Below are 72,089 nucleotides of genomic sequence, written 5' to 3'. Positions count from 1 at the left end.
TATATCTTGGTGGTCAATGAAGACCACTTGGCCCCTCAGAACTTGTAGGATCAGTTTGACTTCAGAAGACCATAACGAGAATTTTTTCATTACCAGGTTGTGTTTTTTTTATACCAAAGTGAACAACGGTGGTATTACATCTCAACAAGAATAGGATATCAAAGGTAAGTACAGCACAGTAACCTTTTAACCATAACATCTAAACCAAGCCGACATTATTTCGAGTAGTTCCCTGATTATTATTATTATTATTATTATATATTATTATTATTTTTTTTTTTTTTTTTTTTGTGGTGATGTGCTGTGATCGATTCAATTTCTGAGATCTTCTCGGGCCGTCGCACTATTTTGATGAAGATGTTATATTACACAATAGTTTTAATAGGCCTTATCACGGTTTTCGACGCCATTTTGACGAGTAGGCAAACAGGCTTAAAATAACAGTGTTTGTATGGAAATCCTATGTCAAATAATTTTCATAAAACATCGCTTCTGAAAAATTCTTGAATTGGAAACTTTTGGCACTAGGAAAAGGATTTTAAGAAAAAATTGGGAGGGATGTACCTGTGCCAGAAAGCGTCCAGTCGTGTTTTGAACTTCCCATACATTTGTCTGTATAGCGAACCAGCCGTGAACTGATACTAAAAATAGTTCGCGGGAAAAAAATACAGGGAAATGTATGGAAAGTTCGAAGCACGACTGGACGAAAACGAAAATTATTTGACATCGGATTTCCATACAAACACTGTAATTTCAAGCCTGTTTGTCCACTGGTCAAAATGACGTCGAAAACTGTGATAAGGCCTATTTAATATTCATCAAAAAGCTCACTATCTGACAGTCAGTGTAAATGCTTGAGAAAAGAAGTAAAGTTTTGTGGGAGAGGCGCATAACTAGTTAGTTTAAGTATATAGGACGGAGGTTTTAGAGGAGAGAGGAAAGAATGTTTATTGTCATTATTTTATATTTTGTCGGAGATGTAGCAGCCGGATTAGTAAAACAAGGTGGGATTAATGCCGGGAAAACGATGTTTTAAACAGGAAACTAAGTCGGGACCGATAAATGATTCGTAAATAACCTGACAAACAACCACCACGAAAGATGTTAGTAATTGCTACAGCTACAACAGATCATTTTATCAACAGAAAATAAGATATTACTTTTAAGAATGCGAATATTTCAAATGACCAATACCTGCTCTATCACTAAGGGCCATCCAAGGAGAGTATTGAACAAAATAGTGCAAAGGTTATTTGCTGTATTATAATAGGATTATTGCGGAACTTTTTGTTTTAATCTTATTCCCTGATTTCACTAGCTGCTGTTGCCTTTCGAAAATGCTAGCTGGCCTATTTTTGTACTTTTAACGACGCTTTCTGCTCCTCTGAAAACACAAACGATTAGTTTCACATTTTCGCGAAAGTCTGAGGTGAAAAATGGATAAAGAAAACGCTAGTTGTTCTTCTGCACAATTTAATTCTAATTCTGTGGCGGGTAATGTTTTTGAGAACAGATAATTCTCCATTGGCGGCTTCTGTATCGTCAGTTTTTTTTTGCGGATCAAAGCGGCCAATAGCGGCGTTGGCAGCGTCACCTACTTGTAGTGTTACTTTGAATGGCAAAAAAAAGGTATTTGAATCATAACCTTACTAGTGCACAGAAACTAGTATTGATTATGTTTGGCTGCTGATGACTATGATAACAATGGTTTACAACTTGAAAAATGCCAATTTTTTTTTAAGTTCTCCCTTTTTTATTTCAGAGAAATCGCTAAAACTGATTACAGCTTGTTCTTCCTCGGACAAATCACTAAAATATTTTCCTCTCGGTGCTCTAAGAGCCATTTTATGTTAAAGTAAAGGTTTATTGTCAAATGTTTGAGCAGTTTTAACCAAAAATACAATAAAATTGCCGTGACAGTGCCCCTTTAAAAGTCAGCATTTCATTTAAAACAAATTGGATGCTGCTTTATGTGATTAGCAGCCAACTGAGTATTACATTTCATTTTAAACAATCCTTTATTAGTAAGAACTTGAAATAACAAGTAATAAACAACCAATATTAGACTTAGATATCAGCAGATGAATCCAAACAGTTGTAAAAACAAAGACAACAATAGTAATAAGATAACAATAAAATGGGTTAAACTTCTCGAAGTCCGAATTTTGCGAACAATTAAAATCAAGCACGAAGAGATAGTTTAGCAAAAGGAAAATCGTCTTGTTATCAGAAAATGCAACATGGGCAATATAAAGAATTAATAATGAGAAATTATCAGTGAGTGACAATTGAAAAATTATATTTAATTGTTTGTTTGTCTGTAAATTTAATATCAACTGAGGAAATCTAGGCCCAAAACCTATTCTCAGATGTGGGGGGTAAATTGTCTTGGTATCAGGAAATGTAACATGGGCAATATAAAGAATAAATAATGAGAAATTATCGGTCGGTCACTATTGAAAAGTTATCCTTAATTTTTTGCTTGTCTGTTTGTTTTTCTTTTTGTTTGTTTGCTAAGGAGAGTCAGGGATGGCATTGAAGACAACAATGTTCTTTCTTCTTCTCATCATGTTGCCAGTGGCGACGGAGGCAAAGAAGCCTGTAAAGTCTCAAAGTACGTTATATAAATATGGTGGATATCTATATTCAACACTCGCAGTAAATCATAGGCTAAATCATTAACTAAATAAGCCCGATAGTAATGTCTGAATAGCTTATGAAGAAGAGTTTCAGTGGGTTTCCTAAATTTTCATTTTGATACTTAGTATGTTGCAATAAGAACTACTAGTCGGTAGCCTGAAACAGAGTTTTCGGTGGATAGCTTGAAGGCATTCTTTTCTGTTGAACTGCCACTGGCAACAAAAGCCTGGTAAAACCAAATATGTTTTTTGCCCCTGCGTAAAACTTGCAGGCTTATTTATTTATTTATTTATTTATTTATTTATTTATTTATTTATTTATTTATTCATTTATTTATTTATTTATTTATTTATTTATTTATTTATTTATCTATTTTTTTCAAAACTAGAGCAAAGTATTTGAAACCTCTGTGCCAGTTATTAGAATCAGATGAAAGTTCACTTTTTCACGGACAATACTAACGTTTTAGTAAAGGAATTCTCCAAGTTCATTACTTGGGCATGCATAGGGAATTGCTTGCAAGAACTAATTGAAGGAAATTTACAACCTCGGTTATCTTTGAAGACACAAAAAGCAACACTTTGGTTTTTAAAACTATTACATAGAATGTTTTCTTCGAAATATTTTTTCCTGTTTGTACTCCATGGCTGTATTTGAGCTGTATTTTTGACTTGTTCGCTGTTTTGCATGAGCCTGTGTCAGCTAGAGCGCGCTCGACACATTACTAAATCTCGCCTCATCATCAGTGCGTGTGAGACCTTAAACCCTAGTGGGACACCCTAAAGGAAACCTCCACTCTTGAAAAAAATAAATGTTAAATTGTTGAAAATACAATCTAATTTCAAATTTCGTTGCAAAACATGGAAATAATATTTCCGTGTCGGACAAAACAGAATTTGATTTTCGCCTATTTTTCATTTTAAATTTCCCGGGCGCCGCCTTCTTGGATTTCATGACTTAATACGGTTGCTCAATTGTTTCACACAAAAGAACTTCTGCTTACTGACAATAGCGGCGACCGTATGACGTCATGAAATCCAAAATGGCGGCGCCCGGGAAATTTAAAATCGAAAATAGGCGATAATCATACCTAATTTTTAGCACACTTGAAGGTCACTTCTTACTTTTTAAATTGAAATTTAGAATTTAGACACAATTTACCGTCAATTTTGTTGCCGGAGTGGAGGTTCCCTTAAATAATCTTTGAAAAATGCCTTGTAACCTCCAAATAGCCCTGGCTAAGATCTGCTGTTACGACATACATATTGCATGTAGTCAAAGACTGTGGAAAAATATTTTTGTAAATTGTATAATATACATGTTGTTAAATGTTGTTAAGACAGCAATATTACTAATCGATATGATGCAATTTTCCACAGTGCAGACGAAATTCACCCGCGAGGAAACTTGCGACCTTAGACACTGCCTTACGGAATGTAAGCAGACAATAAAATGTTATTAACAATTAAATAACAGAGTAATGAAGTGACGATAAATAAAGACAAACCTAACAACATTGTCATCTAATAAATGTTTATCTTTTTTTTTTTTTTACCGATGTGCAACAATATTTAATTCTTTTCGATAAAAGCAACAAAAGAGTAAACTTTACAAGAGGTAAGTCTGGATAGGATGGGATGACATAAGAGTAGGTAAGATGTAAATAAAAATGGAATGATGAGTTAATATTTTGAAATATGAGATAAGTTGAAATAAGATATAAGGAGATGTGATAAGAACCCTGACCCTAACACATGGGATAAGATAAGATAAGATAAGACAAGATAAGAAGATAAGATAAGATAACAAGATAAGATAAGATTTGTAGAGATAGAATATCATAAAAGAATTTATTTCTATATTACTCTCTTGTACCTTTCTCCACAGGTTGTGAAGGTAGTAACTGCAGAACTGAATGTAAGTGGAAAAACAAATATTCTTCACAGATAGACAAAAGGGATGCGGGTGATTAACTGCATTCCAGTTATTTTAAAGGTGTTTCGGTAAACATCGTCAGCATAAATCAAGAACAAACTGACTACACCCCTATCCAGTATTAATTTATTTTTTTCCTCATTTATATACTCACATAGGACACACTATCAGATGCGAAGAAAAACAAAAAGAGGAAAAATTTTTATGGTACATTCATGCCGCAAAACACTATTGTATCGACACAATGCGCATTATCAAAATTGAAAGATTGTTTTTAGTCAATATCAACAAAAAATACTGGGAAGAAAATGAAACAAGCGCACAGTTACATAATTTTGAATTCCAAAATTAATAAATGCTCATTAACACTAACAGTAACCGTAACCGTAACAGTAACAGACACACTAACCTTAACTCCAACACTAAAAATAACAATAGCAGTAACAGTGTCAGTAACAGACACACTAAAGGTAACTCTAACAAAAACATAAAACAATAACAGTAACAGTAACACTATCAGCAACAGACGGTAATAGTGACAGTGATATTAAGTTTCGGTAACATTAACAACAATAACAGTAGCAATAACAGTAACACTAATAATAATAGTAACAGAAACAGTAAAGGCTGGTTTAATCGTACGAAACAAGGATAAGCATTAGCACAAGCATAAGCACAAGGTTTTTTACACGTGTCATAAGCATAAGCACAAGGTGACATACGCAGGCGCAGTGAATTAAAATTTTGGCGCCAAAATTTTAAATCCAAGATGGCGGAGGTACACGCCACCATCTTGAAAACAGAACACACTTCCGCTGACCACTTGTCACTACTTTTCTGTTTTCTTGTGCTTATGCTGGCGTTAGCCCGGTTTATACGGGCCAGGATTAATAAAAAGAGAGTAGATAAGAGATAAGTTAAAAGAAAGGAGAGTTAATAAGTATATTTTGATTTGCAGGCTGTAAATTTAACATGAACATTAAAGACTGCACGGAATCGTGTAAGTACACAAAAATATATGGTTAAGAGTTAAAGAAAGAGATAATAAAGTACATACGAGAAATTTTTGGTTTTATCGATATGTCATTTAAGGGTTTATTAAGACATGGTAATAACGTTAATAAAGTGTTGCTATTTTAATTTCTACAGTTCAGTCGAAATTTCCCAAGTCTTTTGGAAATAAAGACAGTACTTGCATTTTTGAGAACTATGCTTTGGAGTGTAAGTAGAGGAAAAAATATTCATAATAGATTAAGAGCGGAGTATTGAGGTCTGGAAAAGAAGTCCAAAGATTGTACAGTCCTGAGTCTAAATAGAGGACTAAAAAGCAGTACCACGCAGTTATCATTTCATTTGTCACTTAAATTGAGTCAAAAAATTATTAGATAAAATAGAGTGGCTTTCAGTTGAGAGTCGTAAAAGTAAAACCAAAAGAGTTGTTACTCTGATCAATCACAAAAGATGCAAAGAGCGAAACGAACCAATCAGAACTAGAAACAAATACATGAGACCGTCGTCAGGCGAAGGAAAACTCGAGCGGGCAAGTATCGATTGGTTGGCAGTGTGGTCTGAGTTTTTCAAACCAATTACTAGGCTTAGTAAAGAAAAGCAAAGCAAATACCTACATCATAGACTTTCTCCCAGTAAAAACATAATACTTAGTGTCTTTAAGCCTTTCCAGCAGGCCTGAGATGAAGCAAGCATTTCATTTCGATAATTTTCTCCACAGGTTGTCCCGCTGGCTCTTTTAAGAATTGCCACGAGAAAAGTGAGCAGACAAACAAGTATTAGTAAGATTTATGGAGCGGAATAACAAATTCTGAACCTTAGTTGTGGTCACGTGACTGATGACGTCATGAAACTAACTCTGATGTGAATGATATTTTATGACTAGTGTTATTCCCATGTTGTGTGGCATCCTCTTTGCTACTAATATTATTATTATTATTATTATTATTATTATTATTATTATTATTATTATTATTATTATTATTATTATTATTATTATTATTATTATTATTATTATTAATGTTATGAAGTTCAGTTCATGATACAGTATTTCTTCCCCAAGGGCCGGGTCCAAACCATGAACCAAGGGCACTAGAGGGTTGCTTTGTCCTGGTTGTGACTTTATAGATAGGACCTTCCGTAAAATATGGGCCGTTCCCAGCAATGTTGTCTTTTGAATTTCTTGTAGGTTGATGTTTACTTACCTGGAATTTCACTGATGAACCTTTCTTAACCAAAAACACCTATGACCACTGGGATTATTTCTGTCTTCATCTGCCACATTCTCCTGATTTCTATTTATTATTATTATTATTATTATTATTATTATTATTATTATTATTATTATTATTATTATTATTATTATTATTTATTACAAATGAGAATAGCTTTTTGTAAGTTTGTGACTTTTGTTTTTTCCCTTTACTTGTAAATAGCTTGGAATGTGTTAATAAAGATTATTATTATTATTATTATTATTATTATTATTATTATTATTATTATTATTATTATTATTATTATTATTTATGTCACTGCATGATATTGTAAAGGAAAATACAGGGAGATGTAAAGAATCGACCATAAGAGGACACAAAAAAAATCTGAGCCCCAGATGGGATTCGAACCCACGACCCTCCGTGTTCTAGATCGGATGCTCTAACCTCTGAGCTACTGAGGACTCGTTGGCGAGCAAGGGTCATTTAAATGAAAATGAACCGCATCTCCTGCTTCTTTCGGTATTGTTGGTTGGCTAGGCCTGCCCTCAAAACTGCAACCTTTAGATCTTCGAGTGTGTGGTTCTCTTGGTTGAAATGGGCGGGTACAGGAAGGTCATTTCTCCCGTTGATGACATCCCTACGGTGTTCTCTGAATCTGTCCGCCAACCTACGACCAGTCTCTCCGATATAAACTGTTGATGGATATTTGGTACATGTCAAACAGTAAACCACGTTGTCCGTGACGCAGGAATAATGCCCTGTGACATTAATCTGCCCTTTGGGTGTTGTTAGTGTGGGAGACAGATTGACGTGGGGACATGTAAGGCAAACGGTCCTGTTACAAGGGAAAGGTTCCTGGTGGTAGGTTCGAAGGGTTTTGAGGTAGCCTACCTCAAAACCCTTCGAACCTTCGAACCGTACATGTCCCCACGTCAATCTGTCTCCCACAATAACAACACCGATCTAGAACACGGAGGGTCGTGGGTTCGAATCCCATCTGTGTCCTCTTATGGTCGATTCTTTTCATCTCCCTGTATTTTCCTTTATAATAATAATTATTAAAAGAAATGATTTAGAAATACATGAAACAAGAAATATAAGTGATAGGAACCGACGTTTCGGTGCATCTTGCGCCATTATCAAGGTTACATAATTAATGATAAAAAGCGGTTTGTAAAAAGGCTAAGTTGAAGCGAATTTGCATAACATAGCGGCAAGCTAATTACTTAAATACTTTAGCACGAAGAGAATCGGACTGCACATTCAATGTTGGTTTAAGCTCTTGAATATACAGCATTTCATTGACAAGGCAGTCAAATTTGTTCATGCATTTCTTGATTACATTGAAGCGTCCTAAGAAATTGTTCGGAACAGCAGTGTTATGTTCTTTGTAGTAATGCTTGCAGATTGATGACGCCTTTTGACGGTGTCCCTCAACGCGCGTGTGAAGGTGGCTCTTTGTATACCCAATATAACCTGCATCACACAGGTCACACTTGAATAAATAAACAACACATTGCTGGGTTACAATGTTGGGCTTGGGCTCACGCAGGCTTAGATCTTGATTAAGCTTACGGCTAGTAAACACGGGTTGAATGGTCTTTCCCACCTTGCTGCTAAGATATCTAAGTTGCCGTTTGACAGACACTGCAGCATCCTGATCTTTATAGGGGATAGCTATCCGGATGACGTCATCGGTATGCTGTTTAGACTGGTCCGCTGCGACTCTCGAGGTGATAAATTTGTTGATGACAGAATCAATAAGGTGATTCGGATACCTCAGCTTTCGGAAAACTCCTCTCAAGCGTTTACACTCCTCTGAGAAATGTGTCCAAGATGATGATAGCCGGTGCGCGCGATCAAGCATGGTGACGAGCAAACCCTGTTTGTAGCGGCTGTCCACATGGCTATGATAGTGCAGGAGAAGACCTGTGTTTGTCGGCTTAACGTAAACGTTTCAACACATGGTGCGCGATTTAGAAGCTGTAAACCAAGGAAAGGGAGCATCCCATTTTCCTCTACCTCCATAGTGAAACTTACGGCGCTATGGGCGTGATTCAAGGTATCCAGAAAAGCTGTGGCTGCCGCCAGATCTGGCATCTTGACCAGAGTGTCATCTACGTAGCGGCGGTAAAAATCTGGGAGTTTTCCTTGACTTTTCAGGGACCCTTCAATAGAGCACATGAATACATAATCCAAAAGGGGTCCAAGGGGAGACCCCATGGCTACTCCATCGGTCTGTTCGTAAAGGGCCCCATCGAAGTGAAACAGCTGCCCCTTTGTAGCAACATGTAGAAGATCAATAAGATCAGTTCTGGTCAAGTTTAGGCCATAGGTGTCATTGAACCAGTTGTTCTCGAAAGCTTTGTGTGCCAGGATGTCAATTGTTTCGTCCAGGGGTACATTTGTGAAGAGCGATGAGACGTCATAAGAGACCAAGATTTCTCCCGGGTTTATCTTAACTCCACAAATTTCATTTGTGAAGGCAAAGATATCAGTGATGGTATTTTTGTTTACAGACAGAGGCTTAAGCTTAGCATCCAGCCATTTAGCAAGGGCATAGTTGTAGGAACCCGTAGCAGATAATATAGGACGCATTGCTAATTTCTTCTTGTGGGTCTTGGGCAGCCCGTACAAATGAGCCAATCTTGATCCAGTAGGTCGTACGGAGTCAGCAATCGCCGATGGTAAAATTCTGCGCACTGTTGACTCTACCAGTTTTTCTTTCTCTAAGAGAGGATGGTCTTCCTTTACTTTTTGGTCTCTCTATGGGGACGGCACAGAATTTGCTTGTGTCATTCACAGAGACATCCGATAACAAACGCAGGTATTCATGCTTATCCATCACAACTACACTTGACCCTTTGTCTGGTTTGGTTATCACGATGTCATCGCGTCTCTTTAGCTCTTCGATGGCTACTAAGAGTGCCTTAGGGGGACGCGGGCCTTTCCGTTCAATGTAGTTGAGAGCCACAGATCGAAGTGTAGTAGCAGCCAGTTCTTTCATTTTCTCATCGGAGAGACTGCGCTCAAGGCTCTAATAGGCTTTCTCAAAGGATGCTTTTACCTCTATTGGAGATACATATTGCGGTAAGGCAAAGTTCAAACCTCGACAAAGAACAAGTTTCTAGAAGAACGAAAGTTGGTAGGATGAGATGTTCAAGATATGCTCGTCGAGGTCCATCTGGTGGTTGATAAGGCGTGAGATCTTGCGCGTATGAGTGGTAATAACTTCTTGGTGATATGTTGTCCGAAGACTGGTCATTGTACGGAGAATACAACTGTAGCGCAGAAAACTACAATCTTGGTGAATCTCGTTATAGAGAGAGTTGATTTCACGCTTCAAGGCTGAACTCTGCTTGAACTTCTCTTTTAACTCTTCCTTAATAACGTTCCGGGAGAAGTTTTCCGACGATGACTTCCATTTCGATCGCTTGTCTTTATCAACTTTAGCGAATGTTGGTGTTAGATCGAAATTCTGACAAAATTTCAAGAATTCGATCGATCCATCGCAATTTATCTGCTTTCTACTGCATTGTTCGAGCCTCCTGAACAAATGCAGCTGATTATCACGTTTCAAAAGTCTTAAAAGAAATGATTTAGAAATACATGAAACAAGAAATATGAGTGATAGGAACCGACGTTTCGGTGCATCTTGCGCCATTATCATAACACTGCTGTTCCGAACAATTTCTTAGCACGCTTCAATGTAATCAAGAAATGCATGAACAAATTTGACTACCTTGTCAATGAAATGCTGTATATTCAAGAGCTTAAACCAACATTGAATGTGCAGTCTGATTCTCTTCGTGCTAAAGTATTTAAGTAATTAGCTTGCCGCTATGTTATGCAAATTCGCTTCAACTTAGCCTTTTTACAAACCGCTTTTTATCATTAATTATGTAACCTTGATAATGGCGCAAGATGCACCGGGACGTCGGTTCCTATCACTCATATTTCTTGTTTCAATAATAATTATAATCTCTTTATTAACATATTCCAGACATATTGCTTTTTACAAGTTAAAAGTAGAAAAAAGAACTATTAAAACCTATTTAAAATTCATTTCGATTAAAAAAGAGACAACTTTTAAGAACAATTTTTTTTAAAGAAAAACAAATGCTATAGAGTTACAATAATATTCTTATTTGCAATAAAAAAATAATATCTTGACCGTTTTCTGGCTAAAAAGTATTTGGAAATAAAAATAAGGTCCTTAAAGAAAATAACTCTCATTAAATATATATGCGGATAATATCAGTCATTAAGAAAAGAAAAAAAAAAGAAAGAAATTCTAGCCGTCACATTCTCGATTCTAATGTCGGTGTCCTGAAGGTCTAAATTTCTTTTTTTTCCTTATTTTACTGTAAGTTCTGTCCCCGTTGTATCCGCTATCCCCATTATACTTGAAAACTTTTGATCAATGGGGTGTCACTGAGAATTCAAATATTTTCTAAGTGTGACGGATACAGCGGGGGAAAAAACTTTTGCAGTTCAGTTGCAAGATATCCCTTTATTTAAGTTATGATCTAAATAGCCAATTAGTTGGTTTATATTTCAAAGTGTCCTTTAGGTTTTTGATAATGCTGTGTGGTCTTGCGCATCTTTCTTAGGCACATTTTTTTTCGAGGCCAACGTTCTTAATACAGATTCCGACGCTCAATTGACTTTTCGATAATCCCCCAATTCTACAATGCCATCTGAGTAGCCTATGTGTCGTGCATGTCCGAGTTTGGAATCATCCTGCATGGTGCCAACAATTTGACAAAGACACAAAGTGAATTATGTCGACCATGTCAAATTGAACTCCTTCTTATCTTTCCAAAAAAAATTAAGAAACTTTAAGCACTTGCTTTGTGAAACTTCTTATCAAACTTGAACGGTTAGTAAACGCTCAATATGTTTTGCAGTCCAATGTTGATGTTAAGCCAGAATTGCAAGTCAGTAGAGAGCTGGAATTTGACTGAGGTTTCGGAATAGTCTCCTCGACCGGTTATTGAGGAACAAGCCCAGGAAATAACCTCCATTAGACGAAAGGCTAAGACATTGCAAATGGATATGGATCATTTGATTCATGACATTGTAGAACTAAGTCAAAACAACAATAACAAGATTAAAGTACAGCTCAGAATCAAAATATTAACCCATCATCGAGAGAGCTATCTTCAGTTGAGAAATCAGATAATCGCTTTGATAGCAGAAGAGAATATTGAGGAAGAGCTTTGTAGTTGGAGGGGTCTTTTGGATGCCATAGATAAAGCTGTTGATTCCGCCTAGGAGTACCTATGTAAGTAAAGCAAAGTAGAAGATCAAAGCTCCCGAGAAAGTGCACATACTGAAAGTCGCCAATCGTCAAACCTGAAACTGCCCAGGATTAAGCTGCCAAAGTTTAATGGTGATGTGTTGAAACTCCAAAACTTCTGCGATCAGTTTGAAGCTGCAGTGCACAACAATGATGACTTACCAAACATTCAAAAGCTTACCTATCTGCGTTCAGTGCTCAACGGAAATGCCTTGCAAACTATAGAAGGGTTTGAGGTGACAGGAGCAAACTATCAACCAGCAGTTGATTGTCTCAAGCACATGATGGAAGAAAGTGTGTGATTGTCTCATCCTTAGTGAAATCTGTCATTAAGATGGATGCCAAGTCTAGTGTTAGTTCATCTTCACTCCGAGATCTCTATGATACACTAAAGAGCAGAGCTAGAGCTTTAGAAGCTCTCGGGGAAATCCCAATGAGCCACGGATGTATCCTGTTGCCAATGTTCGAGAAAAATTACCCCTTCAGTTACTGGAAAAGTGGGAGTTAGAGCTTGCAGACACCCCTGAGGATGACATTGATCTCGATTTGTTTATTAAGTTTCTTAATCGACAAGTTGTGTCCAAAGAAGCAGGAGAGAGAGAGTTCTTCACACAAACACTAACCCAAATAATCGTAGTTCCAGTAAGGGTAGAAATGAAAGCAAGAAGTAAGTTACACCCACACAAGTGACCGTGAACGAGTATCAACTGCTTCTGCTTTGTTCAGTGAGGCACAACCACCGTTAAATAATCCAAGTTGTGGCTTTTGTAAAGCAGATCATGGTTCACCAAACTGTCCATTGTTTAATGGGAAGTTGGTGGATGAAAGATGGAAACTAGTCTAAGAAAGCAAGCTGTCTTACAATTGTTTAAGGCCTAGCAACTACAATCGTTTCTCCAACGTTTGTCGCCAACCCAAGTGTTCAGTTGCAAATTGTGGTCGACATCATAACAAGTTATTGCATGGCAATACCCTAGCGTACACACCCCAATCACCTCTACACTTCAGTATGTACCCAGTACTTCACCCCAGCACGTGACCAATAGCACCCTTAAGGGATTAGATTCAATCCAACCTACCTCGCATGTGAAGGAGACACTTCTTCAGACAGTGGTAGCAAGGTTATTGGTGAATGGTCAGGAAATGACAGTTCGTGTTCTTTTAGATTCTGGAAGTCAACGCTCGTACCTAATTGTAGAGTCTATTGGCCTGCAAGGTCCAACGGAGTCATTGAGTGTCCCAACACTAGGGGGGAAACCAGTGAAACCAAGGGATTGCAAAGAGTACTATTCGCTCTCTTATCGATCAAGGGAGAACCAACAGAAGCTGTAGAAATGGAAGCCCTTACCATACCCAAGATCTGCAACCCCCTTGGTCCTGTCAGGTTAAATCTTCAGAACAACCCTCACCTACAAGTTTTAACTCTCGCCTACTCGTACCCTCGTAATTCAGTTCAAGTAGATGTTCTCACCGGTGCAGATTACTATTACTCATTTGTAACTGGGATACACAAGATAGGACCAACTGCTGACTCACTGATTGCCGTAAAATCTCGCCTTGGCTGGATTCTTACAGGACCCATTAATTGCTATTCAAAGTAATCAGCATCTATGTTGACAGTGATAAAGAAGAATGAAATCACTACGAGTTTAAGACGGTTCTGGGAACTAGAATCAGTTGGCATTACTGAAGGTGAAACCCCAACCATGTCTCAAGAGGAAGAATATGTAGTCGCTGAGTTCAACAAAGGACTGAAATTTGATGGACAAAACTGTGAAGTTCAACTGCCCTGGAGGAAGAATCACCCCAGAGTGGAGAACAATTATGCACAAGCTGTGAAACGACTTCAAAGCATCGAAAGGAGGCTGAAACTAGATCCTGTTAAAGCTGAAGCTTACAGTGCTGCAATCAATCCATATGTAGAGAAAGGTTTTGGAGAAGAAATACCTGAGCAGGGACACGAAGATGATATTGTCCGTTACTTACACCACCATGCAGTGTTCCGCGTAGACAAAAGGACAACAAAGTGCAGAATTGTATTTGATGCTTCCACACGAGAAGAGGACCGAGTTTCTCTCAATGATTGCGTCCTTCCCGGTCCTGTATTACAACCTAACCTGGCATCCGTTCCCATCCGTTTTCGCACCCACAAAATCGGCCTGATCGCAGATGTTGAAAAGATGTTTCTTCAAGTGAAGCTTACACCAAAGGATAAAGATGTATATCGGTACGTTAAGAGAGATTTGCAGATCGATGAACCACTCAAAGTCTACAGAATGCAAAAATTGACATTTGGAGTGAACTCAAGTCCATTTTTGCAATCGAAACCCTGCACAATCACGCCAAGAAGTATGCAGAGACATTCCCTGATGCTGCAAGGGAAATCCTACAAAACATAGATGTGGACGACTGCTTAACAGGAGCCGAGAAAGACTGCTCTGCCTTGAAGCTTTAACAGGAGATGTCAGAGCTCATGTTTACGCAGCGTTTAACTTGACAAAGTGGGAAAGCAACTCAGAGCTTGAAATGGATAGCATAGACCCAGCTAAGAGTGCCTCGTCGCCACTAGTAAAGTTTGATTCATGCGAGCCAGTCAAGGCACTTCGTGTGTCTTGGGACATGACCTCTGACTACTTCAGATTCCTGGCACCAAACGGGATCATCTCATGTCATGATCCAATGACGAAGAGAAGCGTACTGAATCTAGCATCGAAAATGTTTGACCCAATGGGACTGATATCGCCCCTCACGAGCTGTGGCGGAAGGGACTACGGTGGGATAACCCATTGGACAGTGACACCAAAGAGAAGTGGTCATCATGGAAATCAGATTTTTGATTGCAGTTGAAAGACGTGACCATTCCCCGTTGCTTTGAAATGGTGCAACCCCTGACCATAGGATCGAACTACACGGTTTCGGAGATGCCTCCCCAAAGGCGTCAGAGCGGCAGTGTACATTCGAATAACCTATAAGCAAGGTCAGGTGTCTTCACAGCTAGTAATGTCAAGATCCAGAGTTGCACCTATCAAGACAGTGTCACTTCCAAGATTAGAGCTTCTAGCGGCAGTAGTGAATGCCAGATTGTTGAAATATGTTGCAGAACCTTTGCCAATCAAGATGGATAGTGTCGTTTGTTGGACAGATAGCATGGTAGTACTTCACTGGATCTGAGGACAGCGTTCTTGTTGGAAGCCATTCGTAGCAAACCGAGTAGCAGAAATACAGTCAACATGGGAACCTGAATACTGGAAGTATTGTCCTAGCAAAGAGAATCCTGCAGATTTGTTGACACGCGGATTGACATGTGGTGATATGCTTTCAAGCATGGTGTGGTGGAATGGAGCCCCATGGCTGTTGCTTCCTCGTGCGACTCAACCTACTCAGCCGCGAAATGAAGATACCGTCCCTGAGTTACCCATGGTTGTACCGCAGTTGTAGTAGGGCCATTGCTTGATATGTCACGGTATGGAACGTGGATGAACTTGATCAGAGTAACCGCTTATGTACTGAGAGCCGTAAAGTTGTTGAAGCCGAGACTGAAGTCTGAAGAGACCGAATTATCAGCTGAGAAGATGAAACAGGCAGCGTTGAAGTGCTGTATGTGGATTCAAGAAGAGGTTTATAAAGAAGACTACGAGCAGTTGAAAGCCGGAAGAACACTACCCAGCAGTAGCCGCCTACTAAAGCTAGACCCTTATTACTACAAAGAAGATAAAGTGATTAGAGTAGGTGCAAGACTACAGTTCGCCGACCTTCATGAAGAGAACAGGCACCAAATAATATTGCTGCATGGACATCCAGCAGTTGCAAAAGTTGATAGAAGATGTACACTGACAGATGATGCATGCCGGTCCAGAAACTATACTATCAGTCTTACGACAGAAGATTTGGCCTACCCAAGGACGACGTGAGGTCAAACGTGTTATCTGAAGGTGTGTGCCATGCCAGAAACAGTGCGTTGGACCTTGCACACAGAAGATGGGATCACTACCCGAGGAAAGAGTGTCAACCTCCTTACCATTTGTACACATTGGTACTGACTTTGCCGGACCCTTATACGTAAAGGAGGGCTCAAGTGTCAAGAAAGCATACGTATGCGTGTTCACATGTGCATCGTCGCGTATGATTCACTTGCAGCTTACAAATGGCCTAACGCAGATGAATTTCCGCAAGCCTCCAGTCGCATGCAAATCGCAGAGGTCTTTCCCAGGGTTGTGAGACAATGCAAAAGCCTTCAAAGCCGCAAGTAGAGAGATTAAGAAGTTGTATGACCAGCCAAAGTCACAGAGCCAGTCGCTGTGGGAAACTTTGGATTAAGCTAGATCGAATCAAGTCAGAGTTATCAGCTAAAGGGATTAAGCGGAGATTCATAACAGAACGCTCACCATGGAGAGGTGGATGGTGGGAAAGATTTTGTAGAGCAGTTAGGGAATCACTGCGCACTTCTTGGAAGAGCACTTCTCTCCTTCAACAAGCTGAATACACTTCTCATCAAGATAGAAGGTGTAATCAACTCCAGACCTCTGACCGAAGTAAGTGACGACAACAGAGATCCATTACCAATCACGCCTGCTCATTTTGCCATTGGCAGATCGCTTAAACAGTTAGCTGACGCTGAAGATGATCAATTGGAAGAGTCTAGTAAGCGAGTTATGGAAAGATATCTTTATCTCCAAGATTGCTAAAGTACTACTGGAGGCGGTGGAAGAAAGAGTACCTTTATCAGCTTACGGTGAGAAGCAAGAGGCAGAAGGAAACAGCGCCCATTCAAGTAGGCGATATCGTACTGGTCTCTGAAGATAACGTTTCTCGTAGAAAATGGCCACTAGGTAGAGTTGAAGAGGTCCATCTTAGCAAGAACGGACTTGTACGAACTGTCATAGTGAGAGTACAAAAGAGCATCCTAACTAGGCCTGTACAACGTCTACATAGATTGGAAATAGAATCAGCCGCCACACAACCCGGTCATCAAGAAGAAGTTCCTGTACATGGTGGGGAGAAGTTGCAGTCGAATGTTGTTCCCGCTAAGAGTGTTCCTGTTCCTGAACCTAGACTCAGTGTTGTCCTCCCCGATGGAGGACAAGGTGGGGAGGATGTTACAGCCTGTCTCACCCGATCTGGAAGGGTAGTTAAGAAACGTGAGGGACTGGACTTATGACTATGATTAACCCTACCCTACCAAAATAAGTTAGCTTTGTAGGTCACGTGCCCTTGTTCGCGTCTTTGTAGCTCGAAATCGAAAGTGTTGTAATCTCGCTCGCACGTCACAAGGTTATATATCGATGTCTAATGGCCATTAAACGTTGTGTTCAAGGGGAAGGCTGTGTTTCGTCGAGTTTCCTAACACCATCATGTTTTAGTTTTGTACCGGAAAAGACCATCACAATTGGCTTCTTTTAAGTAAGGCCTCTTGTGTTTGGACAATAGACTTGGTATTTTTGAGCAATTGACCTCCTCTCCTCGTTTGCTCATCTTAAACATCAACTTCCACTTTTTATCAAGAAACAAACCGCACTTCTACAAGCCCACCTGCAAAAGGTTCCTCAGGAGACAGTACGCAATAATTTACCAATGAGATATCTGTAAACCCATCTCTTCCCACAGCGAATCAATCTTGTCCCATGCCACACTGTCACTTAATGTGTATTTGGTACAGGCAAAATCAAAGGAACAAAGAATTGTCCACAGGACATGCCTGCGCAAGTCACGATCCAAATTTGTTTCCAGAATGTAATAAACAGACAAGTGGTCTGGAAATGCATTGTGGATAAACTCCCATCTTTCAAATAAAGAACAACTTAATTAGGCACAATTTTGATCCTCTTTGGCATGAATAAGAATAGTTTGAACTGTAAGGGGACTACACTTCACGAACAGCCTGTCAGAGAAGGGTCATCAGGAATGATTTTCGTCCTTTCTGTCCAGGTTGTTAATAAGAAAAAAGTGTTCCTTGTTGTGTAAAGTGAGCGCTTTTAAAATTAAGAACGTTTGTTCTATTTTTATCGAAAGAGAACAGATAGAAAATACGCATTCTAAGTTTGCACCTATGGCAATTTAAGGAGAAAAAGACAAAACCACGCGGAACACTCTATTAAGAAACCAATTGTTCCTCGTGTGTCGCACTTTAAAACCAAATTTGAAAATGTCCATTTCCATAAACTAACCCACAAAGACTGAGGACCAAAATGCGACTGGAACTGTTGCGCTTAAAGCTAAAAATTAAGCTGTCATTACTTTTTTGAAATGTATATGACTGTGATGACCATGGAGATACAAACCCTGTTATACTTGACAGATCGACTAAAATAGGAAAATGAAAGACCAGTTACAGAAGATAAGATAAGATGAGATGAGATAAAGTGAGATAAGGTGAGATGAGATGATGTGAGGTGAGATGAGATGAGATAAGGTGAGATGAGATGAGATGAGATGAGATGAGATGAAATGAGATGAGATGAGATGAGATGAGATGAGATGAGATGAGATGAGATGAGATGAGATGAGATGAGATAAGATAAGACAAGATAAGAAGAGATGTGCTGAAAGGACATAAAACGAAGCTCTTGTATTTTGCTTTACAGAGTGTTTAACCTACGGCTGGAGAGAATTTGACGGAAATTCATGCTATTACGTCGATGATACTATAACAACGAAATGGAGCGATGCTCGAGCAGTTTGTCAAAACCTGGGAGGAGACCTGGCTGTAATCACCTCAGCCGAAGAAAACGACTTCGTTTACGAACTGGTGATGGAAAAGGAAACGGTTACTGAGACGAAAGCGTGGATTGGGCTGAAGAGAAACACTGATGACTCCAAGTGGTATTGGGTTGATGGCACCCCACTGGAGGGACAGTACGAGAACTGGGGAGAAGGGGAACCTAATAACTACAAGGGAAAAGAGAACTGCGCGCACTTTTTTGGACAGCCAGGAAAGTGGAATGACGCCCCATGCGAAATGACGGGTGGTTGGGCTCCCAAGAGCCCCACCATTCTTTGCGAAATGTCTCCCCGTGTATTCTAAATCAAACAGCTGTGAGCCTTATCCAGAGTTAGTTGTTTAGGAATCTATAAGGAAGATAGAACTGTAAGTTAAAGGTTGAGAGCGCGACATTTGCTCGTTAGATATGAAACTTAATGCTGTAAGTTGATATCAATGTTCATTCAGCTGAAAGAAATAAAAATGGTGTTGGGGAAGTTTGTCATAAAATTTGTAATCTTAACACTAGTTCCTACCAAAGCTTGTTCCGTTGGGTTTGGCTGCGTTTGTCATTTAAGGGGAGTACCGTTGATTGCTTTAGAGGTGGTGTTTTGTCTTCAACCCCACCCCGTCAGACCCTAATCTGAAAATTGGAGAAGAATCAAACCGTCCTAATCGAACATCAACAACGTGCTGGGGTATCCTCTGAAAGTCTACATTTGTAACCTCCGGTAGCGGGCAACTGTCGTGTGCAGATGTGGACCATAAAAGCTAGAATAAGCTCCGTTAATCGCATGCCTAAGGTTTGTTAAACAAGCACCGAACTATGTTTTGTTTTCTTTACTACAGTTTCTTTGATATTTTTTAATCATTTGTTCTGAGTTGTGACCTTATAAAGGTTCCTTTATGCCCAATACTAAAATACTAAAATTGTCATCAAAATATGCGTTGTTTTTACCACCAAACTGTTTAGTGTTTAATTCATTTGACCAGTATTCTGACCTGAAAACATGCGTAACCAACGAAAACATTTAAGCAAAATGCTTAAAAACTTCTCTCTTGTGTTCCCAGGTTGTCTTGAGCCCTTTTAAAGTCGTAATTGTGTGAAATTCCCATTTATTTATTTTATTTTATTTATTTTTATATTGTGTATGTTCTTACGAGTGAAATGGGGTTGGAAGGCCAACGCAGCTTATACTCAAATGTTTAATTTTCCGCTTTTATCCCGGTCTTTTGACCAATTTAGCATCTTGTATATTTATTTAATTGGCGCGTCCTTAAATAGGGCATCAAATTAAAGCTCTGGTCTGGAATACGGTAGGGCCGGAAAATCACCTATTATGCGGATCTGAAAAACGTTAAGGGTTTCAAGAAGCGCGCTACACACTTCCACATAAATTTTCGAGTATTACCAATCCGGGGGTTTGAAAACAAACAAACAAATAATCCAGACGTTTGAGATTTGCGATACTAGACACCTTAAGCACCAGGACGGGAGCCGGAGGACGACGGCTTACCGGAAGTGAAATTATACCACTCGACAGAACTGCGCATGCGACAAAGCTTACATCATCCCGTCCTGCCCTCGTCTCCGACGTGAAAACAGATGTTTTCCCGTCGTGTGTAGAACGTGAGTAAATTTCGTTGTTGTTGTTGTTTTTCATCCTGAATGTATTTCTTAGTTCGAAATTTATATTCTCTGATAGATAGGTGATATCTGTTGCTATTGAAGGTAGATTTCAGACGACTAACCTCAGTTTTGTAATTTATTCCTCTAGTCGGAGTTTTATTTCGTGCCTCCTCGTGTCCTCGATGTCGAAAATTCCCGCTAAAAAGCAAGACGGCGATAAACCGGTACAACTATAGCTTTAACTTCATACTTAGTGACTTTAAGTGGAATCTAATGAGACTGTAATTTCCTCCGTTCAAATTGCAAGTTTGGAGAGCCCTCCAGTTTTAAGTTTATATTTGAAATAGAGTCAACAGAGTTGGCTTTTAAATTCATGAAATATTAGCTAAAGTTAACTTTTGACCAAATGATGATTCGCTGAGTCTGCTTTGTTTCTCTTGGCTTATTTTCCTTGCTGACCACTCATAATCTTTTGTTTACTTCTTCGTATTTCTTGCCTTTCCCGTCCTTGGCGCCTGGTTGCTTAACGACAAACAAGTCATGTTGGAACCGGCGACGTAGAACCCGCAGTCCTTTTCTTCTCACAGACGTCGCCATCCTCCTCTCCCGTCCTGGTGCTTAAGGTCTCTACTAATTATAAACGACGCCTTGGACGGACAGGTTGACAGGATAGCGAGTCAAGGAGCTCTCTTCCTACATGTAGTCTTGCAAGTTGTCTTAAATAAATACTTAAAAAAATGGAGTCGAGCTGTTTTTCATTCATTTCTTCAAGTTCAGGTAAGGGTGAAACTTTTTGAGCACTCCATTCTAAGAAAAAAATTGGTCGTTGAGCTTCGTTTTTGATCAATCGAAATATTTTTCAAAAGACTTCTGTTTTTACATAAATGCCTTGTTACAAAACCCACCTTAAATCATTTTTACTGAACTTATCAAGTGCAATCTTATTGCTGACACTGAAACTTGCCCGACTTTAGTAACAGCTCCGGCGTACTAATTAAAATACTCTGTTTTTACAAAGTATTCTATTGATGAAATAAATACAGTTTTAAATTTAAAGTTTTTCTTTCAATTTTTGGTGGTCTATAAAACGTCTATTTGTGTACCTTCGTATCTTTTAAAACTTTCACAACCCAGTTGGTTGAACGTTTGGTGGCTTTTGCTTCTACATCAACTAAAAGTTGGTCTCTTTGTTCTTCAGTTAGGTCAGGAAACCTTTTTTCCTTTTCCCCTCTTTGAGCATTTACATTCCTGGTATCATTGTCATTTGCTTGAGTATACAGAAAGTCGAAGTTGAGGTTAAAGTGGGGGATTTCCTCAGCCATAATGGCGGACAGGCAGATTTTTTTGCTTTCTGTGTTTGGCAAATTTTTGTGACGTAGCTTGAGTGCATATGTTGCGCTATAAAGCACTCTTGTGACGTGTGCGGCGTGCTTTATGGAGATATAATGAATTCTCTTGGACCAATCAGAATAACTTTTTCATAATGGCTTTTTTATAATTAATAACTATTCCATGAGCGCGAGTTGGATATGAGATGGTAAATAGCCAACGAGGCGCGAAGCGTCGAGTTGGCTATAACCAATCTCATATCCAACAAGCGAGAATGGAATGATTGTTTTATTAAATTCTCCGCGTTTGGATATTGCTGTTGAAGTTTATTGAATTTTATTTTAAGTAAAAGTTTCTTTCAAATTAAATCGACCGGATGTTGTATGAGGCAACTTCAGACCAGAGCAACAACGTAATGATCACATGACACGTGCATCGCTTTGCGAACGGAGTTGAATAAAAAATCTGAAGCGAAGTAAATCGGACACAGCCGGACATCTCAAATTCAAGAAACGTTCAAGTGTACAAGTTACCCCCTTCCTGAGACAAGCATTCAAGTGTTTTTGAAGTTCCAGCTCACCGAGAAGCGTAATAGTTGTGCACATTTGAGCAAATGTTTTGCTGTGTGGTGCCGAGCGAAGGGAGAGATCAAGGACGGCTTTATTTTATGCCGAACTGAATTCCTCGCAGACGTTTTAAAACATTTAAGGCAAGTCCAAGTGTACAAGGTACACTCACTGAGACAAGCATTCATGATAATGATAATGATAATGATAATGTTTATTTGTGCTTTTTTTCTATTTACATGTTGATTATTACAATCTTTTAGTGGTGTTATATAAATTAAATTAATTATTATTTAATTATTAGATTCAGTGCAAGTTTTTAAACTTCAAGCTTATCGAGAAGCGTAATAGCTGTGCACATTTGTGCAAATGGCTGAAATGTTTTGCTGAGTGTTGCCGAGCGACGGAAACGAACATAATGGCTGCCGCTCGTACGGATTTCATTGATTAACTTTTGTAGCTGAAGTCCTCGCAAAAGCGTTGAAATTTCTTCAATCGGTTTTTGAAAACCTCTTACCGCCAGGATTTGCAAGCCATCATGAAATTTTGGAAGGTAACCGGTTGTTATTATCGTTGTTGTTATTATGTGATCTAAATCGTAAAAACGTGCAATTTTTCTGATTTTAAAGAAAACTGCAGAGATTCGTACCATTAAATAGTGTTATTCCGAACTTCGTGACTTTTATTGTTGTTATATTGAGATAGCATTGTTTGGTATTTTTTCATTTTCCCGAAGAAACTTTCGCCTCCCGCCGAAAAGAAATTTTAGCCTAGCGAAACCCGAGGCAATCGTTTTCCATAGAAGGTCAAACTACGGTATATGAGCCGTTATAACCCACCATTAATTTTTGGGCAATTTTATTGGCTACTTTACGTTACTTGGTGTAAATTCACAGGACGGTTATCACGCAATAACCCCCGCCTGCGTCGATATTTGCCCTCCTATTATTTCCATTGAAAGACACAAAGCCAGCGGAAAAAAGCCAGCTCAAGAGTTTCACCTTTTCATCTTTATTATTTTACATGGAAGAAAAATAAACTCGTTTTGTAGATGTCCAGTCATGTTTACAGCAAAAAGCTGGTCGCAAACGCTGTTCCGAAAAGTACAAAAAAGTCAACAAAACATGCTAGTAGACTTTCAGCTTTACTCCTACGCAAACTGACTCAGTTTGACAAGTTTTGGTCCAATCACAGTGCAAATAGAGTTCCTGTAAACCAATCAAATGTACTTGATCACGTCAATCGCGCGCATCCGCCGTCAGATCAGCACTGGCTTTTTTACGAGCGGTTTTCGCGCGATATAAAAATTAATGGGAGGGTTATAAAATAAATAAACCCCTTTCTGGCTTTCTGGTATGTTGGCTGATAATGTCCTTGGCTGAGAGGTTCGCCTCAAAATTTCACATTTGCCCTGGAAGCTTCACTTTTCGGCCAAATATTCATTTTTCGGACAATCTCTCAACCGCGGACATTATCAGCCGACATACCAGCCGCCGGAAGGGGTTTATTTACTAATTAACCGGGATTTAGTGAACCAATCAGAACGCTAGAAATGAATTATCCGAGGCTGAGAATTTAAAAAAATATATTTAGTTAAGCCTTAAGAGCGGATGTCTGTAAATATCAACCAGAGATGTGCAATAGCGAAAAATTCAAAATTCTCAAAAAAATTCACAACATAGCCCACGGTAAACTATTGCAAGGAATACATGTTTTACTTCGATCCGATAATTATTTTTGATGTGAGGCTATGATCTTGAATTCACCGCTCCTGAACCGGGTTTTCGGTGTCTGACACCACATGTTGCGAAGACCTTGTTTTAAAAATCAAACCAGTTTCGTTCCAAACGAAAAACATCCAGTCTGATAAAGTACATAATTATGGACATCATGAATGGTATGTTACTCATCTGAAGTGAAAATTAAATATTTAGGAGATTTTTCAATATTTACAATTTTTTAAGCGATTTCTCGTGATGCCAATTTGACAAATTTGCGACGCTAAAATCATCAACTGGTACATGGCGTTGAGGATAAAGATTTACACCACGTGAAAGAGCATCATTTCTTCTTATAAAATCCGCTTTCAAAACTATGGGCAACACAAAAGGAAATTTTTAGGGCCGCGAATTACAAGTAGTACTTTAGTGAAATTTGAGCTTTTCTGTCACGGCATTCCGATGCTAAAACTCAGATTAACACAAGATGAAAACGTTTCAAACAACAATTGTTTGTTGGTACTTGCTATAGGTTTTGGCCCACGTTCATAATATCACTTTCCATGGTTTTTAATCATTTCGGGGCGGGCACAAAAGATTGTAGCAGTTTTAGTAGAAACCGAGTTCAAAAGCGTATAAAGGTCACAAAGGTCAGTTTACGTAGTCAACGTTTTGAATTCGGACCAGAATGTTTTGCATTGAATCTTACTTTAGCACAAATGGAACAATAGCTACAAGTGCTACGTAATTCATACCTTTTGAGCGAGCTTTCTTTACATTGTAGAAATCATCATATCAATCAGGAACGACATATGTATTTTACTGCGATTTAAAAATACGTTTAACGGCAGAGATTGCGTTACAGTTTGCACAGATCACTTGCCCCAGAGGTAGGGGGACTCCCATATTAAATTGACGAGTTGATCGTCATAAATTTTGAAAAGTACCACTAAAAGGTACCAGAATTTGTTTTGCAGCCGTGGTCTGTACAATTTTCCCACTTAGTGGTACCAACTCTAAAATGAATACGCTAAGTGACAGTTGACTGACATTTGTAATAACTTTCTCTTACATGTTTTCGCTCAATAGCGAAAAACTGGCTAAAAGGTAGTGCCATACCTTTTACAGGTACCAAACCACGAATTTTAACCCCCGAAAGCTACGCTCACCCCCGTCAATCTTTATATAAAGGTTCACCCCCCGCGGTACCTTGCGAGCAGTGGCCCTTCGACTTATCTAGGAAGATCGAAGGGCCTCTGCTCACAGGGTACCCCCCCGGGCGCATGCCAAGGGTAATTTTTCACTGCCGCTTCGAAAACTATCCAAGGGCCACGGGGTTTGCTGACTGAACACTGAAAACTGAGGCGGAGCTTCTCGAAGGCAGAGCAGGTATCGAATTACTGTAACGCAAAACTCCTGACCTTAAATAAGAATTACTTTAAATAACGCTTGCAATTTGATTCTGAATTACTGGTTATTACATCCACACACATTCACGATTTTTAGTGATTTTTTTTAAAACGTTATTTGGCCGTGTGTTTTGTCACTGTTACAGTCTCCCGACGTAAAGAATGAGGAGGTTAGGAAGTTATTTGGCCGTGTGCTTTGTCACTGTAGCAGTCTCCCGACGTAAAGAATGGGGAGGTTGAGGGGGAGGCGGCGGGGTAAGAGCGAGGAGGGAAACGGGGTTGCGTCACCACTGTCATCCCTATTTTCCTCAAATTTTCCTGTAGTACGACTCACACCTGCGAAAGTCGACCACAGTACATTGTCAGCAGGAATAAGGGAGGAGCGCAGGGGGAGCAATTTTTGTCAGAGAGAGGACCAGGGTTTCACAGCCTGGATGGCACAGCTACGCTCCTTTGGCTGTAAAGCCAGTTCTACAAAGTGACATAACTAACTGACTAAACTTCAGCGTAAAATTTCCCTTAGTATCTTCGAAATCGATGACAGCCATCCGATCAGGTCTATTTGCTCAAGACATCGAGATGCTTATGGCATCAGACGGGGCGGCCAAAACCGATTCTGCGCCGGTCCCACCAAGTTGGGCAGCTAATCGTTTCAAGCAAACGAAGGGAGATCGGAGCATCAAATTTGTGCAATCTAGACTTATCCACAGGATGACCTCGATATTAGTGCCTGTCGGCTTTCGCAAGTACTCTAAAACTTCAGAGCATAGCACCATATATTCAGGCAACATCATCTTGTTGGATCGTGTTCTTACTTTGACCGATTAAGGCCAAAGAAACCATATTTTCTGCTCAAATTCCATTACTGATCAGGCCCGTAGCAAGGCTAAAACAACTGAGGGGGCTTAGCAAAGTGGTTAAACAAAACTATCCCCACCCCTCCCCCCCCCCCCCCCCGTCACTCAAAACACGGACTGATTAGAGAGTTTAAGATGCAACGACTACATAAAAAAAAGGAGAGTTAGTAAGTAAAACAATAACTTTGCACCTGCATTACACTTTTTGGTTCTTTTTATTGCCGTTAATTCTTTTTCGTGGACTACCATGTGAAATTTCCTAATTTTACTTTTGAAGGAAGACGTAACCAAGTGACGAGAAATTTTTCTTTCTCTTTTAAAATTTGGCTTGAACCGAGCAGTAAGAGTCCGACTGTGGGAGCATTGTGGGACATTTGTATTGCTATAAATGATCGGATATCTTAGAAAAAAAGTTAACTCTCTCGTAAGCGACCACCCTTGGTGTACGACAAAGTGGTCTCTTACGGGAGGTGATCGCTTACGGGAAAGATCAACAAAATAAGCGTAACACTGGATTGATTGGTTAATTACATAAAAATTTTACCTTAGCAGCTAAAATTAGGCAAATAGAAGCTAATTGTTTTTATTTTTCACATCTATTCATTCTTCTGATGAAACTTTGTATAACAATTCGGAACAGATCTGTCCCGTTTACCTACAGATCTAATTATAGCCATCTTCTCTGTCTGTAAACTGTTATTATCTGTCACAAATTTCTGCAAGGCTGATCGGACTGCGTAGAAAACTTAACACGACAGCAACATGACAGAGACCAAACCGAGAATCAGCAGAAAAGCAAAACTTTCCTTCACAAGTACATGGCCAAACCATGTTAAAAAGAACTACAGCATATCGTATCTGCAAAGATCTACGGTCAGAAACATACAAGCAAACAATCTGCAAGAAACCGCACAACGAAAATGCTGCAAGTATACGCAGGATCTGTCAGCAGTCCGGGGTAGCGTTATTAAAAACTGAACTTTTGTCACCTCTAAGTAATGATTTACTAACGATCATACGAGAAAACAAAAGAACAGGTGTAATTTCTGGCCTAAAAGTGGTTGCGGTCTCTTAAGAAATTTGAGTGGTGGTCGCTTACGAGAGAGCTCTTGAAACAGCATTTAACTGAGAAACAAAACGGTTGTTTACGAATTGGTCGCTTACGGGAGCTGGTCGCCTACGAGAAGTGGTCGCTATGAGAGAGTTGACTGTAGTTTATTTCAATAGCTTTTACGGCTTGAGATTGGTTGATTTCGATCCATTTCGACAAAGCCAAAATTGTTCCGGGAATCTGGAGATTTTTCCGGGAATCGGGACACTTAGAAATTTTTCCGGGAAACACGCTATAATTCCGGGACATTGCAGAAAAAATCGGGACAACAAAGGAGATGTATCCCAAAAATTCGGGAGGATGATCCAAATTTCCGGGACGACTAAGGTTAAGACCTAGTATTGCTCAAACAGCGTTTGTTAGAGTTGTCATCACCCGTAAAACAAACTGTTAGCCAAGGAACTGACAGGTAGTAAACAACTTTTTAAAGGTTGTGAAAAGGGACTTGCAGCGTCTGAGTTCAAGACTGATTGCTGCCCATTAATTGGTTTTATTATTTATTTTTTGGCAGATTGTTTTTTAAACTTCCAAAAATTCTGGGCGGGGGGGGGGGGGGGGGGGCTCAAGCCCCGCCTGCCCCTCCCCCTGCCACGGGCCTGCTGATGGATGAACTATCTTTTATCGTATGAAAACTATCATACAACAGACAATTTTTGTGAACAATAAATTGAAAATTGGGTCTTATCCAGATGAACTAGACAGTGACATTGCTTTTAACTCTCATTGAGTAGCATTCATGGTAGCCTGCGAATACAGCCACCTCTCATCGCTCCCGGCCCCCGAGGGCCGTTTCGCGAAACGCCCCTCGGGGACGGGAGCGATGAGAGGCGGCTGTATTCGGAGGCTACGTTAGACTGAAATTCGAAAAACTTTATCAAAAATCAAAACAACTGCGCGTGTTTAGACGCAACCAGATAAAATTATGATAACCCAAACCCGTAACCTCAGTTTGAACTGATTATATAATTAATTGTCTTTGGGTTCTAGCTGGACGAAACATCGATTTCTATCCCGTGGACAAGGGCGTACGTAAGTGCAAGGTCAGCGGTCTACCGGTGAAATGTATGTAACACAATCTTTGTGACCAAATGTATAAAACGGCCTAAAGTGTTACGATGTTTCCTATAGATGTCCCATATTTCTTAAACATCCAGTGTGGCCGCTCAAAGGTATGAATTATATAGCACTCTTAGCTATTTGCTCCATTTTTTTTTTTCAAAGTAAGATTGAATGAAAGAAGTCCTGGTTTCATGTTATCCATATTTACTAGTGTTGCGACCGGTTGACACCGTAAACTGACCCGTGTACGGCTTTTGAACTCCGCTAAAATCTTTTGACATTGCCCCTAAAAGGTAGAAAACCAAGGAAAATAGTCTTATAAGCATAGGTCATGCACAGACAGTGCCCTGTAGCAAGAATTAATAAACCGTTGTTGTTTGAAACGTTTTCATGTTGTGTTTATTTGAGTTTTAGCATCGGAATGCCGTGACAGAAAAGCTCAAATTTCACTAAAGTACTACTTGTAATTCGCGGCCTCAAAAATTTCCTTTTGTGTTGCCCATAGTTTTGAAAGCGGATTTTATAAGAAGAAATGATGCTCTTTCACGTGGTGTAAATCTTTATCCTCAACGCCATGTACCAGTTGATGATTTTAGCGTCGCAAATTTGTCAATTTGGCATCACGAGAAATCGCTTAAAAAATTGTAAATATTGAAAAATCTCCTAAATATTTAATTTTCACTTCAGATGAGTAACATACCATTCATGATGTCCATAATTATGTACTTTATCAGACTGGATGTTTTTCGTTTGGAACGAAACTGGTTTGATTTTTAAAACAAGGTCTTCGCAACATGTGGTGTCAGACACCGAAAATCCGGTTCAGGAGCGGTGAATTCAAGATCATAGCCTCACATCAAAACTAATTATCGGATCTAAGTAAAACATGTATTCCTTGCAATAGTTTACCGTGGGCTATGTTGTGAATTTTTTTGCGAATTTTGAATTTTTCGCTATTGCACATCTCTGGTTGATATTTACAGACATCCGCTCTTAAAGCGGAGCTCCATTTTTTATATTCTATTTATGTGCTTATTGTATGAACGTAATAACCTTACTAGTCCCTCATCCTTTCTGCAGTTATACAGCTATATCAATTAACGATGCTTAAAGCTTAAAGACATCTTCAAAGAGGCTGCCACCTCATCCACTTGTTATTCAATCAATTCTTTCATCCAAATGGCTCGCCGTCGTATATCATCACTGGGAGGACGAGGCATAGCTGATTTTTATAAACTTATTCTTAAAAAAAATCCACAGAATCTTGAGATCTTGTCGTACAGCTTTATTTTTTATTTTTTTTTTTTTTTATTAGAATATTTTATTAGAGTTAGTATTTACAAGAAACAGTAACAGTAAACTATACAAAGTACATATAAACAGTAGCGTTTTACAAGATATTCTGAAGTATATACGTAAGTTACAATAGATTTTATGTACGGTACATATGTATATTATCATACTTACAAAGGAAAGAAAAAAAAACAAGTAACGACAAAAATAAAGTGTTTAAAGAAAAAAAAAGAAAAAAAAATAATAACAAAAAAAATCCATATATTTCAGTGAATTAGGTAAGTTTGTTGTTTTGAATAGCAATTTCTCTTTGTATATTAACTTTTTCCATTAAGAGAGACAGAAAACTGTCCAAACATAGTTTTTCATCGTGTAAGCATTTGCAATATATGGAGAATTTCGCGATAAGGAGTGTGTAGTTTAAAGCGTACAGTCATGTGCATCTTATTGTCAAAGATTCCATATAAAATCATGCTGTTTGATAATATAATATTTTCCTTAGTTTTACTGGACCAGCAGTTTTGAAATAAATTCCAAAAAGATTAAGTTAAAGAGCAGTGTAAGAACATGTGATCTAAAGAATGCCTGTCAGTGAGACATTGAGGGCATATGTCATTATCTGAAATTTTGGCTTTAAAAAGGCTAACTTTTGTTGGAAGAATATTAAGAATGATCTTATATTGGAACATTCATATCCTTATGTCATTTTTTATCTGAAAGGGTAATTCATAAACTCTGTTTATGTTTGCTTGATTAAAACCATGCCTTAAAATTTTGCTTTCAGCGGTGGGGGGTAAAAAAGTGTTTTTTATCATAACGGAGTATACGTTTTTGGTAGAGATATTGTTTGTTTTGTTATCATTTTCCGACATTTGCCGGGGAGTTCTTTTTATTGCTAATTTCCATTTAGTCGGAATAGAATTAATCAATCCAAAATATGAAGTGAACGGCGTTTCAAGATGAAATTTTTCGGAGAATTGATTACTAGAAAGGAAATTTCCGTCATTTTGAAGAAGGTCTTCAATACGTAGAATATTTTTTTCGAACCAATCTTCATAAAAACGCGTTTTACCTTCGATTTTTATGTTGCGGTTGTTCCAAATTATTTCATCGTGGGGAGATGTGTCGTTTTGAAAGGCCTGTTTTGTGCTTTGCCACTGTTTCAAGACTTCACGATAAAAGCTTAGGAGGTGGTTCATTTGCAGAGAATTGACGTCATAATTGCAGTGTGTCAGAAAAGACAGTCCTCCATAATTTTCCAACGCGATCTCAGGGATGATCTTCCAGGATGCGTCGGTTCTGGTTTGCAAACGTGGTATCCAAGCAACCTTTAGAGCTTTATTCATGATGTCAAAATCAGTCATCTTGAGTCCGCCGTGCTTTTTCTCACCAATGATAGTTGTTTTTTTTATCTTTGCGGGTTTTCCATCCCAAATAAAGTTGAAAATTAATTTCTCAATTTCTTTGACAAAATTTTCTGGGATAACAAAGACAGACGCAATTGTAGATTAATTTAGAAAGTCCGATAATTTTTCGCTACCATAGGCATAATCAAAACATTGTAACATATCGGAGTGCAGTTCTTTCCAAAAGTGTCTATAGAATTCTGCTTGGAACCCATCAGTACCTGGCGATTTTTCATTTTTGAACTCGTTTAATGCTTTTTAAACATTCCCCTTGCGTCACTTTACCCTCACACGATAACATATCGTCATTTTCTAACGGAATGATGTTTTCTGTAAAACTGCGGAGAGAATCGTTTAAAGTCGAAGGTCCGTACTTAGTTGATGTGTAGAGAGTTTTATAAAAGAGCATTTGTTCCTGTAGGATTTTGGATTGGTCGTTGGTAAAACTGCCATCTGAAAGTTTCAATTTTGTGGTTGTCTTTTTTTCATAGTTTCGTTTTTCTAAACCATAGAAATATCTCGTGTTTCGTTCCCCGTGCTCATGCCACCTGACTTTGCTTCTAAGAATAGTACCATTCGTCTTATGTTGCATGATATTTTTTAAGCGGGATCTAACGTGATAGATGTCATTAATAATTTGCTTATTATTGGCTTGTTTTTCCGCTTTTTTGTAAAGTTCGTTGATTTGATTTTGGAGGTGAATTTCTGTAGATTTTCTTTTCTTTGCTTTATTTTTAGAATATTTAATTGTAAAACCTCTTATTTCCATCTTAATTAAATCCCATTTGAGGGTTAAGTCCTCAACGTCATTATATTTTTGTCTAAAGTTGGGAATTTCTGCACGCAAACTGGAGACATAGGTTTCATCTTTAAGAAGCGATTGGTTAAACTTCCAGAAGCCAGGACCTTTTTTATGCTTCATTTCATCGGATTTTAAGTATATCAGTATTGCCGAATGATCTGTCTCGGGTGCGTATACGATTTTACACGTGTCGGTTAAATCATTCAGTTTCTTAGAAATTAGGAAAAAGTCAAGGCGGCATTGAATTTTAAACGATTTGTTTCTCCACGTAAATTCCTCTGTATCTGGGTTAAGAGAACGCCAAATGTCGTTTAGGTCGTAAAGATTGCATAGTTTGTTGATTTCTTCGACTACCGTATCTTTTAGGCTGCTTGGATTACCTCCCTTTTTGTCTTTTTCTGATAATGTGCAATTAAAATCGCCACCTATTATTATTGTATCTTCAGCAAATTCTTGGAGTTGTTCTTGAAGCTCTTTGAAAAAGGAGACTTGTTGATTTACGTCGTTTGGAGCGTAGATGTTGACAAGTACAATTCGAGTGTCCGCGAGCGCTATATCTAATATAATATACCTCCCATTTTTGTCACAGATTTTCTTCTCAACTTTGCATTTTATTTTAGGATTGATAAGAATCATGGTACCCTTACTATGATTTGTGCCGTGGCTAAAAAACACCTCGCCGCCCCATTCCGCTTGCCAAACGTTTTCGCATTCTTTTGAGCTATACGTTTCTTGTAAGAAAGCAAAAGAACACTTTTGAAGATGTAGCCACCTGAAGACGGTACGACGCTTTAGTGATTTGTTTAAGCCTCTAATGTTCACTGACAGACATTTTTTCGTATCAATGGGATTATTCATAAAAGAGGTGTCAGAGTTGTCATAATTCCCTGATGGGTTTGTAGTAACACATTTGTTTGAACAGTATTCTTAGCACTTAGCGTCGATGGAGAGGGTTTGAAATTTGAAATTTGCATATTACTTCTTGTATATATAACGTAGATAGAATCAAACAGAATTATTTTCCAAAAAATTAAAGTAGGAAATTGCTTAACTGAAATACAACTAACATTTAGAACCAAGATTTCAATATAATTTACGAAACGAAAAATTGTTACGAGATTAGTATATAGAAAAACAAACGAAATATTAAGAGGTCTAATAAGACCTGAACACGATGGAAACATAGTAATTCGCGTTTCAGTCTGGTCGAAGTTTATAGATGTTATTGGAGAACGTTCATTGAGTCCCGGCTTTTAAAGATCAATACACAGCGTCAGATAGAAATATCTGAAGTATATAAGGTCGGACCTGCGATTCGACAGGTTGACGATTTTAGAAAGGGTAGTTAACTACTAAACAACTTACTTGTGATTTAAATAAATGTTTGTAGGAGAACTTTCTATGTGATTTCTGGCATTTCTTGGGATGGTTCGGTTTCGAGCGAGGTGGGATCGTCAAGACTTTGGCTTTCTTGAGTAGGAATATTCTGCTGTTGGACTTGATCGTTTCTCCATTTCATGGGGATTTTGTTAAAGGTGTAACTCCGGCCGCTTACTACGAGCTTGTCACCAACAATGGATGCTTTGACACCGGGGACCGCTTTGGCTTTCTTCAATGCTGGAACTAGAAAATTCTTTCAAATTTCGCGGACGTGGAAGGGAAGGTCTTCCGCTATCCTGACGTGGGATCCTTCCAGGTGACGGCGCTGGCGCCAAACTTGGTCTCTGTTGGCCCGGCAGGTAAACCGTACGATTATTGGTCTTGGCTGGTTAGCGTTTGGACGTTTCTTGCCCAGCCGATGGACACCACATAATGGAATGTTGTTTACGTATTCTTCTTCAAATTTAAGACTGTTTGTCAATACATCTTTTACGAGCTGGTGGCAATTCTCGTCTTTGTTTTCATTAATTTTGAAGGAAAGCAGGTTCCATCTCCGGCTGTAGATGCTTTGGCGGGTTAACTCGTTCTCTTGTATAATCTGGTCCTTTTCACACGTCGCCAAACGGTCTTTTACCTCATCTTGTTCGTTTTGTGTGAACTGAATTGAAGCTTCGAGAGCAACTACTTTATCGTTGAGAGTTTTCAAATTATCTCTTGCTTCCTTCAGGAGGGCTTTAAGGATTGCAATTTCCACGCTTTTCTCAGCGTCCTTTTGTTCAAGTGCTTTGCAGAGAGCTAAAAGTTCTTCATAAGGGCGGCCATCTTGTTCGAGTTCATCGCCGGTTGAACTACTCGGTCTGGGTCGTTTCTCCTCATTTTTACCTTTTGTTCCACTCATACTTTTGTATTAAAACAACTTCACATGGCTTTAGGGAGTGTTTTGGGCGATAAATTTACAAGTAAGTTCGCATTTGGCTTGGCCTTCATCGGAGACTCAAAAATCACGTCCGCTCACTCTGAATGCATTCCCAGACTCCGTCTTACAGCTTTATACTTTGATCCGACAACGTTAATTGAAATAGCTGTATATGTATGTATTTTAGTGCATATACAGCAAACTGCCAATCAACGATAACAATAACAATAATAATGTCATACAGAGGGCAAAATTACACCTTTTGCTGTTCATTTACGCAAAATATACATGCATTTACGCCAACAGTTGAAACTATATGGCAAATATACGTTCATTAGCACTTCCATGAACTTCATTAACGCGAACGAACTTTCAATAACGCTACTTGAATATGTATTAACATTCAATAGCATCAACGGATGAACAATTGCACCTTTGGACAATCAAAGATAGCAAATGCACTTTCAATCTCGCGCAATGGTTAATCATTAACACCGATAGAAAATCAATTGCACGGTATGACAATCAACTGCGTATTAGAGACCTACAATAATGCAATTTGCATAGAGACGCACAATCAATTGCACCTTCATACAATCGTTTATTCGAAATGGTCAATCATTAACATGAACTGACAACCTTACCCGCCACTTGTATCTTGCTTTTATCTTTCATGGAATTAAACAAGTTTACTTTCCTTTCAAATGTTTTACCTTTTCCCCAAACAAACGCTTTCGACCTGAAGCGAAATCTGACGTGGAGATTTTGGAAGCCAACTGACAAACTTTGACGTGATTGACATATGACAGAATGGCAAATCCTGCCGATTCCCGCGAGATTCCCGCATGTTGCAAAAAATATTTGAAGGATGATAAACACAATAGCCTCCATTTGACTTTAAAAATATGCTCAGATATTTGTCCTTGGACATTATCTGCTCCTCGAAGCTCACAGTTTTCCTCGAGCTTCGCTCTCGGAAAACTGTTCGCTTCTCGGAACAGATAATGTCCGCGGACAAATATCTAAGCATATTTTCGCGCCAAATGGAGGCTATTGTTTATATATATTACCTTGATAACCTTTATCTTTAATTAGGATCCCTTCACGGAAACTGTTGTCCTGCGCGCCCGTGAGGCAAATCTTTCTTAGTTGAGAAGACAACAGAAGATCGAGCTGCAAAAATTTGACATTTATAGATCGTCTTTAAGTATTTGAAGTCAGGTTGTGGATTATAATTCTGCTAAAACTTGATAAAGTCCAATAAAATTTCAACCCATAAAAGACGTTTTTATAGGAGATAGAATACGACATGGTCATGTCAGTGGAATTAAGGAATACTTAAGAAAAAGAGAAATTCGTTGCTCAGGGGACTGAAGTGAGGGGAATGGCTCGAGGGACGTGGATTTCATCCTTTACCAATCAACTAATTTGCAAGTTATCTTGTGCTTACTTTGTTTTATACCCAATCATAAATCACCCAATAGTCATGGGCACCCAATAGTAGAGTTACCTGTCAGTAATTGGCTCACCCTTCTTCGTTATTTCTTGGTCGTCCCCGGAGGTCACATTGTCTTTCGGAAGTTAAAAGGATCAGATTGATACCAGGTACCTTGTATCGTAAATTATAAACGGAAGGTAAGCTTAAGACGATTGAGGGAATTTTATCATTAAGCAGAATGAGTTGTTTTCCTAGCAAAGTGGGCTACTGTGGTTTTAATCTTCAACAGGACTAGGATATCAAAGGAAACTGCGACATAATAATGTTTTGGCCATAACATGTTAATTAAGGGCACGTTATTTCGACTGTCATAATCATTGGTTATGTTGATATGCTATGGTTCAGTACCTGAGTTATTGGGGCATTTCGCTTTTTTGCCGAAAACGAATTCCCTCATAACAGAGATTAATTCTTCTTCTCCTTTTTTTTAAATTTTTTTTGGGGAGACGGTGATTAACCTTAACATTTTTAATCTAAATATATTAAATCACACTATTTGAAAAGCAAATGCAAATGCTCGGCAAACTTTACGTTCGGCAATGCTGTTGCGAAAAGCCGGAATCACCCAACTGTTCATCATATCATTCGTAAATATCTGTTCGGAATGCATCATCGCCTTAGAAATTTGGATGTATTTTTGAGTTTTAGAATCTACATTTTTCTACGACTCGACGCTATCTCGACATTTCATAACACTGGAAAACTAATTGCTTTCGTTTTGACGGAGGGGCAAATATTGTTAAAAATGCGGAGTAAGTCGGTAAACCGGCCAACAGCTGCCTGTGAATTAGAGAATTAAGTTTCCGTTTACTATAAATTTTCGCGACTTAGCTTTTCAGTTAAACTATCCAAACAGGTCATGCTGTACTAGCTTATGCAAATACGGTCTTTAAAAGACGTTAATGTTGTCATTAGCCAAAAAACATTTTCCCATTCATGGGTTTACAAAAATCTCTTAGCTATGGTCCATAGCTAAGATAGCGGAGCTCCGCTATAAATTAGCGTTTATTGTAAGGAATAAAAAGCCTTTGAATTACCACGGAGAAATTTAGCCTTGACATTAGTTTCTGAACAAGTATAAACAAAATTTGGTGCTCTTATCGCTTTGAATATTTGAAGATATATTTTACCTTGATAACCTTTATCTTTAATTAGGATCCCTTCACGGAATGTGCTATTTTGCGCGCGCGTGAGGCAAATCGTTCTTAGTTGAGAAGACGACAGAAGATCGAGCTGCAAAAATTTGACATTTAGAAATCGTCTTTAAGTGTTTGAAGTCAGGTTTTGGATCATAATTCTGGTAGAAGTTGAGAAAGTCCAATCTACAGAATCGAATCGAATCTACAGTTTTCTTTGGCTCGACGTTATCTCGACATTTCAACACTGGAAAACTAATTGCCTTCGTTTTGACGGAGGGGCAGGTATCGTTAAAAATGCGGAGTAAGGTCGGTAAACCAGCCAACAGCTGTCTGTGAATTCTAGGAATAAGCTTCCGTTTTGTAAGAATTTTCACGACTTAGCTTTTCAGTTAAGCTATCCAAACAGCTCATGCCGCACTAGCTTATGCAAATATGGTCTTTAAAAGGCGTTAATGTTGTCGTTAGCCGAAAAAAAATAGCTGAAATGCAGCCGCCATAACTTTTTTTTTTTAATTGAAGTTCTTAAATAGCCCTTGTTGTTTTCTGCGGCAAGTATTAATTTGTTCTTTTCCTCGATACCGGCGTTGAAATTTATTTTGCTATCTATTTAAATTTCTTTCGGTCTTCGCTCCTTTCTTTATCTCTTAGGGTTATATTATTCAGTGCTCTAGAATGATAATTGTAAACGTTTCAGTAGTCTTTCTTAGGTTTTCGGTAACATTTTTAATTCATGGGCGGTTGAACAGAGTGAAGCTTGTTTCAAACCAAGCGAAAATCTCCCAACGAGGTTGAGTATTTGAACATTTTGCCAAGTAAAAAATTAAAAGAGACGTTTACGAACAGGTTACCGTCAAAAACGTTTACAACGTATAAAGTTGATTTTTTGGTGTTTTTCGCCCAGCAGGTTTATTTCTACCTCTTGTCACAAAAGCGAACAGTTCCCCCATCTTAACATCTATTTCAATTGCAAACTTGATGCCTTGAACTTTTGGGAATTGCGAAATATCACTTTGGGAATATCACTCGGGTATTTCCGAGGTCTTAGCCGGGCGTTTTCAGTCACGTGACGCGTTTAAACCAATTGCGTGCTAGAGATAAAATTGATGGATTATAACATTGTTTATCCAAATAACGTCAAGCCTCGTAAACTCCACATTTCCAATTTAGTTTCGTCTTTGGATCTTTTGGTCAAATAAAGCTCTTTATTCCGTTTAATAAAACGTTTGCTGATTGCGTATGGATAAACTGAGCGCCGATTTGGAAGATAAGTTTTTGTTGTACACGTTTTGCGGCTTATTGTATTACCATGATGTAGGAAAATGCAGACTGCCGTTTGTTGGTAAGAATTATTGGGTATGTTTAAGCGCCAAGCGACCGGCTTGGATGCATCTTTTCCATTTTGTTTAACGTCTCCAATATGTTCACGAAATCGGTCGCTTAGTGTCCTTCCTGTCCTACCAATGTCATAACTTCTTGTATAAAAATCAGCTTACGCAATAGAAAGTAAATTTCATTTCAATTTCATACATCATTTGTGTCCCTGAATTTTGTCGACGTTGTGGATGAACGGGGAATGATCACGAAGAGCGCATTTGCTTCCGAAATGGTTAGGAAGTGAGAAGTGTACAGGTCCCCTAGTCTTTAGCCTTGACATAAATTTTTGAATAACTGTGAATAAATTTAGCCAACAAGCTTGTTACGCTTTGGATATCTGAGATTTTATCTTGATTACCTTTATCTCTAAGCGTGTTTACCCCAACCTGACCTTGGAGGGATACTTATCTTTTAGGAATTTCTCAGTCAGAGGACTAAACGCATGGGAATGAAACGGAAGGAGTGAATTCCACGCGTTGTCAATATTTTAATTTGAAATTTACTTTGTTGATAACCAATCATAAATGTCTAAAGTCACCGGAAGTCAATAGCAGAGTAACCGTGAGTAGTTAGCCCAACCTTCTTCGTTATATCTTGGTGGTCAATTAAGACCACTTGGACCTTTGGAACTTGGAAGATCAGTTTGACTCCAGAAGATCATAACGAGAATTTTTTCATTACCAGGTTGTGTTGTTTTTCTACCAAAGTGAACTACGGTGGTATTGCATCTCAACAAGAATAGGATATCAAAGGTAAATACAACACACAAGCGTTTTAGCCGTAACATCTAAACCCAGCCTACATTATTTCGAGTAGTTCCCGGATTATTATTTTTTTTTTGTGGTGACGTGCTGCGATCGATTCAATTTTTGAGATCTTCTCGGGCCGTGGCACTATTTTGCTGGAGTTGTTATATTGCAAAGCAGTTTTAATAGGCCTTATCACGGTTTTCGACGCCATTTTGACGAGTAGGCAAACAGGCTTAAAATAACAGTGTTTGTTTGGAAATCCGGTGTCAAATAATTTTCGTAAAACATCGCTTCTAAAAAATTCTTGAATTGGAAACTTTTGCAACTAGGAAAAGGAATTTAATAAAAAAAAATGGAGGGATGTATCTGTGGCAGAAAGCGTCCAGTCGTGTTTTGAACTTTCCATACATTTCCCTTTATAGCGAACCAGCCGTGAACTACTACTAAAAATATTTCGCGGAAAACAAAAATACAGGGAAATGTATGGAAAGTTGGACTGGACGAAAACGAAAATTATTTGACATCGGATTTCCATACAAACACTGTTATTTCAAGCCTGTTTGCCTACTCGTCAAAATGGCATGGAAAACTGTGATAAGGCCTATTTAATATTCATCAAAAACTCCTCTATCTGACAGTCAGTGTAAATGCTTGAGAAAAGATGTTCAGTAAAGTTGCTGTGAGACAGACACAAAACTAATTAGTTTAAGTAGGACGCAGGTTTGAGAGAAGAGAGGAAAGAATGTTTATTGTCGTTATTTTATATTTTGTCGGAGATGTAGCAACCGGATTAGTAAAACAAGGTGGGATTAATGACGGGAAAACGATGTTTTAAACAGAAAACGAGGTCGAGCCCGATAAATGATTCATAATAACCTGACAAACAACCACCACATAAGATGTTAGTAATTGCTACAGCTACACCAGATGATTTTATTGACATAAAATAAGATGTTACTTTTGACGTAATTTTTTTGGAAGGAATTTTTCTTTTACTGTCTGGGGCGAGTGAATTCGTCGTTATGGAATTTTAACTGACAATGTCATTAGAATGTGATTATTCCAAATTACCAATACCTGCGCTATCACCGAGGAACATCCAAGGAGAGTATTAAACAAAATAGTTCAAAGGCTGATTCCTGTATTCCGGCTCGTCATTATTGTTTGGCCTTTTAAATAACAAATTTGGGTATGCTAACATATTGTTATTATTGCGGAACTTTTTGTTTTAATCATATTCCCTGATTTCACCAGCTGCTGTGTGCTTTCGAAAATGGTAGCTGGCCTATTTTCGAACTTTTAACGACGTTTTCTGCCCCTCTGAAACGATTAGATTCTCATTTTCGCGAAAGTCTGAGGTGGACAATCGTTAACGAAAACGCTTGGTTTTCTTCTGCACAATTTTATTCGAGTTTCCGAGGCGGGTAAAGCTTTTGAGAACAGATAATCCTTCATTGGCTGTCCCTGTATCATCAGTTTTTTCTTTGCGGATCAACGCGGCCAATAGCGGCGTTAAAGGGGCAGTGTCACCTACTTGTAGTGTTACTTTGAATGGCAAAAAACGTATTTTAAACCAATAGAATTGTTACGAATAACCTTACTAGTGCCCAGAAACTAGAATTAATTATGTTTGGTTGTGGATGGCTAGGATGACAATGGTTTACAGCTTGAAAAAAAAATGGCTATTTTTTAAGTTCTTCCTTTTGTATTTCAGACAAATCACTAAAACTGATTACAGCTTGTTTTTCCTCTGACAAATCACTAAAATATTTTCCTCTCGCTGTTCTAAGAGCCATTTTATGTTACAGTAAAGGTTTATTGTCAAATGTTTGAGCAGTTTTTACCAAAAATACAAAAAAATTCCCGTGACAGTGCCCCTTTAAAAGTCAGCATTTCATTAAAAACAAATTGAATGCTGCATTATGTAATTAGCTGCCAACTGAGTATTATATTTCGGTTTAAACAATCCTGTATTAGTAACAACTTGTAATAGGAAGTGATAAACAACCAATATTAGACAGTTGTAAAAAAAAAGACCAATAGTAATAAAATAACAATAAAATTGGTTAAACTTCTCGAAATCCGAATTTTGCGAACAATGAAAACCAAGCACGAACAGATAGTTTAGCAACAGGAAAAATCGTCTTGTTACAAGGAAATGCAACCTGGGCAATATAAAGCAGAAACAATGAGAAATTATCAGTGAGTGACAATTGAAAAATTATATTTAATTGTTTGCTTGTCAGTAAATTTAAAATCAAGGAAATCTAGACTCAAAAACATTTCTCAGATGTGAGGGGTAAATTGTCTTGGTATCAGGAAATGTATTATGGGCAATATAAAGAATAAATAATGAGAAATTATCAGTCGGTGACTATTGAAAGGTTCTCTTTAATTGTTTGCTGATCTGTTTTTCTTTGTTTGTTTGTTTGCTAAGGATAGACAGAGATGGCATTGAAGACAATGTTCTTTCTTCTTCTCATCATGTTGCCAGTGGCGACGGAGGCAAAGAAGCCTGTAAAGTCTCAAAGTACGTAATACAAATATGATGGATATCTATATTCAACACTCGTATTGTAGCGTAGGCTAAATCACTTATTAAATAAACCCGATAGTAATGCCTGAATAACCTGTGCATGGAAAAGAAAATCCTTAGATGTTAATCTGAACGGGCGAAAAGAAAATGCTTCATTTTACTTTACTTTCGACGACGCCAAAAGAAAAAAAAAAAAACAATAAGGCGTTTATCGAACTTTCGTTGATTTCGAAACAATAAAGCACCTCAGGACCCTTGAATAGTATTTTCAGAAATAACTCTCTATAAAGGCTTTCTTTGCAATATATGAAGGAATTCAACATTTCACGACTGTGGCCGCGGATTCTGCATATCTTCAGGTATTGACCGCATTGCGGTCCTTTAGGTGGCTCCGTAGGGTTTTCGCCTGTAATGTGGCAAACGCTATGTCACAAATCGAAAGTCAGGTTTTTGTCTTGCTTTCTTTGTACCAATTCGAAAACACCCAAAATGTAAAATTCAAGAACACAATTTTGTCCTCCAAACCTTGATGATAAAATAGTACCTTTCTATCTCTATTTAAAGTTATTAAAACATAAGCGTTTGTCAATCTGTCTTAGGCTTTGATTTCGATTTTTTTTGTTCACCTTTTTTCAGTGAAATTTTCTGAAATTTTCACATCGGGTAGAACCTCAACTGGAAAATCTTATTAAAGCATAACAGGTTGGGGGTACAAAGGCAGATTCTTTTTTTTTTTGTGCCCCTGCGTAAATACTTGCCGGCCCATTTATTTATTTATTTATTTATTTATTTATTTATTTATTTATTTATTTATTTATTTATTTATTTATTTATTTCAAAACTAGAGCAAACTATTTGAAACCTCTGTACCAGTTTTAAGAACCAGATAAAAGTTCACTTTTTCACGGACAATAATAACGTCTAAGTAAAGGAACTCTCCAAGTTAACCAATTGGGCATGCATGGGGAATTGCTTGCAAGAACTAATTGAAGGAACTTAACAACCTCGGTTATCTTTGAAGAAACAAAAAGCAATACTTTGGTTTTAAAACTATTACAGGGAATGTTTTCTTTGAATATGTTTTTTTTCCTGTTTGTACCCTCCATGGCTGTATTTGTGGGGTGCATCATCATCAGTACGTGCTAGATCTTAAACCCCAGACACCTTCAAGGAAACCTCCACTCTTGAAATAAGTTAACTTTGAATTGTTGAAAATACAATCTAATCTCAAATTTCGTTGCAAACCATAGAAATAATATTTCCTTGTCGGACAAAACAGGATTTGATTTTCGCCTATTTCTCATTTCAAATTTCCCGGGCGCCGCTATCTTGGATTATGACTTAACACGGCTGCTCAATTGTTTCACACAATAGAACTTCTACTTACTGATAACAGCGGCACTGTATGACGTCATGAAATCCAAGATGGCGGCGCCTGGGAAATTTAAAATCGAAAGTAGGCGATAATCATTCCTATTTTTTAGCACAGTTGAATGTCGCCTCTACTTTTTAAATTGAAATTTAGAATTTAGACACAATTTATCATCAATTTGTTCTCGGAGTTGAGGTTTCCTTAAATAATGTTTTAAAAATGCCTTCTTAGATCTGCTGTTACGACATACATATTGCATGTAGTCAAAGACTGGAAAAATAATTTTGTAAGTTATAAAATATACATGTTGTTAAATGTTGTTAAGATAGCCCAAAATTACTAATCGATATCGTACTATTTCCCACAGTGCAGACGAAATTCACCCGCGAGGAAACTTGCGACCTTCAACACTGCCTTAGAGAGTGTAAGCAGATAAGAAGATATACCACTTATTAACCGAGAGTGAAGTCATTACAGGGAAATCTCAGACCGACGCCTTGATGTATTGACCGAACGATAGCGAGGTCAATACATTTAGGCCGAGGTCTGAGATTTCCTTGTAATGACCGAACGGACGAGGTTATTAGTTATTTATTATATGGCTTTTTTAGCGCTATTCTTAAAAAGAATACAATAAAAACACCGGAAGTAATTTTCATCATCCGCTTGCGCGCGCAAGAGGTCATTCAAGGTCGTGTTCACTGAACCGAAACGAACCTGGTGATGCGATCGAAACCACAAGACACAGTTTCTCTGACAATGGGACAATTTTTGTCTTTTTTCCGTCAAGATCTAGGGCAAATTTTACCACTTAAATTTCAAAAAACACACTGACCTGTGTTTACAAGTGTTTGACCCTTAAAAATGTTAGAAGCTATAGCAGAGATGGGCCCAGTTTGTGATTGGATTTTGAACATGTGGGAAGAACTTGCAGTGATTTTAGTGACACTCATGATTAATATTAATCTTCGTTGTCGCTCTCAATAACATAACGGAATCAGACAGAAATCTCAGGATACTTCTCTGCAGTCCCTTCTAAGGACTTGGCTCGTTTTCTTCGCCATTGGTTTTCCTAACGTCTTTAAGGAACTTTCCCAGGAGGTGGTCAAGTTCTTCCGGTGGTAAGTCCAAAATCTGAACATTTGTCTCGTTTATCTCGCCAAGAAAACGGTAAAAACACTTCATATCACTTGACGTTTTTCTGTTCTTGAACAAACTTTTGTAATTCCTCTTGACTGTTACCGAAATTTTCGTCTTCGTGAGTGATTACTTTGCGCATGTTGTTTTGCTCACTTTTGGTTTTTCGCTCTCGCTTTGGCTCTCTTCGTCGCTCATACTGAAGAAGTATCTGTATGCTAGTTTTTCTTTCAGTTATTGAAAATATAGTTGTACTTTGTCCATATTTTTTGTTGTTTTCGCCCACGCGCTCGTAGCTTTTACTCACAACTCAAAAGAGCCGTCGAGTTGAGAAAAATTTTCATAATGCCCGGTCATTACAAGAAAATCTTGCCCGCTAGGCAGCCAATCAGAGCGCGCGTACTATTGTAGCCATATAATAAGTTATTAATAATAGAATAACAGAATCATGAAGTGACGATAAATAAAGACTAACCTAGCAACATCGTCATCTAATAGAGTTTTCTTTACCAATGTACAACAATATTTAATTCTTTTCGATAAAAGTAACAAAAGCGTAAACTTTACAAGAGGTAAGTTTGGATAGGATGGGATGACGCAAGAGTAGGTAAGATGTAAATAAAAATGGTACTTTAAACGAAGAGTTAAGGTTTTGAAATATGAGACAAGTTAAAATAAGATATAATGAGATATGATAAGAACCCTGACCCTAACAGATGCGATAACATAAGATAAGATTTGTAGAGATAGAATAATATAAGAGTATTTATTTCTATATTTTACTCTCTTGTACCTTTCTCCACAGGCTGTGAAGGCAACTGCAGAGGTGACTGTAAGTGGAAAAACAAATATCATTTACAAATAGAGAAAAGGGATGCGGGTGATTAAATCAAGAACAAGTTGACTACACCCCTATCCAGTATTAATTTATTTTTCTTCATTTATATACTCACATAGGACACACTATCAAATGCAAAGAAAAACAAAAAGAGAAAAAATTTCTATGGTACATTCATGCCGCAAAACACTATTGTATCGACACAGTGCGTATTATCAAAATTAAAGAAATACAGAAAAAGAGCGAAAAAAATGGAGCAAGCACACAGTTTTACATAATTTTGAATTCCAAAATTACTAAATGCTCATTAACACTAACAGTAACAGTAACAGTAACACTAAAAGACATAGTAAAAGTAACTCCAACACTAAAAACAACAATTGCAGTAACAGTGACAGCGACAGACACACTAGAGGTAATTCTTAAACAAAAACAAAAAACAATAACAGTAACACTATCAGCAACAGACGGTAATAGTAACAGTGATATTAAGTTACACTAACATTAACAACAATAACAGTGGCAGTAACAGTAACAAAAACAGGAAAGGCTGGTTTGCTCGTACCAGCAACGATAAGCATTAGCAGAAGCATAAGCATAAGGTTGTTTACACATGTAATAAGCATAGGCACAAGGTGACATAGGCAGGTACAGTGACTTAAAATTTTGGCGCCAAAATTTTAAATCCAAGTGGTGGAGGTACATGCCACCATCTTGAAAAGAGAAAACACTTCCTCTGACTACTTGTGACTACTTTTCTGTTTTCTTGTGCTTATGCTGGCGCTATCCCGGTTTACACGAGCAACGCAACGACGCAAACATAAGCGCAAGCACAAGAAAAAAAGAACGATTTCCTTCATTTGTGCTTGCGTTTTTGCTTACGCTTATGCTTATGCTTGCGTCGAACGTGTAGAACAGCCTTCACAGTAACAGTAACAGTTAGAGTAATAGTAGTTCTAATAGTAAAACTAATAGTATCCCTAACACTTATAATAACACTATCACTAATAGCAATAGTACCGGTAACAGTACCAGTGACACTTAAAGCCCGGCCAAACGTTTTTTTTTTTTTGCTACACTGTTAACTGTAACATGTTGCACTTCTTTGGCCACTATGTTGCACGACATTGCATGAGGTAGGATGATGTTCAAGGAAGTTTGATTTTCCTCAAACATCGTCTTAACCCTCTCACTCTCAAGAGTGCCATATGGCACAAAAAGTCATTACGTGTCCAATATTGGGTCAATTTGCATCAAATTTGGACACCAAACAGATCTTGGAGAGATCTGTACAATGGAAGCATAAAATCTTACCCCCCTCCTACACAAGACATGATTAACCACCCCTCCATTTTTTGTAATTTTTTCCTCTTACACTTTTAAGACCAAGTCATTATTAGACAAGAAACTATGTGCTGAGGTCTGCAAATTAAGCTATAGTTTAGGGGTATACCCAGTGCATACGAGAAGTGAGGTGTATATTTAAGGTTTACGTTTTCTTGTTTTAAACACTTTTCATTCTTTTCTGTTACTTCCTTTGTCTTAGCTGGAATGATTTATACAATGCCCCAGATAAAACCTTTTAATTGGTGTATTACAGTTGGTGTGGGGGTTCACAGCTGCCGTTTTACAAAAATACGACATTTCCCATGGGAGTGAAAGGGTTAAACATCGCTCTATATTCTTTAATTCTCAGAGATGAACAAAAATTTTGCATGTGTTCAACCTTAATTAATGCGTACATGCTCACTAAGCTGACTTTGCGCTATCTTTTATCCATGGCAATGGTTTATTATGATTTTCTTCGCGCATTGCCGGGTGAGATTTCAAGCTACAGATGGCAAAGGAACAAAGTTGGAATCTATCAATCTCTCTCAAAGCTCAAATACAAGTGATTTTTTTTGCGAAAGGAAAGAGAACTGGCAAAGGTGTAAGAACCAGGAAAAGCGAGATCAATAATTACAACAACAATAATGATAGCATTGGTCCTTTTAAGAAGAAATAATTGTATGTGACTGAATTTGTCTTCTGTATTGACCAATCAGCATTTAGTACTTTTTTCCCTCTATATGTCATAATGAAAATAACAAAGAAGACGACAACTTCAGTGGTAATGATGTTGAAGTCCCGTATTACAACTTCAATTCAAAAGCCCGAAGTAGGCCAGGATTGGTTAAAAAGAAACAGGGAGCAGATAAGAGATAAGTTAAAGAAAGGAAAGTTAAAAAGTATATATTTTGATTTGCAGGCTGTGATTTTAACACGAACATTAAAGACTGCATGGAATCGTGTAAGTACACAAAAATATATGGTTAAGAGTTAAAGAAAGAGATAATAAAGTTCATACGAGAAATTTTTGGTTTTATCTATATGTCAGTTAGGATTTTGTTAAGACACGATAATAACGTTAATACAGTGTTGCAATTTTAATTTCCACAGTGCAGCCAAAATTTCCCAAGTCTTTTGAAAACAAAGACAGTACTTGCAGTCTTGAGAGCGCTGTTTATGACTGTAAGTAGAGAAAAAAATATTCCTAATAGATTAACAGCAGGGTATTGAGGTTTGTACAGTCCTAAATAAAGAACGAAAAGCAGTCCCATGCAGTTATCATTTCATTTGTCACTTAAATTGAGTCAAACATCTATGAGATAAAATAAAGTGGCTTTCAGTTGAGAGTCGATAAACTAAAACCAAAAAAGTTGTTACTCTGATCAATCATAAAAATACAGACAGCGAAATTAACCAATCAGAACTAGAAACAAATACATGAGACCGTCGTCAAGCGAAGGAAAACTCGAGCGGGCAAGTATCGATTGCAGCAATCATTGGCTTAGTAAAGAAAAGCAAAACGAATACCTACATCATAGACTTTCTCCCAATAAAAACATAATACTTAGTGTATTTTAGCCTTCACAGCAGGCCTGAGATGGAGCAAGCATTTCATTTCGATAATTTTCTCCGCAGGTTGTCCCGTTGGCTCTGATTGCCATCTTAAAGGTAAGCAGACAAACAAGTATTAGTAAGATTGAGTGGAATAACAAATTCTTAACTTTAAGTGTACGTATGTGGTCATAGGACTAATGAAGTCATGAAACTAAATCTAACGTGAATGATATTTTATGATAAGTGTTATTCCCATGTTGTGTGGCATCCTCTTTGCTACTATTATTGTTATTGTTATTTTTATTATTACTTTTATTGTTATTATTATTATTATTATTATTATTATTATTATTATTATTATTATTATTATTATTATTATTATTATTATTGACATAATTTTCTCTTCGGAAACCGAAGCGAAACGGGATGCCCTTTTGTTTCCCTTCGGTTGCACGGGGGTGAATAGCTCCTTGACTCGCTATCCTTTCAACCTGTCCATCCATTATTATTATATTGTTGTTGTTGTTGTTGTTGTTGTTGTTGTGAAATTCAGTTTATGATACAGTATTTTACCCCAAGGGCGGGTCCAAACCATAAACCTAGGGCACTAGGAAGTTGTTTTGTCAGGGTAAGGTTTTTGATGATTCTGGGATTGCTTGATCGCTTCAAAAGTATCATACGCTGGCATAAATGTTTCCTTAGGGCTTCTTTAAGCCGCAAGGTTTTCCCCAGATTCTTTATTACACGTTTCGCCAAGGAAAAGTTATCCTAACTGTTAAATCAACAAAAAGTCACGCTTTTTTCTGCATTCTAAACAAAACTACGAATTAGCTTTTTTAAATAGGAAAAAAGTTCTCCCTCGCGATAATGAAACATCTTGGCATTATTGAATGCTCACGTTGACTGTGCAAAGAATGCCTACATTGACTACACTTGAAGTAAAAGGTAAAAGAAAGTTCTAAAACCAACGTTAAATTTGATAAATGCCTCCTTGTTCAACGTTTGTGAATTAAAACTATAATATTGTTTTAATATAAAACAAAACTACAAAACTATAATATTGTTTGACAAAACGTAGCAGACAGAACTGACAGAACTGACAGAACTGTAAGGGGACAACACGTTCCGAACAGCCTGTCAGTGAAGGGTCATCAGGAATGATTCGTCCTTTCTCTCCTGGTGGTTAATAAGAACAAAGTGTTCCTTATTGTCTAAAGTGACCATTTAAATTAAGAAAGTTGTTGCTATTTTACCCAAAGAGGACAGATAGAAAAATGCGCATACTAAGTTTGCACCTATAGCAATTTAACGAGCAAGAGACAAAACAACGCGGAACACTCGATTACTTTAAGAATCAATTGTTCCTCGTGTGTCGTTACTAAAAAAAAACAAATTTAAAAATGTCCCTTTACATGATTTAACCCATCAGGACTGAGAACAAAAATGCGATTAAAAATAATGCGCTTTAAGCTAAAAATTAAGCTTTCATCACTTTTGGGAAATGTATATGACTATGGTGACCATGGTGACACAAACCCTTTTAAACTTGACACATCGACTAAAACTAAAAAAATGAAAGGTAAGTTACAGAAGAAAAGAGAAGAGAAGAGAAGAGAAGAGAACAGAAGAGAACAGAAGAGAAGAGAAGAGAAGAGAAGAGAAGAGAAGATAAGAGAAAAGAAGAGAAGAGAATAGAAGAGAAGAGAAGAGAAGAGAAAAGAAGAGAAGAGAAGAGAAGAGAAGAGAAGAGAAGAGAAGAGAAGAGAAGAGAAGAGAAGAGAAGAGAAGAGAAGAGAAGAGAAGAGAAGAGAAGAGAAGAGAAGAGAAGAGAAGAGAAGAGAAGAGAAGAGAAGAGAAGAGAAGTTAAGATAAGATAAGATAAGATAAGAAGATATGTGCTAAAAGGAAATAAGACAAAGCTGTTGTATTTTGCTTTACAGCTTGTCCACCGGGAGGCTGGAGAGAATTTGATGGAAATTCATGCTATTACGTTGATGATACTATAACCACGAAATGGAGCGATGCTCGAGCAGTTTGTCAAAACCTGGGAGGAGACCTGGCTGTAATCACCTCAGCCGAAGAAAACGACTTCCTTTACGAACTGGTGATGGAAAAGGAAACGGTCACTGAGGCGAAAGCGTGGATTGGGCTGAAGAGAAACACTGATGACTCGAAGTGGTATTGGGTTGATGGCACTCCACTGGAGGGACAGTACGAGAACTGGGGAGAAGGGGAACCTAACAACCTGGTGGGAAATGAGAACTGCGCGCACTTTTTTGGACAGCCAGGAAAGTGGAATGATGCCCCATGCGAAATGACGGGTTATTGGGCTCCCAAGAGCCCCACCATTCTTTGCGAAAAGCCTCCCCGTATATACTAATAAATCAAGCAGATTCGAGCCTTTTCCAGAGTTAGTTGTTTGGGAATCTATAAGGACGATATAACTGTAAGTTAAAGGTTGAGAGCGCGACATTTCCTCGTTAGATATTAAACTTAATGCTATAAGTTGATATCAATGTTCATTCAGCTCAAAGAAATAAAAGTGGTGTCGGGGAACTTTGTGTCATAAAATTTGTAATCTTAACATTAGTTTCTACAACATCTGGTTTCGTTTGGTTTGGCTGCCTGGTCATTTAACGGGAGTACGTTTGATCGCTTTAGGGGTGGTGTTTTGTATGTAAACAGTTATCAACCCACTCCGTCAAACATTAATCTAAAATTGGAGAAGAATTAAACCATTCTAACCGAACATCAACTACGTTCCGGGATATCTACTGAAAATCTACATTTGTAACCTCCTGTAAGCGGGCAACTCTTCTGTGCGGGTGTCGACCAAAACAGCTAAAGGCCAACATTATGACATAAGCATAACGTGATTTTTTCTCGAGGCCCGTCATATTTAAGTATTTAAGAACGGTTTGCTGTAAGGACCGACTAAGTGTATACAAAATAGAAAAAACCGATTTCCCCAAACTGTGCCAGAATAAAGGGCTTTAATAGTGAACTACTTCTAAAAATATAAGTTTCGTTTTGTTTAGAGCTTTATTTATTTTGGGGGAATTTTTTTTAAATTTTAACCATGGAGGCGGGCTAAAATCACGCCGAAGTAGGCACTTTTGTAGAAGCTCCCTTTTATACAAGGAGCCTTTTCTAGAAAAGATTAACCCAACAGAAGGAACAATTTTATTTTCTTAGATGACTAGTGGCGTTAAAGTTAAATAAAACGTAAACATGAATTTTTGACCAATTTTTTAAGTTGCGCCTTTTTACCGGTGATTATAACAACCTCATTTTGGCTAAATTCAAGGACAAAAAAAGCATTTTGGTACATCGCTTTGCCCTACGAAACTACACTCCGGGAAAACATAATCATTTCAACTAAACATTGATCGAATAAAAAGTTGGGGTAAATTAAACAGCGAGTTCTCAGAGCGTTTTCAAAACATGTCACTTCAGCAATTAAGAGCGACCTTTGACCTTTTATATCAAGGGGAAATATAAACGAGAGCTCATAAACCTTGACTTTCCTTCGCCGGAAGACGCTTACTTTTACTCTGCTGGCACATTTTGAGTACAGGAAAACTACATATTTGAATTTGAAGTTATGTACTAGCTATGAAAGATAATTTGAAAAGTAAAATCAGCAATTCAATTCGACTTTGCGTAGGCGGTTCCGATTTATCTACCACGAAATTGGGATTTTAAAGTCTGTTTACAACACAAATACGGCATCCACTACAAGGTAAACCTCATTCTACTGGATGATTAATAAATCCTTCTTGCCTTAAAAAATCTTCTCTTGACTAAAAAAAGACATAGCCTGCATTCATTGCAAAATTATTAAGCCGCCCGATCGCTAAACGATTCACCAAATAAAGCCACAGGAATCCCACTGTATAAAATTGTACAATACCGGACCGCACAGCTCTTTTTATTTATTTAACGGTGATTCGTTTTGCACTGTACTGTCCATTAATAATGAACTACCTTTATATGACAAACGTTGCGACTTGTCAGATCTCCGTGACATTTAGGAAACTGCGATAAAAATGGGAATGATATAGGCTAATTCCACATTGTGGCTGTACCCATTTTTTCTTTCTTGTGATCTTACCACTTGCTGCCAATCCAACGAAGTCTTAAGTGAAAAAAGATACAGAAATAGAAATAAATCCTTGCATCACAAACACGTAATAATTATAATGGAACGATAAACTTCAACCAAAGCTATAGATAGGGATACGGCGACTGTCTCGGGTGAGTAGTAATATGAGGTGCTACAACTACCACACCCCTTTACAAGATCTCTTAACACGGAAAGGGACTCTGCTTTGCGCCTTGGGTGGAATCCGTCTGTAGATGCCCCCAAAAAGCCGTTAGCATGTATAGATGATATTCCCTTCACCCCTCACACTGACGTTCGATGCCATGCCCATCCAATGGGAGCGGCACAGATCCTCTTATTTGAACGCCATCTGATACCAAATGTGTCCCGATGTGTCGGTGAAATAGTGAGCTCAAGTGGACTTTTGCTTTTCTCAAAAATGCCTTTGAAGGTAAAACAGTCAATTACTACAGGTACTTTACCTTGCTTTTTACCTTGGAAATTTTAACATATAGAAAATAGAATGCATTAATGTTTTATTCACCACCGCCCACATTTGTTGTTCCCCCCTCCGCCCCCGACCTGAATGAATTAATAAATTCAATTTCTCTTGTCACATACATTCGGTTCCTTATCTAATAAGTCACGTTCTCTTCTTATGAAACAAACAAGGCTATCATGCTCGTCCGTACATCTTTTGTGGTTTTAGGCAAAAAATCCTTCTTCACGGACTTAAGTATTGATGATCAGGGAAACTTTTCGCTTTGTATATTTATAAAGCAACAAGAAAGTATTTTGCCTTTACGTTTGCCGTAGCTTAGTTGTTTCGTGACTTTTAAGCAAGTTTTAATAAAATTAATTATTTTAAGCGTTTCGTAAACGTATCGAAAACATCGCAATGTTTACTAACGTTTGCGGCCTTTGACCTCTGTTAAGTTCGCTACAGAAGGGTTTTGGTTTAAAAATTACTCCTTAGAAGATGTTCAAGCTTTAAAGATAAACGAAAACTTACTGATCCGCGACGATTCTTGATATAAAAAACACCACATGTTCCCCTTACAATCTACCCATATTCACACACAGCCATAGATAAGCACCGCCGGTGGTCGTAGCCACCCACGATAAACTCCACTGTACAGTCAGCAAGTACAACGTGCAACGAACAAAAGAAGTTAGCTTTCGAGACACGGCGCTCTTTTCAATTTACGTGATCTTTAAGTAATTAAGATATTATATCTTGGTGTCCGAAAAGAAAAAAAAGGCGTTTTGAATTGACGTGTCATAGTAATACCGAAATATGTAAGTACACATCTCAGTACGAAATGTACTCCTGGCATTCCTGCGGTTTCATTAACTTGTTCTTTGGCTTGAGGCGTTCCGCGATCTCGGTCAATACACTTTTGCAATGAACACAGACCGCGTTTTTTAGGCAGGAAAAGATCTCTAAGGTAAGAAGGATTTATTAATCATTCAGTAGAATGAGGTTTACCTTGTAGTTGATGCCGTATTTGTATTGTAACAGGCTTTAAAATCGCAATTTCGTAGTAAACAAATCGGAACCGCCTACGCAAAGTCGAATTGAATTGCTAATTTTACTTTTCAAATTATCTTTCATAGCTAGTACATAACTTCAAATTCAATTGCGTAGTTTTCCTGTACTCAAAATGTTCCAGCAGAGTAAAAATAAGCGTCTTCCGGCGAAGGAAAGTCAAGGTTTATGAGCTCTCGTTTATATTTCCCCTCGATATAAAAGGTCAAGGGTCGCTCTTAATTGCTGAAGTGACATGTTTTGAAAACGCTCTGAGAACTCGCTGTTTAATTTACCCCAATTTTTTATTCAATCAATGTTTAGTTGAAATGATTATGTTTTCCCGGAGTGTAGTTTCGTAGGGCAAAGGGATGTACCAAAATGCTTTTTTGTCCTTGAATTTAGCCAAAATGAGGTTGTTATAATCACCGGTAAAAAAGCGCAACATAAAAAATTGGTCAAAAATTCATGTTTACGTTTTATTTAACTTTAACGCCGCTAGTCATCTAAGAAAATAAAATTGTTCCTTCTGTTGGGTTAATCTTTTCTAGAAAAGGCTCCTTGTATAAAAGGGAGCTTCTACAAAAGTGCCTACTTCGGCGTGATTTTAGCCCGCCTCCATGGGCAAACTTACATGAAACTTACATTTTTAGAGGTAGTTCACGAAGCCCTTTATTCTGGCAAAGTTTGGGGAAATCGGTTTTTTCTATTTTGTATACGCTTAGTCGGTCCTTACAGCAAACCGTTCTTAAGCGTGCCGTTGCATGGGGCAAGGAGTGTTGTCAATCAAAGAACTTAAGGTGACTCGACCGAGTTACTTTTTGGCGGTACCATCCTAATTTGAAGCTGTCTGGTATCCCCACCTTTACTTTTATCGTAAGTCTAACACATAGAATGGATAACATATAGATCAATCTACAATATAGCAAAAACATTTTGGCGATCGGAGTAAATGTCACGTGGTTATAGTGCCACGCCCCTTTGAGAATTCTACTGCTGCCGGCTTTTTTTCGTGAAAATCTCTCGGCTACACATAGTGCGCATTAGTGCCTTGCGCTTAACAGAATTTCACCAAAATCGCAAAGACCCAATTCGAGAAATTCAGCGCTTTTCAAATTTAGATCATAATTTATGTAAAAATGATAAGGAAACTTTTACACGATTATATCTAATAAACTATGAGATTTATTCCTTTATTTTGGGGATCTTTATGATAGATGGGTCCTTGCAAGTCAGCAAAAAGCTTTAGGGTCTTGTAAATGTGCGCGATTTCGAGCAATGCAGACATATAGAAATTATAGTTTTAGCTATTTGTTGACGTTTGTCATCGTTTAAGAGTCCTTCTCACAAGAAAAGCATTTTCTTAAAAATTCGTAGTTTTTTTTTTCCTTCAAATTTTTTCAGGGCCACAATTGATTAACTAACTAGCCGGATTCTGAATTTCATGGTCATTTAAAAAATGTGACCCTATCTTCTATAAGCACAAACTTGAATAAACATTGAAGATTTTTAGCTTTTTTGCTGAGTTTGTGCTTTTGGAGTTTTCTATTGTTTCGAGTCTGTCATGATACAGCATTTTTGTTCAGCACGCGTGCAATGACCACGCTTGGCTGACTTCCGAATGCTCACCAAGATATGATAATTAGTGTGAAAAAATAGAAGGGATTCCCGTCACGTAACGTCTCCAGCCAGCTGAGTGTACTTCATGCCGAGAATTAAAAACTCTAATAAGAAAATGGCCAGAATGAATGCTATTCGGGTGAGAAAGGAAGTTCACGGAGAAGAGATTGTGCTTCAGGTTCGGAAGTGTCCATTATTTTAAGAGTTATGTGAACATTATTGAGCTTCATGTCGGCCAAGTCATCCAAGCGTGGCCACTGCACGCGTGCTGAACAAGAATGCTGTATAATGACAGACTCGAAACAATAAAAACCTCCCAAAGCACCAACTCCACCAAAACGCTAAAAATCTTCAATGTTTACTGAAGTTTGGGCTTATAGAAGATAATGTCACAGTTTTTCAATGACCATGAAATTCAGAATCCAGGTAGTTAGTTAATCAATTGTGGCCCCAAAAAGGACTCTTAAACGCTGACAAACGTCAACAAATAGCTAAAACTATAATTTCTATGTGTTTGCATTGCTCGAAATCGCGCACATTAGTTAGCGTGTCGAAGTCAGGCAAACGTAAGCAAACGCCTCAGAGCAAGCGAGGCTGAATGTCAGCCAACGGTTGTAAATGCCGCGGCCGAGGATACACAAATCACCACATGAGTTAGCGCGTCGAAGTGACGCAGAACGTAAGCAAGCGCCTCAAAGCTTATTAAATTGCACAGGACACCTAATAATGTACAGAACCCCCAACACAAATTAGTGTTTGCGTTTTCTTACCTCGAACGCTAGCTTACAGTTTTTGTCTAGCCAATTGGAACGCAAATAGATGAGTCGATTAAACTTGTTATTCTCCCTAACCCATGGCTTTCGGCACTAGATATATTTCGGAACTACCGATGTTGTCCTTGGCAACAAGTGGGTGTACTATAAAGTAGTACAAGAAGGTGCACTATAAAGGTTGCAATGCAATCCCGTAATTTGTTATCATAAATATTCGAGGCGAGGACAAAATGAAAAGCCAGCATTTCCGCTTTTAGAAAAGGCGAAATTTACCACTGGGCAGATAAGAAGCTTGGGCCTGGGGTCTTCACCCGCCTCTCTTAGAGTAAGTTCACGTCTTAAGACCTGTTTAAGCGGTTTCAATATTTGACCAGCATTCGTTAAACAAGCGTTAAACGGAACTTGGGAAAACGTTGGACAAATGTGGAACGGGGTGTTCAAACGACTTCAATACCATTCAAGTGAAAACTAGAGATAAACTGGTCATATGCGCCCAGGGCTCAAATAATTCATGATATATTTAGTTGCTAAGAGAGTAGACCGATGCTATTATATTCAAGGCTTAGCGGTAACAATGTGGGGTTGTTCTCATGCACTCTTCAAATAGGTGGACTCGAAAGGGCGCCTTTCCCTCATAATCTTAATTCGAAAACCAAAAGAAAAGCCATCAACCAAAAAATTGTTTTAAAGCCGGAACATAACCGTGCAAAAGAAAATCAAGCCTGTCTTCCCTTACGGGGTGACCGGACTGCTGAGTAGAGGGAAGGGCTTGTTTGGCTCCAGGGTTGGCAGGGAGCGCGCGTTGCGAGCTAGGGGATGAACATTGACTTTCGCGGTGGGGTGAGCCACATTTGAAACAAATGTGGTCGAAGCGGCACCCACCACAAAATCGCCCGGCGTGAAATGCCTAACAAGTTCCTTCGGAAACGACTAACGGTTCCGAGAGCGCGTGGAGACCTTATCTGAGGGGACATGGGGTCGAGCACAAAAATTTGTCACTTTCCTTAGCCATAGTTCCCAATGAATAGTATCCCAGGGATATTGGTCGGGAGCTGGCTTTCTTATGTATCGAAACTGTTCGTCGTAAAATGACCAGTCACCTGGTTTGGACGCAATGTCCCTCACGACGTCACAGTATTTCATCAACTTAAGAGCATCAATAGGATATTTCTCTGCATAAATGGCGATAAAAGTATTAAAAGCTGATAACCCGTGACTAAGGTTATGAATCTTCTAAGGCGGCTGGCTAGGTTCTAGTGTCAACTGGGCCTGAGTAGAGGACTTTTTGAGGGAGTTAGGGACATGGAATAACGATCGGTATTTGGGAAACAATGAAAACATCCCGCTAAAATCAACATATTCGTTACCCCAAAATTTGCTTTAAGTTTTGGGTTAACCCTAGAGCCGAGAGCTATGGCTGTGCTTGAAAATGGCTGCTGAGGGGAACTCTGAGGCTGAGTACCTTGTGTGATAGCTGTGATATCCCCTTGAATGGCCTCACTGGAGGAACGCTCCCCATCACTTTCAACAGGAGGAATTAAAAATGCTCTGGGGTCTTGAACCAAGCTGTGGGTCCCCCGGGATCCCAATACTTGTTGTATCACCTGGAAAATAGGCTTATCTATAAAAGTTCTTTCATCAGAAACTAGATTACAGTAAAATAAAAATTAGCATCATCCGCGACGAAAATGAACTAAAACATTACCGTGTTAATTAGCCCCAGAAGAACTATCCAAACAAAAGAAAACAAAAACCCAAACGTAAGAATCCCTAACCCCCAAACAAGAAAGAAACTAAAACCCAAACGTTAGAATCCCTAACGGCCTAAACGTAAGAACACTAACCACCAAACGTAAGAATTACTAGCCCCGAAACGTAAGAAAACTAACCTCCAAACTTACGAATTACCAACCCCCAAAAGTAAGAAAAACTAACCCCCAAACGTAAGAATCATCAACCCTTAAATGTAAGAAAACTAACCCCCAAACGTAAGAAAACTAACCCTTAATCGTAAGAATCCCTAAAACCAAAACAAAAGAATCTCTAACCCCCAAACGTAAGAAAACGTACCAACAAACGTAAGAATCCCTAACCACCAAACGTAAGAACACTAACCCCCAAACCTAAGAGTTACTAACCTCCAAACGTAAAAAACTAACCCCCAAACGTAAGAATTAATAGCCCTCAAACGTAAGAAAACTTACCCCAAACGTATGAATTACTAACCCCCGAACGTAAGAAAACTAACCCTTAATCGTAAGAATCCCTAAAACCAAAACGTAAGAATCTCTAACCCCCAAACGTAAGAAAACTTACCAACAAACGTAAGAATCCCTAACCACCAAACGTAAAAAAAAAACCTCTAAACGTAAGAATTACTAACCCAAAAACGTGAGAAAACTATCCGTCCAAACATAAGAATTCCTAACCTTCAGAGGTAGGAATAACTAACCCCCAAACGTAAGAAAACTTACCAAAAAACGTATAAATCCCTAACCCGAACGTAAGAAAACTAACCCTCAAACGTAAGAATCCCTAACCCTCAAACGTAAGAATTACTAACCCCCAAACGTAAGAATTATAAACCCCCAAACGTAAGAAAAGTAACCCCCAAACGTAAGAATTACTAACCCCGAACGTAAGAAAACTAACCCCCAAACCTAAGAATCTCTAACTCCCGAACGTAAGAAAACTAACCCTCAAACGTAAGAAAACTAACCCCAAAAACGTAAGAATCCCTAACCCCCAAACGTAAGAAAACTAACCCTCCAACGAAAGAATTACTAACCCCCAAACGTAAGAATTACTAACCCCCGAACATAATAAAACTAACCCCCAAACGTAAAAAAACTAACCCCCAAATTTAAAAAACCCTAACCCCCAAAAGTAAGAAAACTTTGCAACAAACGTAATAATGTCTAACCCCCAAACGTAGGAATCCCTAGCCACCAAACTTAAGAAAACTAACCCCCAAACGTAAGAATCTCTAACTCCCAAACGTAAGAAAGGTTACAACAAACCGTAAGAATCCTTAACCCCCAGAAGTAAGAACACAAGCCCCCAAACGTAGGAAGTACTAACCCCCAAACGAGAGAATCCCGAGCCCCAAACGTAAAAAAACTAACCCCCAAACATAAGAATTACTCATCCCCAAACGTAAGAACACAAACCCCAAACGTAAGAATCCCTAACCCCGGAACGTAAGAAAGCTAACCCTTAAACGTAACAATCCCTAGCCCTATAACGTAAGAAAACTAACCCCTAAAGGTAAGAATTACTAGCCCCCAAACGTAAGGAAACTAACGCCCAAACGTAACAATCCCTAGCCCTATAACGTAAGAAAACTAACCCCCGAAGGTAAGAATTACTAGCCCCCAAACGTAAAGGAACTAACGCCCAAACGTAACAATCCCTAGCCCTGTAACGTAAGAAAACTAACCCCTAAAGGTAAGAATTACTAGCCCCCAAACGTAAGGAAACTAACGCCCAAACGTAAGAATTCCTAACCCCAGAACGTAAGAAAACTAACCCTCAAACGTAAGAAAACTAACCCTTAAAGGTAAGAATTACTAATTCCCAAACGTAAGAAAATTTACCAACAAACGTAAGAATCCCTAACCCCCGAACGTAAGAAAACTAACCCTCAAACGTAAGAAAACTAACCCCCAAACGTAAGAAAAGTAACCCTTAAACGTAAGAATTACTAACCCCCGAACGTAAGAAAACTAACCGCCAAACGTAAGAATCCTTAACCCCCAAACGTAAGAAAACTAACCCCCAAATTTAAAAAACCCTAACCCCCAAACGTAAAAATCTCTAACCCCCAAACGTAAGAAAACTTACCAACAAACGTAAGAATCCCTAACCCCCGAACGTAAGAAAACTAACCCTTAAACGTAAGAATTACTAACCCCCGAACGTAAGAAAACTAACCGCCAAACGTAGGAATCCTTAACCCCCAAACGTAAGAAAACTAACCCCCAAATTTAAAAAACCCTAACCCCAAACGTAAAAATCTCTAACCCCCAAACGTACGAAAACTTACCAACAAACGTAATAATGTCTAACCCCCAAACGTAGGAATCCTTAGCCACCAAACTTAAGAAAACTAACCCCCAAACGTAAGATTCCCTTACCCCGAAACTTAAGAAAACTAACTCCCAAACGTAAGAATCCCTAACTTCCAAAACTAAGAAAAGTTACAACAAACCGTAAGAATGCTTAACCCCCAGAAGTAAGAACACAAGCCCCCAAACGTAAGAATCCCTAACCCCAAACGTAAAAGAACTAACCCCTAAACGTAAGAATACAAACCCCAAACGTAAGAATCCCTAACCCTCAAACGTAACAATCCCTAACCCTTAAACGTAAGAAAACTAACCCCTAAAGGTAAGAATTACTAACCCCCAAACGCAAGAAATACTAACCCCCAAGCGTAAGAATCCGTAACCCCCGAGCGTAAGAAAACTAACCCCCAAACGTAAAAATCCTTAACCCCCAAACGTAAAAAAACTAACCCCCAAATTTAAAAAACTTTAACCCCCAAACGTAAAAATCTCTAACCCCCAAACGTACAAAAACTTGCCAACAAACGTAATAATGTCTAACCCCCAAACGTAGGAATCCCTAACCCCGAAACTTAAGAAAACTAACCCCCAAACGTAAGAATCTTTAACTTCCAAAACTAAGAAAAGTTACAACAAACCGTAATAATCCTTAACCCCCAGAAGTAAGAACACAAGCCCCCAAACGTAAGAATTACTAACCCCCAAACGTAAGAATCCCTAACTCCAAACGTAAAAGAACTAACCCCCAAACGTAAGAATCCCTAATTCCCAAGCGTAAGAAAACTAACCCTAAACATAAGAATCTCTATCCTCCAAACGTAAGAAAACTTTCCAACAAACGTAAGAATCCCTAACCCTCAAACATAAGAAAACTAACCCCCAAAAGGTAAGAATTACTAACCCTCAAAGGTAAGAAAACTAACGCCTAAACGTAAGAATCCCTATCCTCCAAACGTAAGTATTCCTAACCACCAAACGTAAAAAAAAAACCTCTAAACGTAAGAATTACTAACCCAAAAACGTGAGAAAACTATCCGTCCAAACATAAGAATTCCTAACCTTCAAAGGTAGGAATAACTAACCCCCAAAGGTAAGAAAACTTACCAAAAAACGTATAAATCCCTAACCCGAACGTAAGAAAACTAACCCTCAAACGTAAGAATCCCTAACCCTCAAACGTAAGAATTACTAATCCCCAAACGTAAGTAAACTAACCCCCAAACGTAAGAATTATTAACCCCCAAACGTAAGAAAAGTAACCCCCAAACGTAAGAATTACTAACCCCGAACGTAAGAAAACTAACCCCCAAACCTAAGAATCTCTTACTCCCGAACGTAAGAAAACTAACCCTCAAACGTAAGAATTCCTAACCCTCAAACGTAAGAAAACTAACCCCAAAAAAGTAAGAATCCCTAACCTCCAAACGTAAGAAAACTAACCCTCCAACGAAAGAATTACTAACCCCCAAACGTAAGAATTACTAACCATAAGAATTCTTAAACCCAGAAGTAAGAACACAAACCCCCAAACGTAAGAAGTACTAACCCCCAAACGTAAGAATCCCGAGCAAGAAACGTAAAAAAAACTAACCCCCAAACATAAGAATTACTCATCCCCAAACGTAAGAATCCCTAACCCCCGAACGTAAGAAAGCTAACCCTTAAACGTAACAATCCCTAGCCCTCTAACGTAAGAAAGCTAACCCCTAAAGGTAAGAATTACTAGCCCCCAAACGTAAGGAAACTAACGCCCAAACGTAACAATCCCTAGCCCTCTAACGTAAGAAAACTAACCCCTGAAGGTAAGAATTACTAGCCCCCAAACGTAAAGAAACTAACGCTCAAACGTAACAATCCCTAGCCCTGTAACGTAAGAAAACTAACCCCTAAAGGTACGAATTACTAGCCCCCAAACGTAAGGAAACTAACGCCCAAACGTAAGAATTCCTAACCCAAGAACGTAAGAAAACTAACCCTCAAACGTAAGAATCAATAACTCACAAACGTAAAAAAACTAACCCCTAAAGGTAAGAATTACTAACCCCCGAAACGTAAGAATTACTAACCCCCGGACGTAAGAAAACTAACCCTTAATCTTAAGAATCCCTAACCCCCAAAGGTAAGAATCCCTAATTCCCAAGCGTAAGAAAACTAACCCTCAACATAAGAATCTCTAACCCCCAGACGTAAGAAAACTTTCCAACAAACGTAAGAATCCCTAACCCTCAAACATAAGAAAACTAACCCCCAAAAGGTGAGAATTACTAACCCCTAAAAGTAAGAAAACTAACGCCCAAACCTAAGAATCCCTAACCCCCCAGGCGTAAGTATTCCTAAACTTCAAACGTAAGAAAACTAACCCCCAAACTTAAGAAAAACTAACCCTTCAAAGATAAGAATCCCTAACCCCCAATTCGTAAGTATAACTAACTCCCAAATATAAGCAAAACTAACCCCTAAACGTAAGAAGGCATAACCCAAAAACGTAAGAATCCCAAAGCCCCAAACGTAAAAAAACTAACTCCTAAACAAAAGAATTACTAACCCCCAAACTTAGGAAAAACTAACCCCCAAACGTAAGAAATACTAACCCCCAAGCGTAAGAACTTTAACCCCCAAACGAAAGAAAACAAAAACCCAAACGTAAGAATCCCTAACCCCCAAACGAAAAAAAAAAATAAAACCCAAACGTAAAAAATCCCTAACCCCAAACAAAAGAACACTAACCCCCTAACGTAAAAATTACTAGCCCCAAAACGTAAGAAAACTAACCCCCAAACGTAAGAATTACTAGCCCCAAAACGTAAGAAAACTAACCCCCAATCGTAAGAATCCCTAGAACCCCAGAATGTAAAAATCCCCAACCCCGAAACGTAAGAAAACTAACCTCCAAACCTAAGAATTACCAACCCCCAAACGTAACAATCCTCACTCCCCAAACGGAAGAAAACGTTCCCCTTAAACGTAAGAAAACAAACCCCCAAACGTAAGAAAACTTACCCTTAATAGTAAGTATCCCTAAAATAAAAACGTAAGAATCTCTAACCCCCAAACGTTAGAAAACTAAAACCCAAACGTAAGAATCTCTAACCCCTAAACGTAAGAAAACAAACCTTAAAAGGTAAGAATTACTAACACAAAAACGTAAGAAAACTATCCGTTTAAACATAAGAATCCCTAACCTTCAAACGTAAAAATAACTAACCCCTAAAGGTAAGAATATCTAATTCCCAAACGTAAGAAAACTTACCAACAAACGTAAGAATCCCTAACCCCCCGAACGTAAGAAAACTAACCCTTAAACGTAAGAATTACTAACCCCCGAACGTAAGAAAACTAACCGCCAAACGTAGGAATCCTTAACCCCCAAACGTAAGAAAACTAACCCCCAAATTTAAAAAACCCTAACCCCAAACGTAAAAATCTCTAACCCCCAAACGTACGAAAACTTACCAACAAACGTAATAATGTCTAACCCCCAAACGTAGGAATCCTTAGCCACCAAACTTAAGAAAACTAACCCCCAAACGTAAGATTCCCTTACCCCGAAACTTAAGAAAACTAACTCCCAAACGTAAGAATCCCTAACTTCCAAAACTAAGAAAAGTTACAACAAACCGTAAGAATGCTTAACCCCCAGAAGTAAGAACACAAGCCCCCAAACGTAAGAATCCCTAACCCCAAACGTAAAAGAACTAACCCCTAAACGTAAGAATACAAACCCCAAACGTAAGAATCCCTAACCCTCAAACGTAACAATCCCTAACCCTTAAACGTAAGAAAACTAACCCCTAAAGGTAAGAATTACTAACCCCCAAACGCAAGAAATACTAACCCCCAAGCGTAAGAATCCGTAACCCCCGAGCGTAAGAAAACTAACCCCCAAACGTAAAAATCCTTAACCCCCAAACGTAAAAAAACTAACCCCCAAATTTAAAAAACTTTAACCCCCAAACGTAAAAATCTCTAACCCCCAAACGTACAAAAACTTGCCAACAAACGTAATAATGTCTAACCCCCAAACGTAGGAATCCCTAACCCCGAAACTTAAGAAAACTAACCCCCAAACGTAAGAATCTTTAACTTCCAAAACTAAGAAAAGTTACAACAAACCGTAATAATCCTTAACCCCCAGAAGTAAGAACACAAGCCCCCAAACGTAAGAATTACTAACCCCCAAACGTAAGAATCCCTAACTCCAAACGTAAAAGAACTAACCCCCAAACGTAAGAATCCCTAATTCCCAAGCGTAAGAAAACTAACCCTAAACATAAGAATCTCTATCCTCCAAACGTAAGAAAACTTTCCAACAAACGTAAGAATCCCTAACCCTCAAACATAAGAAAACTAACCCCCAAAAGGTAAGAATTACTAACCCTCAAAGGTAAGAAAACTAACGCCTAAACGTAAGAATCCCTATCCTCCAAACGTAAGTATTCCTAAACCCCAAACGTAAGAAAACTAACCCCCAAACTTAAGAATCCCTAACCCCTAAACGTAAGAAAACTAACCACCCAAAGGTACGAATCCCTAACCCAAAAACGTTTGAGGGTTAGTAATTCTTATGTTTAGGGGTTAGATTTCTTATAATTGGGGGTTAATAATTATTACGTTTGAGGGATAGATTTCTTACCTTTGGTGTTCAGTAATTCTTACATTTGGGGGTTAGATTTCTTACGCATTGGGGTTATAAATTCTGACGCTCGGGGGTTAGATTTCTTACGTTTGGAAGCTGGTAATTCTTACGTTTGGGGGTTAGATTTCTTACGTTTGGGGTTAGTAATTCTTACCTTTGGGGGTTAGATTTCTTACGTTTGGGGTTTAGTAATTTTTACGTTCGGATGTTAGATTTCTTACGTGTTGGGGTTAGGTTTGTTACGTTTGGTTGTTATAAATCCTTACGTTTGGGGGTTAGATTTCTTACGTTTGGGGATTAGTAATTCTTACGTTTGGGGGCTAGATTTATTACGTTTGGGGGTTACAATTTCTTACGTTCGGGGGTTAGATTTCTTACGTTTGGGTGTTAGATTTCTTGCGTTTGGGGGTTACAAATCCTTACGTTCATGGGTTAGATTTCTTACGTGTGGGGGTTATAAATCCTTATGTTCTTGGGTTAGATTTCTTACGTTTCGGGGTTACAAATCCTTACGTTCGGGGGTTATAAATCCTTACGTTCAGGGGTTAGATTTCGTACGTTTGCGGATTATAAATCCTTACCTTTCGGTGCTAGATTTCTTACCTTTGGGGGTTATAAATCCTTCCCTTTGGGGGTTTTAAATCCTTACGTTCTGGGGTTAGATTTGTTACGTTTGGGGGCTGGTAATTCTTACGTTTGGGGGTTAGTAATTCTTACGTTTGGAAGTTAGATTTCTTACGTTTGGGGTTTAGTAATTTTTACGTTCGGATGTTAGATTTCTTACGTGTTGGGGTTAGATTTGTTACGTTTGGTTGATATAAATCCTTACGTTTGGGGGTTATAAAACCTTATATTCGGGGTTTAGATTTCTTAAGTTTGTGGGTTATAAATCCTTACGTTTATTGGTTAGATTTTTTATTTTTGGGTGTTATAAATCCTCACGTTCGGGGGTTAGAATTCTTACATATGGGGGTTAGATTTCTTAAGTATGGGGGGTTATAAATTGTTACGTTCGGGGGTTAGATTTTTTACGTTTGGGGGTTAGTAATTTTTTCGTTTGGGGGTTAGATTTCTTACGTTTCAGGGTTAGAAATTCTTACGTTTGGGGGTTAGATTTCTTACGTTTGGGAGTTAATAATTCTTACGTTTGGGGGTTAGATTTCTTACGTTTGGGGTTAGTAATTCTTACGTTTGGGGGTTAGATTTCTTACGTTTGGGGATTAGTAATTCTTACGTCTGGGGGTTAGATTTATTACGTTTGGGGGTTACAATTTCTTACGTTCGGGGGTTAGATTTCTTACGTTTGGGGGTTAGATTTCCTACGTTTGGGGGTTACAAATCCTTACGTTCATGGGTTAGATTTCTTACGTTTGGGGGTTATAAATGCTTATGTTCTTGGGTTAGATTTCTTATGTTTGGGGGATATAAATCCTTACGTTCAGGGGTTAGATTTCTTACGTTTGGGGATTATAAATTCTTACCTTTCGGTGTTAGATTTCTTACCTTTGGGGGTTATAAATCCTTCCGTTTGGGGGTTTTAAATCTTTACGTTCTGGGGTTAGATTTCTTACGATTGGGTTAGAAATCCTCATGTTCGGGGGTTAGAATTCTAACCTTTGGGGGTTAGATTTGTTACGTTTGGGGGTCTTAAGTTCTTTCGTTCTGGGGTTAGATTTCTTTTGTTTGGGGGTTCTAAATCCTTACGTTCCTGGGTGAGATTTCTTAGGTTTGGGAGTTAGATTTCTTACGGTTTGGGGTTATAAATCCTTTCCTTCGGGATTAGATTTCTTACATTTGGCGGTTATAAATCCTTACGCTTAGATGTTCGATTTCTTACGTTTGGGGGTTATAAATGCTTACCTTCTGGGTTGTATTTCTTACGTTTGGGGTTATAAATCCATAAGTTCGGGGGTTAGATTTCTTACGTTTAGGGGTTATAAATCCTTACGTTCGGGGGTTAGATTACGTTTTGGGGTTAGATTTCTTATACTTTCGGGAATTGTATTTCTTACGTTTGGGCGTTATAAATCCTTACTTTCGGGGTTAGATTTTTTACGTTCCAGAGTTATAAATCCTTAAGTTCGGAGGTTAGATTTTTTACTTTGGGGGTTAGACTTCTCATATTCTCAGGTTATAAATCCTTACGTTTAGTGGTGAGATTTCATACGTTTTGGGGGTTATGAATCCTTACGTTTGGGGGCTAGATTTCTTACGATTATGGGTTAGACTTCTTACGTTTGGGGGTTATAAATCCTTACGTTCGGTCGTTAGATTTCTTAAGTTTGGGGGTTAGATTTCTTACGTTTAGGGGTTATAAATCCTCTTATGTTTGGGGGTTAGATTTCTTACTTTTGGGGGTTATAAATCCTTACGTTTTGTGGTTAGCTTTCTTACGTTCGGGGGTTATAAATCCTTACGTTTGGGCGTTTTAAATCCTTCTTTCGAAGGATAGATTTCTTACGTTCGGGAGTTAAATTTCCTACGTTTTGGGGCTATAAATCCTCACGTTTGGTGGTTAGCTTTCTTACCTTTGGGGGTTATAAATCCTTACGTTTGGGGCTTAGATTTCTTACGTTTGGGCGTTTTAAATCCTTCTTTCGAAGGATAGATTTCTTACGTTCGGGAGTTATAAATCCTATCGTTCGGGGGTTAGATTTCCTACGTTTTGGGGTTATAAATCCTTACGTTCAGGGGTTAGATTTCCTACGTTGGGGGTTATAAATCCTTACGTTCGGGGGTTAGATTTCTTACCTTTGGGGTTTATAAATCCTTACGTTCGAGGGTTAGATTTCGTACGTTTGGAGGTTATAAATCGTTACGTTCGGGGGTTATATTCCTTACGTTTGGTGGTTATAAATCCTTACGTTTGGGGGTTAGATTTCTTACGTTTGGGGGTTAGATTTCCTACGGTTGGTGTTATAAATCCTTACGTTCGGGTGGTAGATTTCTTACGTTCGTGGGCTAGATTTCTTACATTTGGGGGTTATAAATCCTTACGTTCGGGGGTTAGATTTCTTACCTTTTGAGGGTTAAAAATCCTTACGTTTGGGGGCTAAATTTGTTACGTTTAAAGGTTAGATATTTTACGTTTGTGGGTTATAAATCCTTACGTTTGGGGGTTAGATATCTTATGTTTAGGGGTTATAAATCCTTACATTGGGGCGTTAGATTTCTTAAGTTTGGGGGTTGGATTTCTTACGTTTGGGGGTTATAAATCCTTATTTTCGGGGGTTAGATTTCTTACGTTTGGAGGTTATAAATCCTTTCTTTTGGGGGGCTAGATTTTTTACGTTTGTGGGTTTTAAATCCGTACGTTCATGGGTTAGATTTCTTACGTTTGTGCGTTATAAATCCATACGTTCCAGGGTTAGGTGTCTTACGCTTCGGGGTTATAAACCCTTACATTTGGGGGTAGATTTCTTATCTTTGGGGGTTATAAATCCTTACGTTTTGGGGTTAGATTTCTTACGTGTGGGGTTATAAATCCTTACGTTCGGGGGTTGGATTTCTTACGTTTGGGGGTTAGATTTCTTACGTTTGGGGGTTATAAATCCTTACGTTCGGGGGTTGTATTTCTTACGTTTGGGGGTTGTAAATCCTTACGTTCGGGGGTTAGCTTTCTTACGTTTGGGCGTTATAACTCCTTATGTTCGGGGGTTAGATTTCTTACGTTTGGGGTTTATAAATCCTTACGTTCGGGGGCTAGATTTCTTGCGTTTTCTTACGTTTGGGGGTTATAAATCCTTACGTTCGGGGGCTAGATTTCTTGCGTTTGGGGGTCAGATTTCTTACGTTTGGGGGTTATAAATCCTTACGTTCGGGGGTTCGATTTCTTGCGTTTGGGGGTCAGATTTCTTACGTTTGGAGTTATAAATCCTTACGTTCGGGGGTTAGATTTCTTCCCTTTGTGGGTTAGGAATTCTTATGTTCGGGGGTTAGATTTTTTACTTTTGGGGGTGATAAATCCTTACGTTCTTGGGTGAGATTTCTATGTTCGGGGGTTAGATTTCTTATGTTTGGGGGTTAGTTTTCTAACGTTTGGGGGTGAAAAATCCTTACGTTTGGGGGTTAGGTACTGCCTTTAAAATAGGTAATCCTGCCTAGCACGTTTTTCGCCTGGGCATACACCGTATTCACAAATGGCCGCCAACCTGGGACGAGCGCGCGGCCAAACATGGAATCGAGGCGTTTTAGGATAAAACTTCCAGATCATTGTAGGAAACAAGTGAAATTATGTCTGTAGTCCTTTCGGAAAGCGATATTCCTGGTTCCTCTTTAAATGGAAGAAATCCATCGGAGCTGAAAAACGACGAGTTACGTTTTTGGCTTAAATGCCGTGATGATCCCGCCAAAGGTTTACGCACAAAAGCCCAACTCGTTAAGCGGTAAGCTTGTATTGTTCGATCGATGCATCCTTTTGACACAATAAACTTTGAAATTAATATACTCTTTTGTGTTTCTAAGCAGTAAGATAGTATTCTTCGATCGGTGTTTACGTTTGACACAATCAACCTGAAATACTCCTTTGCGTTTCTGAATAGAGTTGAAGAATACATCAGTCAAGGAAAGGACGGTATTGTTGTTGATCCTGATCCAAATTCACTGTACACGAAACGAAAACTTGCCAAGCAGAGTGATACTGCTGGGCAAAATTACGTATTACCAACTAGTTCCAGTAGTTCTGCTGTCGCTTCAAGTTCGGAGCAAACGGTGAATTTTCCAAATCATGGCTGGGGCAATCGCTTGGAAAAAATGCCGCTTTTTACCAAAGCTGAGATGAATCGATTCATTGAAAAAAGTGGCAAACACCTAGGAAGCAGTCACCATTCCGTACCGACCAGCTGGAGAAAAGCAAAAACTTTTTTAGATGACGAATATCTTAAAGATGTTCAATGCACAAGTGATGAAACCCACTTTTATTTTCGCTGCAAATGTTATCATTCCTTCCGGAAAAACGACGAACCGCATGTTCTTAGGGTTGCATTATGCATTCTATCAGGAGATGTTGTGCAATCAACGTGTTCTTGCGTTGCAGGGAAAACTGGTTACTGTAATCATTCTTTGGCACTAATGCTGAAAATGTGCAAATATTCTTTGTTTGAGAGTACAAGTACGCTTGATTTGCATGATGATGCCGACAATCCAACTGAAGCTTGCACGTCAAGGTTCCAAACCTGGCACCGAAAGGGGAGGGGGGACACTATTGTGTCAGAACCAGTAATGGATTTAATTGTCAAAAAAACCAAACTGAGCGACAGTGAACCTCGAAGAGAGCCGGGCTTGAAGTGTCTACTTTACGAAGCAAGAAATAATGTCGCAGTCCAAGAGGACGAAGAAACAAGATTTAAGGACACTTTAAGGGAAATAAATCCTAAAATGGGATTAGCAAACGTCTCAAGCAATCATGATAACTTGGTTGATACTAAGTATGGGAAAAGTCCTGTAGGATCCTTCTCAAGCTACCAGCTGTCGCATACTGAGTCAAACTTTGATGTTTATATTAACGTTGAGTCTGCAGTTCAGAGAATTGATACAGACACAAACAATCCTCAAATAAATCAGTTTCCTCGTTTCCCTTTACAAAACCTAGGAGAAAGTGAGGAACGTAACCTGAGTGATGATAAAAAGGAGTTTGTTAACCGACTTAAGTTGGACGAGGATGAGATTAACGCATTAGAGGGCGCCACAAGAGATCAAGCCAGTAGTGAGCTGTGGAGATCCGAACGTCGATTCCGGTTTACAGCTTCAAATTTTCACTTAATTTCTCACCGACAAAGAAACCATCAAAAGTTTGCTAACACTCTTATACATCCCAAAGCTTTCACTTCAAGGCATACAAGCCACGGAATTAAGTACGAGCCAGAAGCAATACATGCCTACATGAAGCATATGACCAATAGATCAATGCCAGTTGATGTTTATAAATCTGGCCTTGTTGTGTCCCAAAAAGAACCAACCCTGGCCTGTACACCTGACGTGAAAGTAATCGATCCAGGCTGCACAGAACCGTTTGGATTACTTGAAGTAAAATGTCCTGAGACGAAGTTTCTTGTGACGCCACTAGATGCTTGCTCTGACAGCAACTTCTGTTGTGAAAACGTTGATGGACAGTGCAAACTGAAAATTACCCATCCCTATTATGCACAGGTACAAGGTCAAATGGGAATTACGGGTTCCAAGTGGTGTGATTTTGTGGTGTACACCAAGAAGGGAATGTCAATAGAAAGAATCCCCTTTGATCCCCAGTACTGGCATGAACTGGAAGGCAAGCTACTTTTGTACTATTATGGGCATTTCATTGATTTTGCTATTGTTGAAGCCTTGTAAGCCCCAATGTTATGTACACTTAGGCATATATTGGGCTTGGTGGAGGTTTCTTCTTGGGGTTTCACGAGCTTACATCCCCCATCCATCAAACCACAGGTGTATATGTCAGTTGACGAAAATAATGTTGTTGCTAATGATGTTGTTATGCTAACAAAACCTTTACATGTTTAACACGAGTCTATACAATCAACAGGAAGTAATAATTATTTAATGTAGACAAGAAAAGGGCAACTGATACAACTGATTTATTAGTCATATTTTTGTAACTGCAACAAGATTGTTCAGAGACTAAAAAAAAAAAAACAATGAAAACTTTAACTTCGAGTATGTGATTAGGTCGTGAGTCCTCAGATTATTATTCAGATAAAATGGGATCCTGAACGTTACATAAGAAACTACAAACCGTCCACATTTGGCCGTTGACCAGAGGAATTGAAGTTAACTGTGTTATTCTGTCCCAAATGTGGAAATTTTTAATTTTATTAATAGACTTGAAATCTTCAGGCATAGATTTATCAACTTCCTCTCGGTTGGGCCAAATATTTATAGTGCCAAAACGAAGATACATAAAGTTGATCCAGGAAACAAAAATCCTGCTGACTGTTGGCTGAGAGATGCCAAATAAAAATGCCAAATGTGCCTCATTAAGAGCCGTCCTCTGTAAAAATCGACTATCGTCGTTTGGAGGAGAAAAAATGAAATCCCTCAAACTTTCTCAGAAGAATGGTCTATATAAGTGATTCACATAAATATAACTTTCAGCTCAGCTCGATTCGTATTTTAGCTGTAGTGCGACCATGTTGGTTTTACCGCTCTGAGGGGGCTTTCAGCGGCCATTTTAGGTCACACTTTTAAGAATTTGCCTTACAAAGAAAGCGTTACAAATCCGAACAAAATCTCATTATTCGAGACAAGCAAATGTTTGTTGTTGTGTTGAGAAGCTTTTTTGGGAATTTGATCGAAATCTGATTTTTTTACAAAATTTTTAATTTCTTCCCTATTGAACTACTCTTCAAGTGCCAAAAAAATGGCCGAGTTTAGAGGAAAATATCGCTAAAGATACATTAGTTGGCATCCTAAAACAGCATCCCGGTTAAAGAGCAATGTCTCGTCTGTAAGAATATGCAATAAAATTTTTGGGCAGTTAAAAATAGAAAATTATAGAAGAAGAAGTTTTAACTGTACTTTTGTCAACAAACACCGCCTTCGTAATTAGCATAACAACATGAAAA

The 72,089-nt window shown here is 38.4% G+C and overlaps 3 protein-coding genes across 5 annotated transcripts in view; 2 read left to right on the top strand and 1 right to left on the bottom strand.

Annotated features, from left to right (window-relative positions):
• LOC146467094 (C-type lectin domain family 4 member E-like) overlaps positions 1-19,296 on the top strand; it is a 22,294-nt gene extending 2,998 nt beyond the window's left edge. The window contains exons 2-8 of the mRNA XM_085126357.1: positions 2,519-2,614; positions 4,020-4,076; positions 4,528-4,557; positions 5,534-5,575; positions 5,725-5,796; positions 6,305-6,343; positions 18,684-19,296. Of these exons, the coding sequence (XP_084982483.1) occupies positions 2,530-2,614; positions 4,020-4,076; positions 4,528-4,557; positions 5,534-5,575; positions 5,725-5,796; positions 6,305-6,343; positions 18,684-19,123 (765 nt within the window). The 5' untranslated portion in view covers positions 2,519-2,529 and the 3' untranslated portion in view covers positions 19,124-19,296. The remainder of the gene's footprint in view (positions 1-2,518; positions 2,615-4,019; positions 4,077-4,527; positions 4,558-5,533; positions 5,576-5,724; positions 5,797-6,304; positions 6,344-18,683) is intronic.
• Positions 7,856-9,333, bottom strand: LOC146467095 (uncharacterized). Its single transcript, XM_085126344.1, has one exon. It carries the CDS (start codon positions 8,665-8,667, stop codon positions 8,023-8,025), a length of 645 nt encoding a protein of 214 aa, XP_084982470.1. The 5' UTR covers positions 8,668-9,333; the 3' UTR covers positions 7,856-8,022.
• A 16,526-nt stretch (positions 19,297-35,822) lies between the features above and the next one.
• On the top strand, positions 35,823-50,351 carry LOC146467093 (CD209 antigen-like protein C). 3 transcript variants are annotated; one of them, XM_085126359.1, is made up of 9 exons: positions 35,823-35,910; positions 38,971-39,038; positions 41,478-41,565; positions 43,311-43,367; positions 44,886-44,912; positions 47,167-47,208; positions 47,358-47,429; positions 47,883-47,915; positions 49,742-50,351. In XM_085126359.1, the coding sequence occupies exons 3-9, from the start codon at positions 41,484-41,486 to the stop codon at positions 50,179-50,181; spliced, it is 753 nt and encodes a 250-aa protein (XP_084982485.1). In that variant the 5' UTR covers positions 35,823-35,910; positions 38,971-39,038; positions 41,478-41,483; the 3' UTR covers positions 50,182-50,351. The 3 variants fall into 3 exon arrangements, with proteins under 3 accessions (XP_084982485.1, XP_084982486.1, XP_084982487.1); XM_085126360.1 differs by having other exon boundaries at positions 41,473-41,565; XM_085126361.1 differs by having other exon boundaries at positions 35,837-35,880.
• The last annotated feature ends 21,738 nt before the right edge of the window (positions 50,352-72,089 follow it).

The sequence above is a fragment of the Pavona decussata genome, unplaced genomic scaffold (assembly GCF_977016875.1).
Source record: "Pavona decussata unplaced genomic scaffold, jaPavDecu1.1 SCAFFOLD_138, whole genome shotgun sequence".
NCBI classification, from domain to species: Eukaryota; Metazoa; Cnidaria; class Anthozoa; order Scleractinia; family Agariciidae; genus Pavona; species Pavona decussata.
Note: the sequence above shows the minus strand (reverse complement) of the source record. Positions and strands in the feature narration are given on the sequence as shown.

What these genes read in the sequence shown, in the direction of transcription:
- LOC146467095 (XM_085126344.1), bottom strand. Translation starts at nt 8,667, where the DNA reads ATGCTTGATCGCGCGCACCGGCTATCATCATCTTGGACACATTTCTCA.
- LOC146467093 (XM_085126359.1), top strand. Translation starts at nt 41,484, where the DNA reads ATGGCATTGAAGACAATGTTCTTTCTTCTTCTCATCATGTTGCCAGTG. An exon ending in AGGCAACTGCAGAGGTGACT is followed by an intron (nt 44,913 to 47,166) that starts GTAAGTGGAAAA and finishes TTTGATTTGCAG; the next exon opens with GCTGTGATTTTAACACGAAC. An exon ending in CTCTGATTGCCATCTTAAAG is followed by an intron (nt 47,916 to 49,741) that starts GTAAGCAGACAA and finishes TTTGCTTTACAG; the next exon opens with CTTGTCCACCGGGAGGCTGG.